The sequence below is a fragment of the Puntigrus tetrazona genome, chromosome 2, assembly GCF_018831695.1.
Source record: "Puntigrus tetrazona isolate hp1 chromosome 2, ASM1883169v1, whole genome shotgun sequence".
Lineage (NCBI taxonomy): Eukaryota > Metazoa > Chordata > Actinopteri > Cypriniformes > Cyprinidae > Puntigrus > Puntigrus tetrazona.
The window spans coordinates 1017434-1089522 of NC_056700.1; the positions used below are offsets into that span (position 1 = coordinate 1017434).

At 35.7% G+C, this 72089-nt stretch overlaps 5 protein-coding genes across 6 annotated transcripts; all 5 read left to right on the forward strand.

Annotated features, from left to right (window-relative positions):
- The first annotated feature begins 2313 nt into the window (after positions 1–2313).
- Positions 2314–7330, forward strand: si:ch211-71m22.3 (uncharacterized protein LOC100148868 homolog). The gene is made up of 9 exons (XM_043256101.1): positions 2314–2406; positions 2744–2768; positions 5156–5223; positions 6045–6099; positions 6180–6379; positions 6461–6622; positions 6726–6887; positions 6994–7032; positions 7151–7330. Exons 2-8 carry the CDS (start codon positions 2756–2758, stop codon positions 7021–7023), a joined length of 690 nt encoding a protein of 229 aa, XP_043112036.1. The 5' UTR covers positions 2314–2406; positions 2744–2755; the 3' UTR covers positions 7024–7032; positions 7151–7330.
- Positions 7331–9859: 2529 nt separating this feature from the next.
- On the forward strand, positions 9860–15556 carry LOC122357034 (phospholipid scramblase 2-like). Its single transcript, XM_043256214.1, has 8 exons — positions 9860–9978; positions 10196–10220; positions 10977–11044; positions 11159–11213; positions 11293–11501; positions 11586–11747; positions 13118–13273; positions 13508–15556. Exons 2-8 carry the CDS (start codon positions 10208–10210, stop codon positions 13619–13621), a joined length of 777 nt encoding a protein of 258 aa, XP_043112149.1. The 5' UTR covers positions 9860–9978; positions 10196–10207; the 3' UTR covers positions 13622–15556.
- Positions 15557–18241: 2685 nt separating this feature from the next.
- On the forward strand, positions 18242–22171 carry LOC122324991 (phospholipid scramblase 1-like). Its single transcript, XM_043219803.1, has 9 exons — positions 18242–18362; positions 18546–18566; positions 19410–19477; positions 19597–19651; positions 19738–19943; positions 20687–20848; positions 21316–21471; positions 21613–21721; positions 21822–22171. Exons 2-8 carry the CDS (start codon positions 18554–18556, stop codon positions 21697–21699), a joined length of 747 nt encoding a protein of 248 aa, XP_043075738.1. The 5' UTR covers positions 18242–18362; positions 18546–18553; the 3' UTR covers positions 21700–21721; positions 21822–22171.
- Positions 22172–34646: 12475 nt separating this feature from the next.
- LOC122357578 (phospholipid scramblase 1) lies at positions 34647–43841 on the forward strand. The gene is made up of 10 exons (XM_043256987.1): positions 34647–34979; positions 35746–35815; positions 36762–36793; positions 39354–39404; positions 39717–39802; positions 40425–40467; positions 40550–40770; positions 40927–41088; positions 42109–42270; positions 43691–43841. Exons 3-10 carry the CDS (start codon positions 36781–36783, stop codon positions 43757–43759), a joined length of 807 nt encoding a protein of 268 aa, XP_043112922.1. The 5' UTR covers positions 34647–34979; positions 35746–35815; positions 36762–36780; the 3' UTR covers positions 43760–43841.
- Positions 43842–44755: 914 nt separating this feature from the next.
- Positions 44756–50009, forward strand: si:ch211-71m22.1 (uncharacterized protein LOC100149582 homolog). Of its 2 annotated transcripts, none has more exons than XM_043224735.1 (10): positions 44756–44820; positions 46397–46435; positions 46578–46661; positions 46748–46818; positions 47049–47091; positions 47724–47944; positions 48915–49076; positions 49218–49379; positions 49512–49560; positions 49655–50009. In XM_043224735.1, exons 2-9 carry the CDS (start codon positions 46420–46422, stop codon positions 49539–49541), a joined length of 789 nt encoding a protein of 262 aa, XP_043080670.1. In that variant the 5' UTR covers positions 44756–44820; positions 46397–46419; the 3' UTR covers positions 49542–49560; positions 49655–50009. The 2 variants fall into 2 exon arrangements, with proteins under 2 accessions (XP_043080670.1, XP_043080660.1); XM_043224725.1 differs by lacking the exon at positions 44756–44820 and adding an exon at positions 45303–45576.
- The last annotated feature ends 22080 nt before the right edge of the window (positions 50010–72089 follow it).

A 72089-nucleotide genomic window follows, 5' to 3' on the forward strand; every position in this document is an offset into this window, starting at 1 on the left:
CATTGTCGGGCAGTGGAAGGAACTCTGGACTGGCGGTTCCCCTTCCTAAAAAATGGAACCACCAACCCCCACCAGCCATCCTCCTCAGCCTTCCTCTTGCCAGGATGCTGGAGGGTTCTGAGATTTTGCCCAACCAGTCCACATGTGTTTTGTGGATTTGGGACCAGGCATTCAGGATGCTGGAGGTTCCTGGTTGCCCAACCTCACTGTGGATTTGGAGAAGGTGTCCTCTCTGGGGGTGCTCTGGGAATATGGGGTAAGGGGCCCATTGCTAAGCGCTGTCTGGTCCCTGTATGATCAGAGCAGGAGCTTGGTTCGCATTGCCGGCAGTAAGTCAGACTTGTTCCCAGTGCATGTTGGACTCCGACACTGGTCTTGTTTTTTATTTTTATGGAAAGGATTTCTAGGCGCAGCCGGGGGCCGGAGGGGGTCTGGTTTGGTGACCACAGGATATTGTCTCTGCTTTTTGTGGATGATGTTGTCCTGTTGGCTGCATCTGACCAGGACCTACAGTGTGCACGGGGGCGGTTTGCAGCTGAGTGTGAAGCGGCTGGGAGGAGAATCAGCACCTCTAAGTCTGAGGCTATGGTTCACAGGAGGACAAGGGTGGGAAGACCCCCTTCACACGCTGGAGGGGATTTCCTGCCTCAGGGCAGGCCTGGGAGCAGTATCTGGTCTTCACGAGCTGGAGGAAGTGGTCGAGAGAGAGATAAGTTGATGCAGCTCCCTGCAGTAAGGCTGTCACTGTCCCCATCTGTCATGGTGGAAAAGATTAACCAGATGGATGGATGGATACTCTCACCTATGGTATTGAGCTTTGGGTTGTTAACAAGAAAGGATGAAAGTGATAGAAGAGGCGAAATGAGTTTTAAACTTTATTTATTAAAAAGACAAAGTCCATAAGAGAAAAACCTGTAACAGAATGATTAAACATTAGAATTAAAGATGAGAATACTGAACAATATCAAAGGAAAAAAACTTTGGTATGATTTTTGACTATCAGCTAAATTTTAAAAGCCATGTTGTTTAAAACAATGAAGCCAAATCTTACCAGTTTTGGAATAATAAAAAAAATGCCCAAATTAAGTTGATATGTTTCTTTATGGTCTTAATGAAAATATACTTTATATATGTTATAAATGTCTGGATGCCCCTTTAAGGTTCTTTACCGCCGAAGTCACTCTTGTCATAATAAAGACACAACAATTTGTTCAATTTAAGAGCTTGCAAGAGGCGTCTTCAGTTGCAAGCGAGAGCAAAACCGTCCAGTCTGCCTTGGTTTGAAAAGGCATCTGAAAGCCCCACCAGAAAACCTCCTTTTTATTGTGAAAAGATAAGAAAAAACACCATGTTACAAAGTGGAGCATCACATCATCATAGCTTGACTCGTCCAAGGTTGAGTTCTGAGATTAAGACTGTCTTCCCAAAACTTGTGAGAAAGTGGCCTTGGTACGCTATAAGCAGGAACTGAGTCCAAGATATGAGAGAACAAGCAATCCTTGAAGATATGCACACACATCTACTCTGGAAATTTCCATCATGCATTCACTTAATGTCAACATTAAATCATAGAAAATCATAGAAAATCATGTTTCATCTAACAATATACTATAACATACTTTGGTTAAAAATTCTCAAAATTCTATTTTATTGATTTTACCTCAAAAAAAACTAAATTAATCCATTCTAGTCCATGTTGCTCTCTATATGCTAAATAGCTCTGCTAATTATTTTTCTTCCATATGTTTTCCCCATATGGTTGACCAGTTTGTTGTTGTTTATTAGGATAGGATATTTGCAAAGATTTATGTTATAAGCCATTTAGCGCTTATAGGCTACCAAATTTTAGGCAATTTGCTTGGGCTGTTCTCTTAGTGAAAGGTGTACAATTTTGGAACTCATCTGCAAAATCTATTGCAAATTTTAATAATGAAAAAAACCCTACAAAATCTTAATTGATAAATGTAAATCTTAAAACCTTCCTAGGGACAAGTTTAGCTAATTAGCTTCAGCTACAAGCACTGTGATGAATGCGTGGAATAACTCTCATTTCAGTTTCATCTATGTTTATTCTAACAAATAAAACATGAAGTAAATAAATAAATACAGTATATACATATAAGCTGATATGCAGCAACAAAATAAAGGTAAAATATGCCTGCAATTGTTTATGGCATATTTATTTACTTACATAAAGTTAACAGAATGATAATTAGAGCACAGAACATTTCCGGACTGTTAAAACAAGAAGTAAACAAACATGAAAGTAGGTCAGAACCATGCCCTGCTCAACCACAGGCATCATTCTGGTGTCTTAAAGTACTCATTGTATGCTCTAGAAACCCCCCCCAAAAACATTTATTGTACATCACTGCCACTTTCTAACAGACGATCTGTATCTCCCTGGTATGTATGATATAATTCTCAATATATAGAACAATTTGAAATAAAAAAATGGAAATAAATCATGTTGGAGTAGTTAAATGTTATATATTACCCATTAAGAGTTGCTCCTTTTAAAAGTAATATTAGTAGTTATTACTTTCTGACAATTGCAACTACCTACACTTTTCATTCACGCTTCAAGGACATAATTGCTTATCTTCCACTTAATATTCTTCTAAAATGTTACTAATATATTTCTGCCTCATCATTTGACCAAAATCCACATTGGATCGCAGTCAGAAATGGATGTAACACTGTATGTAAAAAACAAAAAAATCTGTCTTTCTTTTTTTCTCAGATAAATTCAAATATGGAAATGTCAGGTGAGTTTGTTAGACTACAACAAGCACTTTCTAGAGGCAAGATATGTACTGTACACTTGCATATTTTTAAAATGAGTGCTTAATGCAGAAAAATGTACTTACGAACATACTTAAGTGCAAACTGTTATTTTCAGATACTTAATTGCTTGTTATTTTGTCACGTCTTTGGACTCTTTTGTTGTTGTTTTTGTCTTTTTCCATTTGCCCTACCTTCCGTTCCTGTTAACTGTCTTTATCGTCTTCAGCCGTGTCTTGTTAATTTTGTCAAATTACGTTGTATATTTAAGTCCTGTGTGTTTGAGTTCACCTTTGTCCTATCGTCAAGGTTTTTTTTACGTGTGGTTTATGTTCTGTCTCTCTGCCTGCCTGCCTACATATTATTATTTTGTCCGTTTGAAGAGAATTAAATCTGTTTAAGTTTGATTATTCGCGTCGAGTGCTCCTTCACGCCAAACCACACCCTGACATATTTACAATTAAATGAAAATTTATATCTCTTTTAATAATATAGTTTATAAATGCATTTAGCTAAATAGTGTTTTTTTTAGTCCACTGAAGTGGGATTTAAGTAATTGTTCTTATAGGGTGATCATTTGTGTCTTTGCCAAGATTTCTGTATTGCTTTTATTCAAAGTACCTTAAGAGAAAACATAAGGAACCGATGCCATACACTGATCGGTCTGCAAGCAAACAAAGCCAAAACCTAGATATTTTAGGCAATATAGAAGTCCTAGCCAGGACGTGTAGGGGAAAAATTGGCTCTTATATCCTATATTCTGTATTTGTAATTGCTTGAAATATTGTTATATTGTACTGTTTAATTTACTGATTTACTGCTTTATAGTTGTTGCAAAGCATCAGTAGCATGATCCATTTGCAGCTTTTATTATAGATAGGTAGAGATACACAATACCAGCAGAGCCGTGACAAAAGGGGCAAGGCAGAGAGGATCAGAGTCCAGTAAACGAGTAGGTTCGGCGCAGGCAGCAACCAATCGGTAAACAGAATGTCACAGACCAAAGTATACAAGCCGGAAATCAAACACAGGTAGAGCACTCAGAAATGATAGCCGCAGCAAATCTAGACTTTGCACTGATCTCTTTGTGAGTGTGGCTTAAAGGTATATGCAATAAAAAACCTTGGGAGAAAACAGGATCAGTTTGGGGGCCAGTTCTCCTCTAGCCGGATGACCAGCACTTAAATTCCAGTTCAACTTTAAATACAGCTGTGTCAGATTGTGTATAGCACTTATTGTGTGTGATTCCTATGGGGCTCATCTATGTGTTCTGGTCTCTGATGAAGGTTATCTCTTGGTGGTGATCCACCATCTGATCTGGATACAAACTGATAAATAGAATAATAGCAGACTAATATTAGCGTAGATGCCATTCTTTTTTTACAATGTTACAAACACATTGTGCGTTATGAGGAGTGTTCCTAGTTCCGGCTGATCTAATTAATGTAGCCTAACAATCCTTTAACAGATTTGAATAGTAGAAATGTATTAGTGCGTTATGTGTAAGCCAGTTTAAATCTAGATTTAAACTGACAGAGTGTGTCTGATTCCCGAACAGTGTTAAGGAGATTGTTCCAGAGTTTAGGTGCTAGATTGGAAAAGGATCTGCCGCCTGCAGTCGATTTTAGTATTCTAGATATTATCAAATGGCCGATAATAGTCAGACGTGCAGGATTATAATGTGATAAGAGCTCACTCAGGTATTGAGGAGCTAAACCATTTAGTGCTTTATAAGTATCTATCCGATGTTTAATAGGGAGCCAGTGCAGTGTTGACAGAACCAAGCTAATATGGTCATACTTCCTGGTTCTATTAAGGAGCTGCTGCGTATTGGACCAGATGAAGTTTGTTTATCAAGCGTGCAGAACAACCACTAAACCACGCAATTAAGCATTACAATAGTCTAACCTCGAGGTCATAAACGCATGATCATTTCTGCATTTGATGTTGAGAGCACAGGTCGCAATTTAGATATGTTTTTGAAATGGAAAAATGCAGTTTTACAGATGGTAAAAATCAAAGAAAAGATTGCTATCAAACAGCACACCTAGCTTCCTAGCTTTCAATAAGCCAACTGTAGAGCAAAACTACATTAGATAATTATCGAATAAAGAGCTAATAAAGAGACTTATTTAATACCCATAAACAGACTTTTATATTATTAATATCCTTCTTATTGCCTTTATGTATTGTATTGTAGTCTTGCTCGTTTCAAACAACAGCCGCTACTATCACTTTGTTTCATAGATAAGATAGTTTATAGATGCATGTTTATTCATTAAACATTACAGATTTAAGTGTATAATAATTTATTGAACAAAGCTGTTTGAAACATACTGTACAAATGGTATATTTCTCTATGCTTCATTAGAGTGCACTGCAATGATTTCTTCCCCAGACCAGTACCACTGTCCTTATCATCTGGAAACCTTGTCCAGGGTCAGATAAGACAAGAAATACTTTTTCTTATTCTACATAATAATAATAATAATGTTTATCATAATGTGTCTGTTGCTCTGATTTAGGCTACATCCACACAGAGCCAGAACTTTCCCAATCCAGTCCTTTCCTTAGTCTCAAAAAATATTAGGGTCCAAACGAAACCATAAAACCAACACACAACTATATAGTATACATGCCAGACCAGCATGCGGTGCTGTAATTCTGCCACAGAGATACACTAAAAACTTTGCATCAGAAGTTTAGTCAACGCTCCATGGGACTGCTCACAAATAAATGACATATTTCAGATATAAAATCTGAAATGAACTTCCCTTTTTGTTTTTTTCTTATGCTTTCAACCTGCTTATGACTGTGCATGCTGCAGTGATGCAATCGCTTTTCAACAATTGGCTCTTTCATTTAGAAGGCGGGACTCCTAGCACTGTCTCCCATTCATAAGTATAGGAGTAAACTGTCTTTGTATTTCTATAGTCTTTGCCCCTAGTCAGACACCGCTACATCACATAACAGCAATGTTTAATTAATTAACATTAACATTAATTGATAACGTATTGTTTCTTATTCCATCAGTGCACATAGTCGAAGTCTTCTGGACTGCTTTTAGTGTATCTCTGTAGCAGAATTACAGCGACACATGCTGGTCTGGCACGTATACTGCAGTACATAGTTTTGGGTCGGTTTTTTGACGAGGAGGAAAAAAAAGATTGGATAGGGAAAGCTCTGGCTTCATGTGGATGCAGATGTATTATGCAGCAATTTTGACTGCAAGAAAACTGTCATTTTCATTTTTATTTTAGATGGATCAATTGTTTGTCTTCAAAGAAGAATCCATGGAAGAATGTGCTGCAGAAGGTTTGTTCATTGGCATTTCATGAATGAAATACAGCAAAATCGAATAAACAACACCCTTACCTTTCTTAAATTTCTTAAAGTTTGCTGTGGAATAAGGCCTTCAAAGAAATTTAATGTGAATGATGACACCGGAAAGAAGGTCTTCAGTATTATTGAGGACAGCGAGTGTTGTGAAAGGCAATGCTTTGCTGGTGGACGTTTTTTCATAATGAATGTTACTGACCTCACTAATCAAGAGGTCATCAGACTGGTGCACCCATTTGTTTGCTGCAGCCAGAAGGTATAGTATGAATGTTATCCTCATCTTCTTTAGTCCTTAAATATATTATGTACTGTATTATATGTTCTGTGCATATTTTAGTTGGAGGTTCAGTCTCCACCGGGCACTACCATTGGATATGTTGAACATAACTTACATGTTTGCCTGCCTAAATTCACTGTTGCGAATGAACGAGGTGAACCAGCATTTAAGATAGAGGGACCATGTATGGGTTGTACCTGCTGCACAGATGAAAACTTCGAGGTGAAGTTTTATTTCCCATTGACTTATTGTTTTAATATTGATGATAGTGGCATAAAGCTTTAATGTGTAATGTGTTAATGTCTGTCTTGTACTGGGATCACAGCTGGTATCTTTGAATGGAGCAGCACTAGACAGATCATTTGGGAAAATCAGCAGATCTTTCTCATACAGTGGACCAAACGCAGGTGCAAAATTTGTGCTGAGCTTTCCAAGACACCTGGATGTCAAAATGAAAGCTACTGTACTGGGAGCCTGCATGCTTATTGTAAATATTGTTTAAAATACTTAATACTTAATAATTTTTTTTTCCTATTGTTTTAAGACTTGTCGACTGTTTATTGTCTTTTAATTAGAACTCAATTCATTTTCAGGACTGCATGTATTATGAAAAGCCATCATAAAAAGAAACCGTAAGTGGCAACCTCTTTATTTTGATAACAGCGTGGTCAGTGATATTCCTATTTGCACAAAATATATGTCTTTAAGGCAATTCTGTGCAACAGTAACACCTTTCCACTTCCTTTTCAGTTACTGTAGGCCTGCTTGAGACAAAAGAAAGGATAAAATACACACGTCTGACTGCTTGCCATCCTCCAATAAAGGCTGAAGGGAGAAGTATATATGACCACCTCTTAAGACAAAAACATAAACTAAACCAAGAACACTGCAAGCGTACCTGTTTAAACTAATAAAAAAATAAAACATTTAGTTTTTGTCTTTCAGTACATTAATGATATTTTCATATTCCACTTTTAAGACATCTCACCCAACCACAACCTACAGATCCCACAACACAAACATAACATTCACAAACATAAAAGCAAGCAGGAAGTGCTGCAAGCGTGCAATAACTTCGATAATTCTTACAACTGTTGAATTAATGGGCAAAAGGTAGATATTTTGAAGAGATAGAAATAGATGGAAAAACAGCCAACTCAAACTAAATATTATAAACATCGGTGTAACTATAATGTTTAACAGGGAGAGAGATGAGATGACGCTAAAGTTTTACTTTACAACCGTATTTCCTAACTGTTTCTTAATAAAAAAAAGAATACATCTTCATTACAGATAATATTTTAATGGTCACAATGTTTTAATTGTCACATGGTCATTTTAAAACAGAATAAGTACTAAAAAGTTTATTTATAATAAACTATTTATAAAGATTTATTTATTACACTGAAAGCAGTTACCTGCAAAAATGACCAGAATGATAATTAGCCCACAGAACATTTGCAAGCAAAAGTAACTAAGGTGTGGGTGACTAAAAGTGGGTCAGACCCCTACTCAGAACCACAAACATCCTTCGGGTGTTTTCATGACAGGTATTTAAGTATATGTGAGTCATGAGAAAAAAAGAAATGCTATATTCATCAGCGCTACTGCCTAACAGACAAATTGCATCTCAGTGGTATATGACGTATATCTCAATAACACAATTGTGAAAAATATTTTTAACATTGTGTTTCAAGAATGTGTCGTTTTTGAAGTTTTTAGATGATGTATAAATAAACAACGAAGTAAAAGAAATATTAATTCATTCATTAATTCATTCATCCTCTTCCCAGAAATATATTTGTAAAGGGTGGGTGTCTCTCTTTTGTTTCTTTGACTGCAACAGCCAAGACATGACCCCTTGTGAACAAACAAGTACACTTTAGCAGACTTACATAATGCCCGAAAAAGTACTTTAAACGAATATACTCAAGTGTGAATGTTAATGTATTGTAATTCTTGATTTTTACAATTAATGTATTGTAGTGTAAATGTATAATAAATGCAGTTAGTTTAACTAAAGAGTGTTTTTGACTCAATAAAGTAGGATTTAAGTAAAAATGTATAATCTATGTATTGCCTTTGATGTACTGATAAGTTTTATAGTAAACAAAAATATACTTTCGCATCCATTTTATTGAAACTTGTATCATGCATTTAAGAAACACGTTCAGAATTGCACATTTGTAATAATGTTGCAACTTTAAATATATGAAATGTGTTTTAAAAATGCATTAAAGATACAAGAAAGAATTATGCTTTCTAAAAACATATTTGATCCTAACAGAGTATGTTTTGTTTTGTTTATTTATTTATTTTTGCATTGTATTGTATTGTATCTATGAAAAAATGAGCAAACCTGCAAAATGCAAAGTCTTGAACTGTACATTCTTTGATTCAAAACTACCAATTACACATTATCGCTTATAGTTTCAGTTTTTGGCACAGAGTTTAATGTTCCATCTGTAAGTGAAGCAAACACAGCAGTAACCACAAACACCTACAGACGAAGAACACCACAAGAGACACATTAGTTTTGCTCGACATCGCCGATGTAAAGAAATCTACTATAATACATCATGCGTTTTTCTCAATTCAGTCTTAAAGTTATAGGCAAGTAATCGTCATATTTAGCATGTTTAGTGCTTAAAACATCAACATCACATACTTTATTCAGCCAGTAGCTTTGCAACCTCCTTAAGTATAGTGTTCTCGAGGTGCCTTGATGGTGAAACGTGGTTTGAGGCACCAGTTATGGATACAGTGCGTCTCATATGATTGGTATGACAGATAATCAAACCACGAATTATAAACTTCAAAACTGCCACACTGCACAGTTTTTATGAGATTCTTTCAATTTAATTGTCCTATATTATGCTTAGTTAGTTCACCCAAAATTATAATTCTGTCATTAAATACTCACCCCCATGTCATACCAAATTTGTAAGACATTTGTTCATCCTCATAGCACAAATATATGGGAAATGCATATCTAAATATGCATATCTATAAATGTATATCTAAATGCATCTCTATAAATGGGAAATTTATATATATATATATATAGGCTGACATGCAGTGTAAGGATAAAAGCAGGCAAATATACTTAATATACAAAACCTGTGCAAGTAAATGATTCTTTAATTAGCAATACTTTTACTTAAGTACAATTTCTTCTGTCCGCAACTGCAGGTCATGACACACATACACACAAACACACACACACACACACACACACACACACACACACACACACACACACACACACACACACACACACACACAAGAAGGCAGATGAGAAGAAATAAACTAATTATTAAAAAATGATTTTTGGTGATCACTATGAGATAAGGGTGTTCACAGGTTAGTGTGATTTATACACCAGTGTGGGAGGGACGGTCTGATGTGTTTTCAAGCTGTTAAAACCAGAAGTAAATTAAAAATGTAAACTGAAAGTGGGGCAACCACAAACATCCTTAAAAACACCTGACAACAAAAAACCTACTCTGTGTTATGAGGAAAGCATTTACTGTATTCTTCAGCATCACTGATTCTCTGGTATCGGTACTATTTCACTGGTATGTACTGTATAGTATGTTGTCATATTAAATAGTTTGAATTAAATTGTGTTAAATTATGAAATGTGCATGAATATGTCGTTTTATAAAGAATTGGAATTGTTACAAGATTTAAAATGATATATTGATAAACAAGTAAAAATAATTTAAGACTATACTAAAAAAGTCATTTTCTTTTTTTTTCTTTTCTTTTCTTTTCTTTTCTTTTCTTTTCTAGATTAAATTCAATATGGAATTGTCAGGTGAGTTTGTAAAGGTCTGGGTTGTCTGTCTGTCCCCATTTATTTTCAGAATTACTTATTTTGTCTTACAATATGTTTACAGTAAACTAAAAATACTTTAATTCTATTTAAACTTGTATGCCATGTATTTAATAAATACAGTATTTGATCATTATGTTTCTTATAGGCTTGATTTCATAGACTGGCCTTAGCCTAAACCAGGATTAGGATATAGTTCAATCAGGACATTTAAGCAATTTTAATAATCTTGCCTTCAAAAAACAAAAAAAAAAAACCATGGGTGTGCATCTTAAGACAAAACAAATGCACTGACATATTTTAAGATCAGCCAGTGCAAGTTTCTTGCAGTAAATACAGCTCAAATTTAAATTTTATAAGACTAAGCCTTGTATGTGGGGTCATCGCATTACAATAAGTGAACTTTGAATGATGACAAAAAAATATTTACGTAATTATATAAATCATTTTTATTTTAAAGTGTTCTGAAGTGTATTAAGAAACAACCATAAGTACACTTAAGCCGTTTATTAATATTAAGTTATTTTTCAATGTTTCATGAATTAAAATATAAATCAACTTTAAAGTGTGAACATAAAAGTTATGATCTGCTGATAAGAAGTTCACGACTGATAGTTATGTTGGAAAGATGGCGTCCATTTGCAAAGTTTTAAACATATGCATTTCAGCATGTTACAATATTTTTTTCATGATGCTGTTTGATACATATGCATGGTATGTCTGTGTATTCTTTACTAGAGGGCACCGCAATGATTCCTTTCCCAGACCAGTACCACTGTCCTTCTCGTCTGGAGACCTTGACCAGGGTCAGATATGACTGGAGATGCTTCTTAAAAACAATAATGTTTATCATTATGCACGTGTTTTACTCTAAACATAGACAGATGCGAGGAGCCTGTAATTTTCCATGTTTATTTTAGATGGATCAATTGTTGGTCTACAGAGAACGAATTACGGAAGATCGTCTTGCAGAAGGTTTGTTCATTGGCGTTTCATGAATACAGCAAAATCAAAGGAACGACTTGCTTATCTCATACCTTTACATTTTTTTTAGTTTGCTGTGGAATAAAGCCTGTAAACAGATATTTTGTGAAGGATGGAATGGGGAACATGGTTTTCAGTATTATTGAGGACAGCGAGTGTTGCGACAGGCAATGCTATGGTGTTGGGCATTCGTTCACGATGCATGTTACTGACCACTCAAACCAAGAGGTCATCAGAATGGTGCATCCATCTGTTTGCACCGCCTGCAGTAGCCATGAGGTATGAATGTTATCCTTGTCTTGTTTAGTCTTTCATTATGTCTATATGCTGTGTATAAGCCTATGTGTTGTATTTATATTTTAGCTGGAGGTTCAGTCTCCACCGGGCACTACCGTTGGATATGTGCGTCAAAATTGGCATGTTTGCCTGCCTAAATTCACTCTTGACAATGAACGAGGTGAACCGGCAGTTAAGATTGCGGGACCATGCATAGGTTGTACCTGCTGCACAGATGAGAACTTCGAGGTGAAGCACTTGCACAAGTTACCCATTGACTTTCATTGTTTTATGATAAAACCAAATCAAGGATATCCTTCACATAAACATTTTAGTTAGTGCTTGAGGTAGAGTTGTAATACAACCTTATATCATATAACATACCGTATAACATAATCACATTGTAGTACATAAAAAGAGCAGCTCTATAACAGAATAGTCAGCTCCCTAACTCCCTAAGCCCATGCACTCCTGTTAAAAAGCTGAGTTCTATCATTCTTGAACCCACTTCCACATTCTTGGCACTTTAGCATAGCTTAGCATAGATCATCAAATCTGATTAAACCAGAAGCATCTAGTTTAAAAATTGACCAAAGAGTGTTGATATTTTTTCTATTTAAAACTTCTTTCTTTCTTTTCTGTATAGTTGCATTGTGTGCTAAGCCCGACGGAAAATGAAATGTTGCAGTTTTCTAGGCTGATAGAATTAGAAACTATACTCTCATTCCGGAGTAATAATCAGCAGCAGGAGCATTGATGCAAAAATATAAAACATTTTAGGTGCATACCAGGCCGAGACTGACGCATAGACGGTACCATTGATGAAGAGAACTCTGAGAGCTCTTTTAAGAACTCTGGCAGTATATACACAGTAGCCAGAGCAAAAGATCAGAGACATTTCTTTCCGTATTTGACAGTGTAACTTTAAGCAGAAGTCATTTTAAATAATTAAATCTGCAGAGTTTTGCTTCAGCCCTAATCAAACACACCCGAACAAGCTAATCAAGGTCTGAACAGCTACTTGGAAGCTACAGACAGGTGACTTTTAATTAGGGTCGGTGAACTCTGCAGGGCTGTGGCTCACCGGAGCGTGCCACCCCTGTTCTATGGTACCATGTTGACTCAAGGCAACACATTTTTTTTCAATAAAACGAGACACTTATTCAATTGATCAGTGCTGTCTTAGGAAAGTAGAAATTAAATACTAATAAATGAACATTAAAAATTATCACATGACCTACAGGGGTCCATTTTAGGTTTTTCAACATCAAAGTACCACGAGAGCTTTCGACAGCTGATGGTTCCATATGCTTGTTATAGTCGTTCTCCTGGGACTTTGATGTCATACATCATTTTTTCAAGGTGAAAACACCTATTGTTCATGTCACGTGACTCCAAATTTTGTCCAAAGAAACTGTACAATGTCTTTTCAATAAATAAATATATTTTTTTCTGCATGAAAATTTCTAATGTTTAAATTTGTCTGTTGTGATGCAATGTTGTTGGTAGCTGGTTCAGGTGTGTTTGATTAGGGTTGGAGTTAAACTCTGCAGGGATCGACATTCTCCACCCCTGGCTTAATGTTTTCATTGTGTTATTGTCTTTCACTGTGACCACAGCTGGTGTCTTTGAATGACGCAGCAATAGACGGATCATTTGGCAAAATCACCAAACATTTCTCGTGCTGTGGATCAGATGCAGATTTTGAGATTAGGTTTCCAAGAAACATGGATGTCAAAATGAAAGCTACTACTCTGGGAGCCTGCATTCTTATTGTAAGTATTGTTAAACCTACCATGATTTAGTACCTTGTTTTAAACCAGTTTTTATTAAAAAAAAAAAAAAAAAAAAAAAAAAAAAAAATATATATATATATATATATATATATATATATATATATATATATATATATATATATATATATATATATATATATATATATATATATTATTTTTTTATTAAATTATTTATTTATTATTATTAATTATAATATAACAATTCATTTTCAGGACTCCATGTATTACACATCACAAAAGGCATCACTCTTGTGTGTCTGCTTGTCAGTGGCCTTAGGTTATTGGCAGTGTTTAAATTGGGCACAGAGACATCAGAGGTTGATATGAATGCTTCATTAATGCCAGTATGTGACGAATATAGGATATAGCATACGCATTTATTGATGGTATAAAATTGCACTGCTGAGGTGAAGCTCGTGCTGCCTTCCCACGAGAAATCAAAACATGCAACACAAAGAAAGCCAGCATGCTGAGGTAAAAAAATCCAAATGTAAAGTTTTTATGTTTTAAATACCATTAGTTAGCAACCTCACACGGCCTTTCCACCATTACAAAACATTTAGTTGAGCAAGGAGCTAAACCACAGCACATTTCATAGCAACTAGCCAATTCGTTAATGAATGAATTAGTGTTTTGAGCGAATTAATCGAATCAAAGTTTCATAAACGCATGCAACAACCGATGAATCTGTTGTTTAAATGATTCGTTTGAATGAACTACTCAAAGCCTAGTCAAAGCTCGTTACTGGCCCCTATTGGCGTTTTATTTAGTTAAAAATAAATAAATAATTTCTTGTTTGTGTATATATCTATAGCTATATCATCTATATCTATCAAAGAATAATATGATTTAATGCAGTTGTATTATTCATTGTAAGTGATTTCATTTTAAAATAATAAATGGATAATAACAATCACATTATTATAGGTCAATTGAATTTATAGATCAAATGTAACAATTTGAAATGAAAGATGAAGTATTAATTAGATTAATGAAAAAGCCTTCTATAAAGGTAAAAAAAAAGTCCTTGGAATAATAATAATAAAAAAAAACATTGAGTTTATGTCAAAGCTCATAGAAAACTGTAGAAAATATTGTTTCAGAATAAATCAAAATGGCAAAATAATAATAATAATATGTTTGTTACACGTTATGTTGATTTCTGTTTTGCGGAGCCTCCAAATCTTGCTTGCACTTCTGTAGCAGAATCTGAATTTCTTTTCCCAAACCGGTTAAATGGCCTCTCTTTCAGTCTACTACTATAAGCCGAGAGCTATATTGGACAGTTACAAAGAAAGAAATCAAAGAAAAAAAAAAACAAAGCATCAATTAGTTATACTATTTTTACTTACTTTATTTACACCTAGATAAAGTTACCAGATGTAAATGAGCCCATGGAACATATATAAAACCAGAGGTACCTAAACAGGAAAGTAGATCAGACCCAAAAACATTATTCTGGCAGAGAAAAAAAATTAATAAATAAAATGTCACAGTCATAAGAAAAACACTGTGTTTATCAGAACCACAACATATCTCACTGGTATGTATTTTTCTCAATATACAGTCATTTAAAATTGTTTAAAAGTGTATTTCATACATGAATATGTAAGTGTTATACTATTACATTTACAATGATTTCTATATAAATAGCAAAGGATAAGATCATTTTAACACAACGATTGTCTATTTATTTATTTATTTTAATCTCTTTTCATATAAAAAAATAAAAATCTAATATGGAATTGATAGGTGAGTTTGTTAAGAGTGGGGTGTCTTGTCAAGTACACCGCAACATACTTTTAAAAAAAAATAACATAATATGCTTCAATCTAAACTGAATGCGATCTTTTCAGTTCATTGAAATAGTACTCTCTGTGTCTGATTATGTCATTTGGTTCAGGTGTGTATTGCTCATTGATATCTTCATACCTGTGTATGTAAGTTTCTGTCTGTTCAGTCTCAGTTCGTTGGGTCATCTATGTATATATATAGTTCAATTCAATTCAAGTTTATTTGTATAGAGCTTTATACAATGGCTATTGTTCCAAAGCAGCTGCACAAAAGCAAATCATTACACAACAGGAAAATTCAAGATAGAATTAGTCATTTATTAGTTAATGACTAATATATATAGTCACCAGTCTCCCTTGTTTTTGGAGTGACCTTTATGTTGTGTTCTTAAAGACTGCTGACTTCATCTGTTTGTTTTCGTCTACTGCAGTCTAATGTGACCCATGCGATAATTCAATAAAGCTATTGGATACACACATGCATGTCTGGTTATATTCCTTCCTCAGATCCATACCACTGTCCTTCTCATCCGGAGACCTTGAACGGAGTCAGATTGGATGCTTTTTAATAATGATGATGATAATAATGTTTGTAATTATGTGTATGGCACTCTAACTATACCAATGCATGGATCATAACTTTGAGGTGAGGCACACACACAAAGTTTTTCACATATTTTCTGTCATCTACATTGCTTTTACATAAACCTTTTTGAATACGATTCAGTTTAGTAGCCATAGTAAGCCATTATGGGTCGGCCTCATTGCCCGACCCACATTAATCACATGATTCAGATATTATTCAGTTATATTTTCCCCCACAATGAAGGCAAAACCTGGCCCACAAATGCACATTTCGTAAAATACATTTAAAATATCAAAAACTTTTTTAAAACAATGATCTTATGTCAAGTGAAAGAATACTCTAGAGTAGCTAGTAACCAACTTTTTCTGAATTTTGTTCGTGTGTTATTATTACTTTTCTTACCGCTGCTGTCTTTGAATGAGAAACATTTCTCGTGCTGTGAATCAAATGCAGATTTTGTGCTGAAGTTTCCAAGCAACCTGAGTGTCAAAATGAAGGTATCTCTACTGGGGGCATGCGTATAAATATTGTTAAAAAAATATATTTTTGTTTACATTTTCAGGACTGTATGCATTATGACATATCACAAAGGAAAATTATTTGTAACGACTATCATGATGTTTTTATGGGCACAAAATGCACACTATTTAAGACAGATTTTATCTTTGTATGCATGTAGCACACATTTTTTTAGATACAGTTATTGTTGCACTTGCACAGCTTTTTTATTACCTGTCATAGGGCACAGAAACCAGCAGCGTCTGCCTGTGGGTAGAAGCAGGCTGCGACCTAGATAAGGGGGATCTGTGATAAAGTTACCAGCCTGTTTATTCATTCTGGAGATATACAAGTCCTGAAGGTCAGGCAGGTTCACGCCAATTTTCCCCAGAGCTGTTCTAACACTCTAATATCCCAAACCAGACAGTCCTAGAGTGCACGAAACAGACTCGATAACAGCTGAACAAAACGGTGTCAGCTGCACTTGTGGAAGATTGCACTATAACACAGGCATTCAGAAAGATGTAAAGTTCATTCTAAAATGTTCAACCAAATAACTATTGCAATTATGCCAATCTACATCCCTTCCAACAGCTGAAAACTCATCTCTTTCGAGCATACTTGACACGATCAACTTCTATCTGAGATTAAGATTCGATCTGAACGGCGAAACCTGAGGAGCAGAATTCCACAAAGAGGCCCAAAATTAGACTCTGTCACAGGATGGCTTGCAACATTTACACAAAAGAACACTTACTGGTAATCCCAACTCAGGAAGGAGGTTAATGGTCAAGACACAGCACATCATGAGCATCACATGGGTACAAAAGTGAAAGACTTCATGGATCTTCATCCCCCCTCTCAGGACTCAGACGCTAATATTCCTGATAAGACCTTTAACCTCTGGTCTTACGTTTACAAACTGGCACAGAAACTGCCTTTTTCATGTACTTATATGCATAATTGCATATTTTATGTAATAGTTAATAGTTTAATATCCCTGTTTGTCTAGTTACTTCTATTGCTTTTCTTTAGTTTCTTTTCTTTCCGTGAGAGTTCGTGTAAGTAGTTTTGCCTGCCGTGTCTCCGAGTTCAACTCCGACGGCGCTCGCATCAAAAATTCAGCCAAAACCGACGCCCAATCATCTGCCATCCAGAACTTCCAGCCAATCAGCAACCTCGGGAAACCCCTTCCTGCAATTTTGACAACAAGGGAATCCCATAATACGGGGCAACAAGTACAAACCTCTAACTTAATATTAATTTTAACCTCATTGAAAAACTCGAGGGTTAATCAAGTGATCGATGGTTGTTCAGGTCTATGCAATTGCAAATATTGCATATTCGTTCTCTTGAACTCATTTTCTCTCTTTCTTTCTTCCTGTAACTCTGAATGGGTGAATACCTGCGTTTTTAGTTAGGTCTTATGTTTATCCAATAACGCCATATTGATGCTGAAAAGAGAAGCGCCTTGTGTTTTGTGCTTAAAAGTTAAGCAGAGTTGATGTTAGATTGATCCGCTGTAAAACTGATTCTGAAACTTTGATTCCGTTCAAATTCCCTATAAAATTGTTCGAGCTAATTCGCTACATATTATTATCATTACATATTTACAAATTGCACAAATGTGAATAGACTGATGCCATTCGTATGATGCATTTTTTAAAATGTATTATTAGTAGTAGTATTTTACTGTATTAGTGCTACGGTTGTGGCAGGAAGGCCATTGTCAGGCTCTGATCAACGAGACGGACTCTGAATACAATCGAACCCAGTCAGTTTAATATCAAAAAGCATACAGCGGCATCCATCCGAATAAAGGAAACTGAAAATCTACTACAGTACAAAGTCAATGTACAACTTTCCTTAGCAGAGGATTGTAGTCGTCAGAGAGTTCGGCGTTCAGGCAGACAAACAGGTAGAGAATTGCTCAGAGCTTGTGGATAGTAACCTTGAGAACAGCCCCTGGCTAACTGAGGCGCACAGGTATATGAAGGTGTGGGGAATCAGTACTCTGGAGATGGGGATCGTGAACAGGTGGTGGGATCGGTTGATGAGGGGAGTGACGGTGTGACAGCCATTCAGCATTAACATGCCAAACCATTTTAGCAACCACTGACAAGAATGGGAGCAAGCGAAAGAGAGAGAGCAAGAGCGATTAGCGCCACTGCCTAACAGACAAATATCATTGGTATGCATAATATATGTCTCAATATTATTTAATTTTAAGTTTTATATACATATGTGTAGTTTATATATATATATATATATATATATATATATATATATATATATATATATATATATATATAAAAATGCACACAACACGTACAAGAATTAATATATATTAATTAAATAGATTTTTTTGTTGCAGATAAAATCATGGAATTGTCAGGTGAGTTTAAGTGTGAGGAGTCTGTTTGTCACCATTATGTTTTTTTTGATTAGAACATGCTCCCTTGTGAAAAATACGTACACTTTGAAACAAGTACATAATAGAGAAATAACACATAATATAATTAAGGGTAAAATTTCTGTCACTTAATTGCATGTCAGATGTTAATTGTTAAATGTATTATAGTTTATATTTATAATTCAGTAGTTTTACACTAGGGTGTTTTTTTCAGTATTTAAGCACATCTTAGTATTTTTAAAATGACTTCTATTGCCTTTAAAATTTGTTTCCAGTGTACTGTTGAATTTACCAAACTTTATAGTAAAATAAATTTTAATGTCTTTTTATTGAAACTTGCATGTTTTAATAAATACAGTATATTTGTAATTACACTTTTTATAATGTTGCAGTGTAAAATGTAACCTTAAATTAGTATAAAATATCATACTATACATTTAAAACGATAAGGAGTTACTTTCTGTAGTTAGTCAAAACATCAACATAAATGGACTTTAAATGATGACAAAATAATAATAACATCATCTAATTTAAAATCATTTATCTTAATCATTTATCAATTCTTTAATTTAAAGTGTACTAAGGTCATGAGTACACATTAATATTCACTTGTCATGAGTACACATTAATATTAAAAAAATGTGTTTGTTCACAAAAGATTGCTTATGAAAAACCAATTTAAACCAGCCTCGTGAATCATTTATTTCGTGTAATATTTCTGACAATGCATTGTTTTATTAAAGAACTTAAAACCGTGAACAAGAAAGCTGTTATCTGCCAATTTCAGCGTGTAATAATTTAACAAAGCTGTTTATGCTTTACTAGAGAACACCGCATTGATTCCTTCCTCAGTCCCGTACCCATGTCCTTCTCATCTGGAGACCTTAAACACGGTCAGATAGGACTGGAGATGCTTCTTAAAAATCATAACAATGTTTATCATTGCGTGCTTGAACAAATGCATTCATTTAGCAACGCTGCAAACATCTCGCCATCCTTCTGTTTGTTTTAGATGGATCAACTGTTTGTGTACAAAGAAGAAACCGTAGCAGAACATCTCGCAGAAGGTTTGTTCGTTAGCATTTCATGAACGAAGCAGAGCAGAATCAAATGAATGATACTTATCTCCTTTCATTTCTTAAACTTGATCCAGTTTGCTGTGGGATAAAGCCTGTTAACAGTTATTTTGTGACCGATGGCACTGGGAACAAGGTTTTCAGTATTCTTGAGGACAGCGATTGTGGTGAAAGGTGTTGCTGTGGCGGTGGACGTTTTTTCACAATGAATGTTACTGACCACTCAAATCTGAAGGTCATCAGACTGGTGCATCCATCTGTTTGCTGCTGTGCCAGCCATGAGGTATGAACGCAGCGGTGGTTTTAGACCATTTCTTGGTGGGCTTCACCCCCCTATTTGTCGTCTCAGCCTACCTAAAACTAGAATCAGCTATTGGAAATTACCGAATAGCAGCCTGGTCTCAATGGCACGTTTAAATGACACGATTTTCTTTTTTTTTTTAATTTGATGTGCTATTTATACATTGACGTGCTTATGAGATGCATCAGAGTTAGTTTCTGCGCATAAATAGCACAATCAAGTAGAAAAAGAAAATAGTGCTATTGAACACATTAGATCGGCTAATTCACTTTCGCGTCTTCTTGAACAAACAAACAAAAATACATTTTTATGGCACAATGGTCGTCTTGATGAGATTAAATCAGAGTTGGTTATATAAACATAAACAGTTAAGAAAATGCCGAATGTGTTGGTATAACGGATCCATGCGTTTCTTTTATTATACTTATAATTTTAATCCAACAGCGGAAGAAAAACATGAGAATCACTCACTGCTCTTAACTTTAATAGGTAATTGTGTCAGTTTAGTTCATACAGTAGGCCTAATATAAGCACAATAAAATACAGTTTATCTAAGTAATTTTTGTTGTTGTATATAATGGTCTCTCTGAGTGCTAATTAAGACCCCCAAAAAGATAAAACCCTAGAATCACCCCTGTATGAATGTTTTTATCGTCTCATTTAACCATGAAGTTATGTTATGTGAATGAATTATGTGTATATTATATGTTGTATTTATATTTTAGCTGGAGGTTCAGTCCCCTCCAGGCATTGCCATCGGATATATTCGACAAAACTGGTATTGTTGCCTTTCTAAATTTACTGTTGAGAATGAACGAGGCGAACCAGCATTTAAGATCAATAGACCATTTGATTGTTGCATCAGCTGCATGGATCATAACTATGAGGTAAAACACATTTTTTCAAATTTTCCATTGACTAGTAGCCCATAATTGTTTTTTAATTGACCGACATTTTCAGTCCTAACATAAATAATTTTTAGATTATGATTAAACTACTGTTTACTGTTTATGCTTATTACACCGTTTACCACATTGCCTGACCCAAATTAGCTGTAGGGTATTGCAGGTTGTGTTATATTTCTGGGGAAATATGATTCCCACAATGAAGGTAAAAACTGACCCAAAACGTGTTTCTTTGGTTTTAAATATCAAAGCTAACACGGCCTTGTCTTATTTAAACAGCAGCAGAATGTCCAGTGATGTTTTTGTTTTTGAAAATGTTTCTGAGATCATTAAAAGTAGTCTTCTATATAATGTTACTGTGGAAACAGTAAACACTGTAGATGAGGAGCTAGTAACCAGATCATTGTGTTAATGTGTGTTGTACTACCGTTCTTATACCGTGACCACAGCTGCTGTCTTTGAATGAGGAAGCGACGGAAAGACCATTTGGCAACATCATCAGATCTTCCTCATGCTGTGGATCAAACGCAGATTTTGTGTTGAGGTTTCCACGCAACCTGGACGTCAAAATGAAAGCTACTCTAATGGGAGCCTGCGTACTTATTGTAAATATTGATAATAGAAAAAAATAACTTTTTTTTTTTTTTTTTTTTTTTGCAATGTAGAATTTGTTTAGAATGAATAATTACAAGTTTTAATAGTATATTAATTTATTTTTATTAATATTAATTATAATTAATTTTCAGGACTATGTGAATTATCAGACGTCACATGGTGAACCGCTCATTGCTACCTTTATATCCTTGGCATTTGGATATTTGAAAATGTACTAGGCGTATGATTTCATGCTAAACAGTTAAGGCTTTTTTTCTTAAGTTAACAAAAGGAATAATTGCAAAATATATATATTTTCAAGCCTCTAAATTTTAACATTAATGTGCTGTTTGCGTTCTAGATCACGATTCAGCTTCTCCTCCTCAAGGCCATCCCCTGGATCTTGGCACTGGATGCCAGACTTCTGCAGGGGATGGAGAGTTATTAATGAATGAATGAACTAAATGAATGAATTAAATGCTTTTGTCTGTTTTCGTCTCGATCTGCCCCATGAAAAGCTTTTGCGTATCTCTCCCATGCTCGGCACACTTACTACTGCTTTTTTTTGTAAGAGTAAGAGACCGTATGACACTAGCCACGTTTCCATTACAGATTTCCGCAAAAATATGGTGACAAAAGTCATTGGTTTCCATCAACTAAAAAGTAACCCCCTTATTTTTACATACGCCGTGTGACCTGTAAATGCGAAAACACTTCCATTGCAGCTTAGCGAATTATTCCTTTTTTAAATTGCCTGAAAAATCATCTCACGCGAGTGTGCTTTTTTGTGGTATTTGGGAGTTTTTTCAAAATCGACACGTTTCCATTAAGCATATTTTCAATTGATGTAACATGATTTCTTTTTGTTTTACATAAAAAGGGCAAAAACGCACTGCATTAAAAGAAATGAACATTTATGTTGTCATAACCGCTGGCCAAAATCAAAACTAAAATTAAATATTTTTAGAGCAAGGGGGGCCCCTGGTGTTTCAGGGGCCCCTACAAAGGTTGCGTATTTTGAGCATAGGGAGGATCGGCTCTGTTGCCTCCTATCTTGGATTGTTTAGTTTCACCCCTCTCTCGGACACTCATCTTCCTATATTTAATTTCTCGGGGTGACCTTGTGCCTTTCCGGGATGGGTGTAATATCTCAGTTAGTCACTCATCACACTGCTTACGCTTGTTTTTAAGTTCCACCTTTTCAGGTCATTATTGTCAGGTATCGACTTTACATGGTTGTACTTGCTTCTTTGCTGGATTTCTCTCGGTAAATTATTAAAGACTATCAACTATTTCTGATCTTCATCTTTCAGTGCAACTTAGGCAACACGGCAACACGATAACAAGTTACAAACCAATTCCTACAAAGAGTAAAAACAAAAAAAAACTCAATATCTGAAATTCATTTCACATTCTGTTTACATTTTATCTCTATGTAGGATCTATCTTTATGTACTTGCTCACTTACAGAATAGTTACTGAACTGGAACTTGACTAATATCCAAAGGACAAATATACAAAATACAAAAACGGCTAACTTTAAATTATAGAAATCCATATGAATGTTTTAATTTCCCCACAATGAAGGCAAACAACTGACCTACAAACACGTTTCTTTGGTTTTAAATATCAGAGCTCACACGTTCTTGTTGCTACTTTAAACAGCTGTGGAATTAATCTGAAGATGTAAATCCAGTCATGTTTTTTAAGATAAAAGGCCACTAAAAGTAGGCCTGTTTTAAAATATTATCCTTTTTAGAGTAATGTAGGATATGTTTGTAATTAATAATTACATCTTTAATATTAATAAATGATTAGAATATTAAATTAAACAATTAATTTTCAGAACTTTTGATTATCGAATTATCATGTCACATGGTGAACAGTTTATGGATACCTTTATGACAGAGGCACCTGGCTTTTTAAAATGTCCTATGTCCTTAAGTCTCTCAAAGTCTTTGTTCTAGCTGCTCCTGCTCAAGGCTATCCCTTGGATCTTGCCACTGAATGGATCAGTGCTTTTGAACACGAGTCACTTATAAAGACAGTTGGTATTGAGTAGTTTACATTTTAAACACAATTTTTCACAGTAACTTTACCTGTAATTGTCCACCAAGGCCCAAAAAGCATAGTAGTCAAAAAAGAACTATTGCAACACACAGTGACAGGGCAGGATTCAGGAGGCTTGGCACCCTGATTACCTTATTAACACTAGAACCCTTTTTTAAGGGGTCATATGATGCAAGTTGCATAGATAAGATCCCTGAATTTGCAAGGACTAAAATCTTACAACCAAGCAGATATTCTTTATAAAAGTTATGAATTCTCCACACCCCCTGTTTTTGCCGGCATTATGTCATGGAGATGCTGTGTTTCCAAAAGATGACACAACTGGAAATTAATGGTTAAATTGTATATACAACATTGTAACAGTGCAGCTTAAAACAAATTTTAGAGTGTATGCAGTGCATTTACAGAGAACTCATTCTTGAGCCTGCTAATAAGTAGAGAAACTGCAAGGACAGTATGGTGATTCTGACTCACAATTTGTAATTACACTTTCTTATTAAAAGAACCTGCTACTTATGAGTTGCTTGGAGTAATGCTTGTTGTTTCTCTGTCATGAATGCATAATGGTATTATGTTTACGAGGAGTGATGCAATACAATGCGTAAAAAGACAGCACTAAGTCATGATAATCAGAATTATGTCCCCACTGGATACAACAAATGCTTCATTTGTAATGGCTTTTATTGTTTTTGTGGCATTTTGTTATGGTAAAAGATGTAACATTACCCTCAAACACTTGAGGTATTCGGTCAATCACAACACACTGGACAGCTGGCCAATGAGAGAACACCTCACTTTTGTACAATTCAACCCGTTTCAGGAAGGCAGGGCTTAGAGGAGAAACAATATACAGTATGTGGAAAATAATGTATTTTTTAACACTTAAACCGCATAAACACATTGCATTGCACCAAATACACAAAATAATGTTCTTTTTAGCAACATCATATGACCCCTTCAAAATGTACATGAAAGATTTTTAAAAGTTTCCCAAATAGGTCATTTATACCTATAAGCGCCCATGGGTCAGATTTACCTGCTACATAATACCTGTGTTTTTGTGATGTCAGTTTCTTGCTGCTTATGTTTTAACATTGCTACTTGAGTAAAAGTACGGATACCTTGCAGTGAAAATGACTCCACTACAAATTACAAGTCACTAATTCCAAAACAACTTAAATAAAACTATTAAACTGTCTGATTTTATCAGTAGTCAAAGAGACAAGCAGTGAAAAACTAATGTTGTGGAGAAGCTGGCAAACAGGCAGAGGCAAGTATCTATGCACATGTAATGGAAAAGGAGTTCTTTAAACAAGTATTCGGATGAAGGCTCTCTCTTGTGGTGATCAGAGGGGCCAAAGAGCATGATTTGTTGATACAATTTTGGTACAAAAGGAAAAAACAACAAATGCTATGATTGGTTTCTTTTAATTAATTTTGAACAGACAATAGTACATATTACAATTTTTCTCACTTAGAAAATACTAAATATTATATTACATGATAAGGTTATGCATAATCTTTAGTAAAAATACATACAAGGTATAAATTCTTCAAATATATTTGATTTAGTTAACAGATAACCAAGGGAGAAAGATGTAGGTATTATAGCCTATCAGTTCATTTTTGTGATTGCTAACTCATTGCTAAATGAGGGAGGTGGGATACATGAGCACAAAGCTCCATTTTACAGTTGACAGTTGAGTATGCAAGTCTTTAAAGTATACTCTTTTGTCAGTCTTTGTAGGAGACGCATTCTGAATTAGCATGTGGTCACTGTCTAGGGCAGTGGTTCCCAACCGGTGTGCCGCGGCACTAAGGGGTGCCGTGAGATCTTTTGAGGGTGCCGCCAAAATTTCAACAAAATTTTTTTATTAAGGCAGAATCAGTGTAAACAGTATTCTCATATCATCTAGGACTAGGTATAAGGTGTTGTTGCATGCAAACTCTCGAAATGAAACAAATAAATAAATAATAATAAAAAAGCTACAGAGATTTTAAACATCTATTTCCTTATAAGGGTGCCGGGAACTTTTGAAAGGCTTTCCAAGGGTGCCTCAAACAAGAAAAGGTTGGGAACCACTGGTCTAGGGGGTTTTGTTTTCATGTGTACAACTCACGGCATTCGCTGTTCTTCTTCAAGGCCAAGAAAACAGAAAACACTGGCAAAATACAAAAACAGTAAAGATAGAATAAAAAATTTAGCCATTTTGTGTATAGTAATGAGGGCTTGTGCTGATTAGGAAAAACCACCAGCTGTGTACGCACGCACGTGGTAAAACAAAAACTCAGACATAGACAATGAAGGCAGGAGCATCCTCAATCATCATCAGAGGAGAAAAGAAATAGAGGAGGACAAAGAAGGAACCTGGGAAGAACACAAGATCACTTTGACAACAGCATATGGACGATGAACCTAAACGCCAACTTACTAAGCCAGGACTTGAAGCGGCACGTCCTTGGTGGAAAGCCAAATCTGTTGTCCACAAACATACCTAGGAGCCATCATCTGGCTGCAATCCACTGTCATTTTAGTAAGTCCCCTGGACCAGATTAGCGCATTCCTGGCCCTCTGCCAGGTATGACGACAATACTGAATAAAAACCTGGACCAAGGCAATGGCCACTTTGGAACCCTGGGAAGGAACAAAGTAGGTTGATAACCCAGGCAACACATAAATGGAGGCAGCCCAGTCAAAGATACCGGCAATGAGTTATGAACATATTTAGCCTAAGTTAGCTGCTGGCTTTGGGTTGTGGAAAGCCAAACATTGGAACATCCGACCAAGATCTTGGTTATCCCTCACTGACTGGCTGTCTGTGGATGGAACTGGCAGAGACTTCAATCTGCCCACAGAACTCCCTCTAAAAGTAGGAGAGGAACTAGAGTTCCCTATCAGAGACCACATCCTCTGGAAGACCATGGATCCTGATGATGTGTTCATAGATCACTTGGACCATCTCCTTAGCAGAGGAAAGTTTAGGAAGGGCAAGTCTAGAAGAATGACCCCACTGGAGACCCCACAAATCACTCTCCTCTTTCTGAAACACAGAAGAAGGAGCAGAAACAAGACAGTGTACATAAAAAAATTGGCTCCAACTAAAAACAGAAAGAAAAGCAGAAAGAGGCAGTCGGCTAACCTGCTAACCAGCTCAACTTCAATGGATGCATCAGGTACCCAGAAAACAGAAGGGAAATAAGGGAGTTCTGCTAGATGTCTGATGGACTGACCCTGAACTTGATGATGCAGCTCCATTCTTGTGTTAAGACAGATGGAAAGATCAAAATATCATTTAGATCTTCAAGATTCTTCAAGATTCTTCAAGAATGAGCATAAATCTCATCTTTGATGTCCTCAACAAGCCAATGCAATATCCACGTGGCCAGTTCCTCATGATTCCTCTGACTCATAGCTGCGAGGGTCCTGAACTCAGTCCTGGATTCTCAAACAGCAAGCTCGACCAGACACAGTAATATGATATATTGTTCTCTGTTACATAGATCCACAGCTGAAGAAAAAAAACACACATTAAATAATAATAAAGCAACAGTTAACTAGACTCGCCAGCATAAGCAAGTGGATCATTGACCCAAGGTTTGTCAAAGTCTCCAATGAAAAACAAGCATTATTCAACTCCTTCAACTTGTAGCTCCACAGTTGAACGTAACAAAGATTATTTTTTGAAAGAAAAAAGACCCAAAAGCATAAAAATGCTTTACTTCACTATTAAAGCACAATAATAAACACAATATGAGCCAAACATTGAAGTCAAATAACAGGATTCAACAAGAAACAGATACTGAAATAACACAACTAGACAAAAAAGAAAATCCATTAAACCAAACCAAATAAATTTAGCAAAAAGAAATAGACTTGACAGTGGCCAAGAAACAGAAGAAAAATTATGCCATAAAAGAGAACTGGTGTGCAGTGAGGGATCATGCTGATAAGGAAACATTATCAGTTCAGTATCATCTGTGCACGAACCACATGGAAAAACCAGAACGAAAACACAGAAACAGTCACAAGGGAGATCAAACAAACAACCTTTGGAAATAACTCAATAATCTCAATAGAGCGGGCATACAGATTGTGAGTGATGCTGCAGGGGGATTTGCAGAATCAGTGGATCTTTAGTGGAGCAGAAACAGAGTGCTTTGAGCTGGGGTGATAGCAGGGGTGGGTTTGGGGCAACTGTGCAGAGGCTCTGAAGTAGATGGATGTACTGTTATGTGCTTTGCAGTCAAAAATCTATATGTTGTCTTTTCAGCAACTTGTCTTTTGAAAATCATATTTCCCATGCTACAAAACCAACATTCTTCCATCTTAGAAACATTGCCAAGCTACAAAACATATTATCTGTTTCTGATGCAGAAAGCTAATTCATGCATTCATGACCTCTAGACTAGATGCCCTTAATAGTTTAACTCCTGCGTATCTAACTTGTCTTCTACCACACTACAACCCAACCCACTCCCTAAGGTCCGAAATCTCTGGACTGGTAGTACCTATGATCGCAAAGTCCACTAAAGGAGGTAGAGCTTTTTCATCTTCAACTAATACTGTGCAATCCAGTAATGTTTATGACAAAGCTGCAGAGACCTGCTCAACCACAAACATCACGTTCTTCAAAAATAAAAAAAAAGATTCAAGGTTATGTATCATGACGATTTTTCTTGTGTGTGTGAATGAAAGATTTTTTTAAATGTATTAATGTCAATGTGTGGGAATGAGTGCATGTGACCGAGCACTGAGGTTATATGAGTCAGTACAGTCCCAGTAAAATGTGCCAAAGCGGCTGTACGGATTATTCAACTGTGGCAACCACTGACAAAAAAAGGAGCAAGCCGAAAGAACTGATTAGCACTGCTGTCTAACAGACACGCTGTATCTCACTGGTATGTATAATATATCTGTCCATATTATTTATTTAAAGTAATACTAAATTGTACATATTGAAGTGGTATGAAGTTTTTACTATTACATTTACAATGACATAAAAAACTTGACATTGTGTATATGTATATGTGTGTGTGTGTGTGTGTGTGTGTGTGAGTGCATGCGTGCGTGTGTGTATATTCATTTATTCATTCTCTCTCCAGATAAAATCCAATATGGAATTTTCAAGTGAGCTTGTTAAGGTTGGGTTGTCTGTCTATCCTTGTTTTTATTCTTTGACTAGAAGAGGCAAGCTAAAATATGAGCACCTGTGAAAAAACTTTAAAAAACAACATAAAAGTAATACATATAGGGGAAGAATATGCTTTTTTTACATTTCTAACAATACATCATTATAATATAGCACACTGAAACTTGAAGTTGAACTTAAAGTTGTGATCTGCAATGTGCAATAATTTTATACATACACATGGATGTCTGGTTATGTTCCACTAGTAGACACTGTAATGATTCCTTTCTCAGTTCCGTACCACTGTCCTTCTCATCTGGAGACCTTCAGCAATGTCAGATAGGCCTGGAAATGCTTCTTAAAAAACATATTAATGATTATCATTGTGTGCGTGTTACTCTGACTCGAACAAATGCATTTATCTCACAGCAATTTTCTCTACAAGGAACCATTTTTTATTTTAGATGGATACAAATCTACACACCCTCTAGAAGTCTGAGATCTGCTAGCGAGCGACGCCTCGTGGTACCATCTCAAAGAGGCTCGAAATCACTCTCCAGAACTTTCTCGTTCTCTGTTCCTGGCTGGTGGAACGATCTTCCCGTACATATCCGGAATGCTGGATCTCTGTCAATATTTAAGAAACTGCTGAAAACTCACATCTTTCAGCAATACCTGACCTCATCATAAAAAAAAAAAAAAAAAAAAAAAAAAAATACTCTCACTGTCTCTGTCTCACTTCTCCTCCCCCTTGTTTATTCCTTCCCTTCTGGCATGTACTAATTTGAACACTCCCTGTGACTGGGTGATATAAGCACTTACTCTGTCTGTTTGTCTCTCAAAAAATGAATCGCTGTTGTACTCATGTTGTACTCAATTGTAAGTCGCTTTGGATAAAAGCGTCTGCAAAATGACTAAATGTAAATGGAAATGTGGATCGTTTGTTTGTATACAAAGAAGAAACTATGAAAGAACATTTCGCAGAAGGTTTGTTCATTAACATTTCTTGAACGGAATAGAGCAAAATCAAATGAATGACACACTTATCTCCTTCGATTGCTTTAAGTTTGCTGTGGGATAAAGCCTGTTAACAGTTATTTTGTGACCGATGGCAGCGATTGTGGTGAAAGGTGTTGCTGTGGCGGTGGACGTTTTTTCACAATGAATGTTACTGACCACTCAAATCTGAAGGTCATCAGACTGGTGCATCCATCTGTTTGCTGCTGTGCCAGCCATGAGGTATGAATGTTTTCTTGTTTAACCATGAAGTTATGTAAATAAATTATGTGTATATTATATGTTGTGTATGTACTTTAGCTGGAGGTTCAGTCTCCTCCGAGAATTGCCATCGGATATATTCGACAAAACTGGTGTTGTTGCCTTTCTAAATTTACTGTTGAGAATGAACGAGGTGAACCAGCATTTAAGATCAATAGACCATTTGATTGTTGCATCAGCTGCATGGATCATAACTATGAGGAGAAACACATCAACTCAGACACAAGTTTAAATTTTCCTTTGACTATAGCCCATTGTTTTTAATTGAGCAAACATATGTTCTATCATCTAACCTTAAACGGAAATTTACAGAATTTTATTTTGCTTAATAATCAAACTGCTGTTTAGTATGACTGTTAAGCCATTTACCTCATTGCCTGACCTACATTAGATGTAGGATATTTCAGGTTGTAATATTTCTGTGGAAATTTGATCCCTACAAAGAAGCAAAAAAACGATTTAACATACATACAAACATACATGTTTCAACTTCATCAGACCTTCCTCATGCTGTGGATCAAATGCAGATTTTGTGTTGCGGTTTCCACACAACCTGGACGTCAAAATGAAAGCTACACTACACTGGGAGCCTGCATACTTATTGTAAATATTGTAATGTATATATATATATATATATATATATATATATATATATATATATATATATATATATATATATATATATTACAATATATACTTATAAAAATGAATAATTATATCTTATTTATTATTATTAATTATCATTAAGAATTATCAAAGGTAATTGACCGCTCATGTTTACCTGCATATCATTGGCATGCAGCTATTTAAAAATGTTCAAGGAGAGGCTGAGTCACATCCAATAATTTCAGCAAATATAGCAGTTAATATATATACATACAAATATAGCAAGGAAACAGAAGGAATGATTTTTACAGATATATTTTTTCATAACTCTCAAATTCTATTAATAATGTCTTGTCTGTGTTCTAGTTCGCTATCCAGCTGCTTCTGCACCATCTCAGACCAGAATGAGCAGACAGAGAGATTCAGAGCAAGGCGGAACCAGTGTAGAATTAGCTCTCCAAACTAGACAATTAAATCTTACTTAAATGTGCAAACATTCTTCCAAATACTTTCAGAGGCTTTTAACATCCCATCCACCATGGCGGGGTTATGGTTGGTGGTGGATGACTTTTCTCTGGTCATGCTGGAGTGGGGTGTATGCTGAACCAGACACCAGACAGACATGCCCGTTTCTGTTTCCACCCTTTAACCCTACACTTTCTCTCTGTTTTGCGTATTTACGTGAAAAGATGGGAGTGTTTCAATAACATCAGCACAATAAGGCTATGTGCATATTGTATGATGTTTTAGACTTAAAATATCTGCAGCACATTCAAGAAATCTGGCTTCTTCATTTACAGCAGCACTACTGCTTTTGCATAAACAGTAAAGTACCGCAAATTCACAGATACGGTAAGTTACTGTAGAATTAATAGTCATTACCCATAATACAGTGCATGTTACAGTACTTAACTGTAATTTTTATACATAGTATTTTACTTTTTACTGGACTTTTTTTACAGTAAGTAACTGTAAAGTTACAGCCTAACAGTGCAGATAGAAATTCAAATTATTTCCTGGAAAACGGTGTTGACGTCATGGTTGTGACACTCAAATATTAACATTTTAAATATTCTAAAACTATAAAACTTATCAGAGCCTTTCTGACAGTGAGGGTGAACTGTGGTAAGTGGGGCCTTTAGAGTGACAGCTACCTGTTACATCTAATAGCAGTTATACTTGCTGGACCTGTTTTATAATAAATATTAATAATAAAAAGATAACGAAATTAGTGCTTTGTTTCCAGTCGTCCACTAGAGGTCGTTTGATGACCAAACAGCACATTAGGCTACCATGTTTAAAAAAATTTGTTTACAAAACTGAAAAAAAAAAAAAAAATTTATGTGTTTGTGTACAAATTACTGTTTATTTTCTATGTGGTTTCCTTAAAAAAATGACATCCATCTCCTTATTTCTGTTTTCTGTCTAATGTCTCTCCTAATTGTTGCTTGTTCATTAATATTCATAATATGATTAGCCTAATGGGGAGAAATGCAAATTAAAAAAGCACTATTATCTATTAAATTAGGATATCGCTGGTCTAAAAAGTTACTATTAACTAAAATATAAGAACTAGTGCTATTTTGTCTTAAAAATTAGAGTATATTCCAATAGTACTACTCACTATTGGAATAAGTACTAGTATCTAATGATTAAGTACTAATAACTTTATAAAAGACACCGGTACCTAAAGAATAAGCACTACTAGTTAATGAATAAGTATTAGTACTTATTTGAAAAGATACTATTATCTAAAAAATATGTACTAGTAACATTAAATATATACTAGTGTGGTTTATACATTAAATGTCAAAACGGCTTGCCATAATTAGCATTTTATTGTCAATACATTTTTGTGATATTCTTTAATGGAATAGTCCAGAACCTCAGAGAAGTATAGATGTTCTTAGGCCCAGAGCGATATGAGATGGTGAAGAGTGCCTTGTAAAGAAAAGTGCCCATCCGGCCTGTAGGGAATTCAATCATTTAGCATCTCTAAGATATAGCATACTTTTATGATCCGTCAGAACCTGAAATAGATGAGCCGCTTCCTCCAACCAGTGCCTCCACTCTTCCAAGGCTAGTTTGACAGCCAGCAGCTCTCGGTTCCTGATGCTGTAGTTCTGCTCTGCTGGGCTGAGCTTCTGGGAGAAGCAGGAGCATGAATGGAGTAGAGCTGGTTTCCCCTGCCGCTCTGCTTCCACGGTGAACAGGAGTTCTGGATCTGGATGGATGCGGAGCGGCGCACTGGTTAAAGCTCATTTCAGGGATTCGAAGGCTTCAGTGGTTGCTGAAGACCAGGGCCGAGACTTGGGTTTTTTCTTTTAACAGATTTGTTAGAGGATTGGTAATGGTACTGTAATCGTATTTGAAACATCTCTAGAGGTTTGCAAACCCTACGAATTGACAGTCACGGGTTCTGGCCATGTGAAAATTCTCTGGTCTTGAGTTGGACATGGCGGCGGATGCATCAGCGGCAGTAAGCGTTACACAGGTTGCATCTTCTTACAAGAACACTGAATGACACTCACCATGGATTGTGGGAGATGATGGGGACGTAATAGTCTCATAAGCCCACTAGCTCCACAATAAAGACAAAGACCCTGTGTCAGCTGCAGACAATTTTCCATGTCTATGATCGAGTCTATGATCATGGGTTCGGGTGCTGGTTCTAGAGGTCGATGTGAAGGGCATTTGCATTAAGACAAAGAGCCAATAGCACTTCACAACCAATCTTATAGTGTGTACATAACCTACCACAGCGGGTTGTTAATCAGTTTCAGGTGCGTGGACCAGATGGGCAACACTGAAATGGTCCAAATGGTTTTACAGGTGGAGGCCAATGACAAGTTTTCCCTATTCATCTTTCTATTTTACAAATGCAGAACTATTTTATAATAGTTCTGCATTTGGCTAGAGCCAGTGTCACTGCTAGTAACATGAGGTGCTACCTGGACTGAGGTTGCACAGGCAGGAACATATTATAATTATAAGGTTCTATCTGCATTCTGAGCAGTTCAGAGATATTGAGTTTTTTTATTTGATAGACTTGTGTAGATAGAACCCTTTTTGCTTTCTAAAAAAAGGCCAAAAATGTACACAGCAAAAGAAACATAATATAATGTAAATAAGATGTCACATAATAAGAATATGCGAACTCCATTTTGACAAAAATGTCATATAGAACCAAACAAAAGATATAACAGGCAGATATGACTACAGTAATAATGTATCTAAAAAAGTTATTATTATTCCAACTCTTCCCAGGCAAAATGATTGATTTATGAGAGGAATAGACACAATCGTCATCTTCATTTGCCATAAAGCTCAGATCCTGTGTGCACTGCAGTCTGACTCTGTGCACAAACCACTGATTTATATATAATGTTCTCTATTATAGATCAGTGGCACAAATTCAAAAAATGGTGCCAGAAGAAGCTTTAGGTCAGCCTTAGCTCTGAAATGTCATTGGATCTTGTGTATCGCGGGACCGATTGAGGCATGCTACAGGAGTTTTTTTTTAATGAAATGTGATTATGTTAATCGAGCGGGACAATTTTCAGCGATCAAAACTTTATGTTTTACTCTTTTTGCATGAAAATGTCTTCAGAAGATGGAATATGGCTTGTTTGTAATGTTTTACAGCTTTTTATGGTCGGTTTTTGCAATAAATACATGTGCCTGTGTTTACATGTGTATTGCAGTACATGTTTTATATTGCTCAGAAATGGGTAGGTTTAGGGTAGGTGCTCTGGTGAAATTTATTTAAAATAATAATTTTTTTTCTTATATATTTTTCAAATGTATGTTTTTAAAAATTTTGTGGGTTTTTTTGTTTTATCTTTTTCAGGACGTTCGTCAAAATATGCCAGTTTATCAAATTCATTATGCATTGAACATTTAGAAATTATACTTTTCATATCATAATTTAAAAAAAATATCAGACCTATGAACATAATAATAAGCGAGTTCAAGCACTTGCTTTACATTATAAAGACTGTTATAGCCTATAATTTAGACTAGATTTACTATGTACATAATGCACTATAAAATCTTGAAGTAATCAGCAACCGTTATCATACAGTAAATGTTTCCAGTTTTAAGCAACATGTAGTGCTTGATGCTCCAACAAAGAGCCATGCTTTCATGTAGAGGTGTGTGTTGTTGTTAACCAGTAGCCAGGCAACCTCCCCAAGTACGGTGTTCCCCAGGGGTGTAGAGTATCACTGGTGTCTTGATGCCTCGCAATATGTCAGACAAAGGAGTTAGCAAGTTCATTGCCTTTTTATGACAGGAGGGGCAATTCCAGTGAATGAAACTGACAGACAATAGCACGAGCGAATGAATTGCAAATATCAATGCCAGACAAAGACTGCACATCTTTGAAATAATGGAACCTTCAGTGAACGTAGTAAGTGCTGTCAGCATTTAATCTGGTAAGTAAACAAACAGGCGGTGGTAGTTTTACATCAATTGCAAAAGTTTGCCTTAACAGTTAAGATTTTGTGATTTATTAATACATTATTTATACAAAGCATGGTGCATGTAAAAAAAAAGACAAAAAACTGCTTTTGTTTCACACCAGATGCTAATGTTGACTGGTTTGTAGCCTAATAGCCTCTGTCACGCTGCTTATTATAGGCAAACTGTGCACATAATCTGACACATGATGATGCTATTCTCTCCTTATTACCAAATCAATCTGCATGCCTGCTTTTATCTGAAGCTCTAGCAGCATGCCACAGCAATTTAATCTTGAGCCGAGCTAAAGCTCATGCGACCGCAGTATATTCACATCATGCATTTGTGCCATAGCCTACCAACTGTGTTGAAAAAGCTTGTAACAATGTGTTTTGAGTGAAAGGTCATTTTGTGCATCCAGCAAACTTGTGTCGCCATTTATAGTAAAGGCTAAAAGTATGACCTTTCCTTTTTCTAGAAAAAAGTAAGTTAATGGTAAATGGTTGCGGTTCGAAACAGAATACGTTCACACCTTCAGCTACGTATATCGACACCCTCAGCAACTTTAGTCAAAAGAAGGCATGAATAATTTATGTTGCTCACAGTTTTGATCGCTGTTTAATTGTTTCGTAACGGTAGCAAAGAGTTTCAACGATTACAGGCCAAAGAGTCAACACAGCAGAATACTACTGACGTTTAGTGCATTGTTTTTTTCATGCCTGCTTTTCTTTGCTCATGCAGTACCCGCAACCAGTGCCTGTCCTACACATCTGGCGGCCCGGAGCAAAAAACCCAGATCAGAAAAAAAAACGTAAGAAAATTACAAACATTAAATGCAACGAATAGAAGATACGAGCTGAATACGTTTCAGTCTAATAAACGAATAAAGCATGTTAATATAAAAATAAAACACTGCATAGTCTTCACGGTATTAATAAAACATGGATTATAACGAGTAAAGTTATTTATTGAAGAGAAGCGAATTTTCTAATTATCTTTCTTTTTCTTTTGATCAATATTTAATGACAGAGTGACAGCAACAGGTATTAGTGGTTGCTGTTTGTTGGCTGCTTTTGCTTTAAGACTGAATGCGCTCATATACCGTCAAGCTTGTTGATTACTTTCCCAACTGTTTATGTTCACTTAAGACATAACTCACTGCTTTTAATTAAAATCCGCCAAGACGGGCATTTGTTAGTCGAGACGCATACCTGAAGCCCAAAATAGCTTATACTTGTTTCTCCTCAGATCAAGAGCATACAAGCTCTTGCATTTGCAGATCAATAAATTCGTAACCCTTTTTAGTACGGCGCATGTCCACTGGCAGTGCAATCTGGTGGGTTGCGGTCCTTGACAAACTTGTAGTACCTGTTGTGCTATCAGTCAAACCTGTTTGTGAGGTTTGTGAAAAATATAGAAATAAACAACATAATACTTCCCTGACTGTACCAAAAACAGGGATGAAACAATATTAAAAGAAAAAAGCATTCTTTCCCTACAGCTTCCCTTTTAACTTACACAATACACTGAAAAAAAGTACTACTGGTACTTATGTTTAGCTTTTTAACAGAGCAGTCGAATGCACACGTTAGAATCTTGCCTGAAGCAGTATTGTACTTATTGTGTACTTTTTTATCTTTACTGTGAATTCAGACATACTTTTTTTGTCACTTACTGTTATTTGCTCAGCCGTGCTGTTACTAATGTCGACTCACAATGAAATTCTGTATTTATTTCTCGCTGCTGTGTTTCATTAGGCTATAGAGGAACATTATTATGTCTTTGCAAGGTGAGTGATTACCCATAATTTTGAACCATCTTAAATTATGAAAAGTGCGACACATTGCATAACAAATGTAAAACGTAACGTAGTCATCCTGGGTCCAAAGGTGCATGATTTAAACAGGTCGACTCGTGAGCATGACAGCAAGGTGATTTATAGAGTTCGTTGATCAAAAAGTTAATATTTAGTAACCTAAATTTTATTATTGTGTTTTTGTCTCGTGAACAGTAACAAGAATCAAACCACTGTATGCCTCCAAGCAATGGATAGTATATTGCCATTACTAAATGAATCATTGCTTTTAAGCATTCAATAATTCAGATATTGCTTTTTTTACAGTTGATCAGCAGGAAGTTTATATTGTGTAACTTTTTGCAAGTTTTTTTCTTACTTCCTGAAATATGTAAAGGTTAGTAATGTAAATATACATGTATTTGCAATGTAAATACAGACTAAATGCAATTTCAAAGGCAACTTCTGTAGTGCAGAGAGAGGGAGGTCTGATTTGAATAACATCCTTGCATAACACTTGCATAAATGAATAAAGAATGATGCCATCTACTGGCATAAGAATGTAATAATGCAGGTAAAGTCACCTAAAAATAGCCATTACTGTACAGACTTATCCATCTGGAACATGCAAACACAGGAGGAAAACATATGCTGATTTTCCACTATCAGGCCTGTCAGGTACAGTCAGGTACAGTTCCAGTTGTGTTTCCACATGAGCCTGGAACAGCAGAGCACGATTACAAACCGTTCTCGGCATGGTTAGACATCACTGATCTCGTTTGTCTGTTGTCTGGCTGCTAGTTTCTCCATAGCTTGCTAAGTGCGCCATTTTACAATATAAACACAAATTAATAATAAAATCTAAAGAAATGTGTTCTTATCCTCCATAACACTGTGTATTTACACCTCATATCATATGTAAACATTTGTGTTACCACAGTAACTGTACTTCGAACCGATAGTGGAAAAGCGCCAATACTGCACTAACCATTAAAGCCTATAATGCACACTCATTGTTGACTATGTAGTATGTGTTCATAAGGTTTATCTAAGCCTTTCAGTCTTATATAAGCGCATCTCAGTAAATTAGAATGTCATGGAAAAGTTTCAGCAATTCAATTCAAACTGTGAAACTTGTGTTCACAAGATGCACAACCAAGCAAGAGAACTATGAGGAATGTCAAGCAAAATCGATTCGAGAATTTGAATGAACTTCACAATGTATGGACTGAGGCTGGGGTCAAGGCATCAGGAGCAACCACACACAGACGTGTGAAGAAATTTGGCTACAGGTGTCGTGTTCCTCTTGTTAATCCACTCCTGAGCCACAGACAACGTCAGAGGCATCTTACCTGGGTTAAGGAGAAGAAGTCCAAAGTCCTCTTTTCAGACGAGAGCAAGTTTTGTATTTCATTTGGAAACTAAGGCCCTAGAGTCTGGAGGAAGGGTGGAGAAGCTCATAGACTAATTTGCATGAAGTCCAGTGTTAAGTTTCCACAGTTTGTGATGATTTGAATTGCAATATCATCTGCTGGTGTTGGTCCATTGTGTTTTCAAAAACCAACAACACTGCACTTGTTTACGAAGAAATTTTGGAGCATTTCATGCTTTCTTCTGCTGGCCAGCTTTTTAAAGATGCTGATTTCATTTTCCAGCAGGATTTGGCACCTGCCCACACCGACAAAAGCACCAAAAGTTGATTAAATGATCATGGTGTTGGTGTGCTTGACTGCCCAGCAAACTCACCAGACCTGAATACCATAGAAAACCTTTCCAGAAGGGTTTTTGTCAAACGGGAGCCTAAAACATCACAATTAAAAGAATCAAAGACTAATTCAGTCTGTGTGCATTGAATTTCTTTAATGCACAGGTTTTACAATTTAGGTTAAATTACTGAAATAAAAGAACGTTTCCAAGACATTCTAATTTACTGAAACACACCTGCCTGTTAGGTTTCATTCTGCAATAACAAAAAATAATGGCTTCTTGCCACAAAGCTAGACATAAATCCTTAATCTGAGTTGAAATCGATTGAGTTTGAAAGCTCCAGTGAAGAAGCCATTGCTAGAAGCGGCAAGTTGAAATGTTCAAACTAGCATCTTAGCACAGCGGGATAGCAAACCTTGGAATGTGGTGACGGACCAATCAGAATCGAGTATTCCACGAAGTTGTGTAATAAGTAATGATATAATGCTTTATAGACTAAAACATGTCTAGGTCATAGGTAGGTAGCTGCATTTTTATTGTTTAATATGAGTAAATACTTTTCTGCTGTACAACATACTGCTCTATGACCGTGTTTGTGCTACTCTGCTATACTCTAGTTGTCAAATCAATATCACACTTTTGTATCATAAAGGATTGTTTTTGGTATGTTGCAATTAGCATAGTTTTGGTTGATGATCTGAAGATTATCAAGAAACAGGTTCTGTCCTGATGAAATACCATGAGTTGATTGTTGATTGACATTTGATTGCTACCATGATGAGAAAGCACTTTTATGGTTTTCTTTAACTTAATGATCTAAACTATTTTAACGGCCTTCTTTCTGTAGATCAGACAGGAGGAGCAAATGTACCTTCAGCCAATGTGCCCATGGCACCTGGTGAGAGCTGAATTCAATATATTTCACAACCTTATAAAACACATTGACAACTCTTTAAGACCCTTAAAGGTTAAAAAAAATAATTTCAGTGCACTGACACATATGGGTCGCTTCTTCTCCCATGTTTTCATTCTCTTCACTTCATGCTGCACGTATCTATCTGCACAATAGTTTTTCAGCTTGTCCCTTTCTCCTTTAGTGTATACCATTGGCCCTCATTCAGTTTATCCTACATCAGCAGCAGGTAAAGACATAAACCTGAACAATGTGTATAGAGTTCACAGACTGTAATCATGTACATCTCTGCTGCAGGTTATATGCCTCCTCAGGTCCCGATGGTCATGGCAGTCCCAGACAGACCGCTGGGCTGTCCACCAGGTTTGGAGTACCTGACCCAGGTGATTCACATTATTAAACATGTACATTCATTATAGAGAAAAACTAATTGTTCATATATGAACCTTTCTCTAGGATCTGTGTTATGGAAATATAAGAACGGGAATCATGAAGAATTGAATGATTCAGTTTAATTAGTAATTTTAAACAATTCCAGTTCCTAACAATTTTTTAAGTGTATATATGTGTTTGTGTGTGTGTGTGTGTATATGTGGAGAGCCCCCATAAGAATATTAAACTAGATGCATATTTGTGCTTGTGTGTAGAAAAACAGCAATTTTATTTTTCGAATGATGAGACGAATGATGAGACTGCATGTAACTTCTGGGCTTCTAATAAATAAAAATAGGATTAAACTGCATGCGCTCTGCCTTACTGTAAAAAATCAAAAGTTCAGAAAAGTTAACAGCAACCAGCTTTTGGCTGACTCAACTTTTTGTTTTACAGACTGAATACAAAAATTTGACAGAACTCAAAAATCTAACGAAGCTGCTTTAAACTTTGAAGTCTTCTCAACTTTTGATATTTTACAGTGTTTTCCCTGTGTGGGTTATAAGCAAAGATGGACAAATAATACACTCTATTCCTATTTTCGTGTCGGTTCCACAATGCTGCTTATCACAGGTTGACCAGCTTCTAGTTCATCAGAAAATGGAATTAATGGAAGGTAATATTTGGTCACTGATTGCACTAGAAACTATTTTCTAAACCCCTGTCACATGATTACGAACGCTCTCTTTCTCTTACAGTTCTCATGGGATGGGAGACCAATAATCAATATGTGGTGAAAAACAGTTTAGGACAGCAGGTGTTTTTAGCTGCTGAGGAGAGCAATTTTTGTACTCGTATGGTCTGTGGACCAATACGCTCATTCCTGCTTCATATCCAGGATAATGTGGGACAAGAAGTGATGACTTTGTCCCGCCCCCTTAATTGCGGTAGTTGTTGCTTTCCTTGCTGTCTGCAAGAGGTACAGTACAACACTTCATCATGCATACCGTTTCATGCATATTAGTCCAATGATTTGCATCCTGCTTTGCATTCCTGTATAAAAAGTGCTTATAAATATGAATAAAAAAATCAATGTTTCTGTTTTAGCATGTCAGTAATGCCTCATATATTTCAGCTGGAGGTTCAGAGCCCCCCGGGCAGCCCTATTGGTTATGTAATACAAAACTGGCATCCTTTCTTGCCGAAGTTCACTATCCAGAATGAGAGGAAAGAACCTGTTCTGAAGATTGTGGGGCCGTTCTGTGACTGCAAATGTTGTTCTGATGTTAATTTTGAGGTATGGCGCATACATTACACCATAAACTATACTCATATGTTCAAAATATAATAATGTAACAATATAATATAAATACAAATGATCAGAGAACACAAAGACGGTTTACATTGAACAAGCTAACCATGAACAACAACTGATAACTGAATGGTAAAAAAGTAATTTAAAAACTAAATAAATGAGGAGAATAAGGGAACTAATGACAAAAATTTAATTATTAAGCATGACAACTTATGTGGCAGGAAACTAGAACAAAGGAACGAGAGACAAACCAGAAGAAACTAGAAACTAATAAACAATTGAAAGGCTGTGAGAATAATAAAATATATGATTAGTGCTGTTAAAAGATAAATCACGATTATATATGTGTTTGCACTGTGTATATTATATTTACATGCATTTACATGAATAGATTTATATTTATGTAAATTAGATAATATATAGATTTAATATATAAACACAACACATTTTTCCTACTTATATACATGCATGGGTGTGTATTTATGTAGGCATAATATATATGCAAAGAATACACAAATATATCATGTAAACAAACTCTTTTATTTTGGATGTGATTAATTGTTTGACAGCAATCATATTATATATTATCACGTAATATATTTTTATTCAGGAAGGATGCGTTAAATTTAACGACATTTAAATTTTTCAAAATGTTTTCAGCATCAAATAATGCTGAAAAATTGCATAAGAGTTTCTACAAAAATGTTCAACACTGACAATAATAAGAAATGTTTCCTGAGCAGCAATTTAGTGTATTAGAATGATTTCTGAAGGATCATGTGACAGACTTGAGTAATGATGCTGAAAGTTTAGCTTTGCATCACAGGAATGAATTAATAAAATAAGTGAAGTCTTGGTGATTTTAGTCTGTAATGTATAAAAATGTAAAGCATTAGATAAAAACATAATTATTTTGTTATTGTGATATTTTGTGCTTCCATAATGAAGTTTAACTGATTCATAAATTATATTCTACACCATTTAATGTTTATTTGATGCCAGGTGATGTCACTGGATGAGTCTTCAGTCATTGGCCGAATTAGTAAACAGTGGACAGGATTTGAAGCAGAAGCCTTTACTGATGCAGACAACTTTGGCTTACAGTTTCCAATGGATTTGGATGTGAAAATAAAAGCAGTTATATTAGGAGCCTGCTTTCTTATTGTAAGTAATAGATACTCTTCATAATATATTTATATATATATATATATATATATATATATATATATATATATATATATATATATATATATATATATATATATACACACACATATACACTCACCGGCCTCTTTATTTGGTACACCAGTCAAACTGCTCGTTAACGCAAATTTCTAATTAGCCAATCACATGGCAGCTACTCAATGCATTTAGGCATGTAGACATGGTGAAGACAATCTGCTGCAGTTCAAACTCAGCATCAGAATGGGGAAGAAAGGTGATTTAAGTGACTTTGAACAAGTATTTCAGAAACTGCTGGGATTTTCACACACAACCATCTCTAGGGTTTACAGAGAATGGTCCAAAAAAGGGAAAATATAGTGAGCGGCAGTTCTGTGGGATGCAAATGCCTTGTTGAACCACTCGTTACAACCGGGGTATGCAGAAGAGCATCTCTGAACACGTCGCACCTTGAGGCGGATGGGCTTCAGCAGCAGAAGACCACACCAGCTGCCACTCCTGTCAGCTAAGAACAGGAAACTGAGGCTACAATTCGCACAGGCTCACCAAAATTGGACAATAGAAGATTGGAATAACGTTGCCTGCACTGATGAGTCTCGATTTCTGCTGCAACATTCGGATGGTAGGGTCAGAATTTGGCGTCAACAACATGAAAGCATGGATTCATCCTGCCTTGTATCAACGGTTCAAGCTGGTGGTGGTGGTGTAATGCTGTGGGGGATATTTTCTTGGCACACTTTGGGCCCAATAGTACCAATTGAGCATTGTGTCAATGCCACAGCCTATAACAACAGTGTACCCATCTTCTGATGGCTACTTCCAGCAGGATAACGCGTCATGTCATAAAGCGCGAATCATCTCAGACTGGTTTCTTGAACATGACAATGAGTTCACTGTACTCAAATGGTCTCTACAGTCACCAGATCTCAATCCAATAGAGCACCTTTGGAATGTGGTGGAACGGGAGATTCTCATCATGGATGTGCAGCCAAGAAATCTGCAGCAACTGCGTGATGCTATCATGTTGATATGGACCACAATCTCTGAGGAATGTTTCCAGAACCTTGTTGAATCTATGCCACGAATGATTAAGGCACTTCTGAAGGGTCCAACCCGGTACTAGTAAGGTGTACCTAATAAAGTGGCCCTTGAGTGTGTGTGTGTGTGTGTATGTGTCTATATATGAAATTAATTTTCATTATTAATATTACTATTATTTTGTTTTGTTTTACATTATGTATTAGCTTTCCTATAGAGTTTTAAGAATATATTTCTAATAGTAAATAAGTCATGGTGCAATGAAACACATGTTTGCTTAAAACCTTATTTAGACCAAATGAACTGAATATGTTACATAATTCCTAATTACATTACATTTGTCTTTTTTATTTTGAATATACAGGATTTCATGTATTTTGAGCACTCTCAAAAACAAGATCGAAACCATCCTGGAGCTTTGTTCCCCGTTTGATTAAGTATATTTTCAACAATACAAACGATGAACAGTTGTCTCTTTAGCATCATAACTGGTCCTAGCGTAGCGTAACGCAATCTAAAACACCCAATTATCTCTCTTAACTAATATATATATATATATATATATATATATATATATATATATATATATATATATATATTTTTATAACAGAAGTACAAACTTTATCATACACATTTTTTTTTGTGACTCCACTCCTCTTGATTTTTTTTAAACAAAGAAAGGTGTGTCACCATAAACCTGCTGTAAATACAAGATGTCAGCCATCTAGATCATGTTCATGTTTAACTAATAAATAAAATGTTGATTTAAGGATCACAATGGCCACGAATTTAGCCGGATGCAGGATGACACATTTACAGAATTCAAGACAAATTCCTATTTAGAAACTTCGTCAACCGTTGTCGATCCGCTAGTAGTTCGTGACATTATTGTGTGCCCTGTGTATTTCTGAAGGCCTCACTTTCTCAGCGTGCTATTTTAAGTCACACATTCCTTTCTGCTCGACCCCCAGCCTTTCTCATACTTACAAGGGCACAAGTTAGCTTTGCAACAGATGTATCACAAAAGACACTACAGTACATGAGAATCTGTGTGAAAGTGCTGATCTGTGTTTGCACCACAAACTGGATTCTAGTGCAAAAGTACGTATGATGTTACATTGCAAGTTTGTGTTTGTTATTGTGTTTCTGTGAATGTAATTTGATGCATTTGTGGCTTTTGTCATAAACTAACGTGTTTGTCATGAAAGAACTTCACCATTGTGTTTATACCTTTTTTGACAATAGATTCAGGCTATGAATGTAAATTTTAGAGTGGTGCAGATCCACCATATAGTTAATTCATTAACATTTGTTTTAAAGGTACACTAAACACATATTGATCTTTATGGTACTTGTTTATGACTGACAGCCTACCTTGTCATGCTATGAAGTATTACTTTATATCGTAATAAAACCATTTAGGCAACCAGGTGTAAAAAGATACAGAAACAGGTTGTGCAGTCGTTCCAGAGGAACCAGTACCATTTGTCTCTGGTAAACCACTATGATTTTCTTGATAAATATCTTGTTTGTTTGTGTGAGAACTGTTAGCGATAAATAGCCTATGTTTAAAATAAAGAGTTTTATGTAAATACAAGGCTATGCTTAAGGGACGATGTTTTTATATAGTATAAATTTGCTAATTTTGGGTGGACTGTGAGATTGCATGCAATCTAATTTCTAAACATAACATAAAGTGAAACATCGGATAGTAAATTAAAAAACCTGATAAATGTATTAACAAGGTTTTTTTAAAAAAAAAAAAAAGCAGAAGAAACACGTGTTTCAAAATACACTTGAAAGAAAAATTTATTCAGTTTAAAAAAAACAAACAAAAAAAAAACGTCGCAAATGTTGAGAATTTTCATATGCATACATAACTGTCTATATCCATGGAGACACTTCCGTTTAAAAACCAAACGAGTTAGTTGACGTAACCTACTGAAAAAAGGGTTTTTCCAGAAAAAAAATAATAATAAAGAGATTTTCCTGCCGTCAGTCTCTTTCGGTTTTCAGTAAGGGGTGTGTTCGTGAGGAGATTGTTTCCCGGGAAGGAAACTCGTGCGCGGTGTGTGAGGCAGATAAAGAGCGAAGAGAAACACTGTAAACGTCGCCCACTAAAATAATAACAATATAGAAAAATACCGGCCTCTTTTCGAGCGGAATTGGAGTTAAATTTAAGTATAAAGGACTACGACACGAGACCAACGGCAACGGTATCCACAGCACTTCCCTCTTGACAAGTAACAGGTGAGTTGTTGTCGTATGAAACTAGTGCAGCATACACTGTAATAAAACGTTATTTTTTTCAGTTAACCTGTAACGTCAAAAGTAAGATAACTGGTCGTACTAGTTATACATTAACGAAGTGGCGTATTTAAGGCTTAAGTCGGCTAGAAATCGATCCTTAAAGTAACAACCTTTATGTTTACGTTTTACAGTATATCATTTCTAATTCTCTATATTCATAGCATTATCATGCTATGTATTGGAAAGTAGCCTAGTTACTAATAAAATGTTATTTGTTTTGTAATCATTAACCATTTCTATTATTTCCATAAAGTTATTTTTTAAGTACTGTATAATGATGTTCTCCCCGAGTAATCCAGTTATAAATCATCCAAATGTTATTTGGTAATATTTATTGTTTATTTGATAATTTGGTCTCCCTAAAATAGCCATACAATCAATATAAAAGTATGACTTTATGTTTTTTATGGTGTACCGGTTACTTTAAAACCCTTTATATATATCAATAATTACAATTATAAACATGGTATAATAACTAACTAACTTTATAAGCTATATTCTTTGTGGTTTGTCCTACAATGTGTTTAGGAAGACTGCATGTGATTTGCATTCTGTACCTGCAGTCCAACTTCCTGGTTATTTCCTGTGTCAGGTGTTCCAGATTTGAAAATTGCGTATTAATACCAACCTGTTTGTTTTGAGGATTCCCTGACTGTGAAAATTTTGGTCTGCTGAAAATCCATTCTCTAACAAGCATGGAAAAAAAAACATACAGACAAAATATTTGCTTGACTTGCTTTTCCGGTTTGCATGTTTGCAGAGCGTAGTTTGCAGCTTTCCACCATGGCGACAAATAATGGTGAGTGGGTCAAAATCTTATCATCAGCAACCTGATCCTGACAGCTCTCTTTTAAATTGCTGTTAACTCAAAGAAACACCCTGGCTTTCACATGACAGTGAGAACAATGTCAAATGATGTTCTTTGATACTATTTAAACCAGGTTACCCAATTGACCTCCAACCACAGAAAAATTCAATGAATCCCGCGCCTCCTTATAACCAGGGACCAGCCATGCCAGGCCAGGGTTAGGAAATCTAAAGAAATTTTGAATTTTCATAATCCTCATTTTTCTAGATCCTCCTTCCTAACGCGTCATCTTCTCTTTGAAAGGTCAAGTTCCCGTGATGCCAGTTCCACAAAGACCCGCTGGCTGCCCTCCAGGACTGGAGTACCTGACCCAGGTAGAGCTTTGCTGCTTGATACGAACAGCTCTGTATGCCACTGTGTGATTTTTTTTTTTTTTATTTATTTATCTTCCCAAGATGAGATAGCATCTTCTTAGGAAATGGTGTCTCAGATTCCTTGGGATTTCAGGCATTTAAAATTCCACAACCGATGCCACACAGAAACACATGCCATCCAAAGTCCTAAAGGTGGTTTTTAACGTTTATTTCCTTTTTTTACAACCCAGATTGATCAACTTCTTGTACATCAGAAAGTTGAGCTGGCAGAAGGTAATGTTGCAATGTTTTTTTTTTTTTTCCCACACTAATGTTATATGAATATTGCATGTGTTTAGATTAAATAATTATTTTCTCAACCTAACAGAAATCAGCTGTTCTGCATAAATTGTTCTCCAACTAATGCTATACGTATTTTATTATTATGAAATTTGATATGAGATATTTTACAAAACATGTTCTAAATCTAAAGCTGTCTTCTAAATCTGAGACTGATGTTTCGAGGGAAAAATAGTGCTTTCAGAAATCTCTTGTTTGGGCGCAGTACCAAATGTGTTCACTAGTATAAATTCTATTCCTTTTCCTTTCTAACGTGGTCATTTTTGACCATGAATAGAATTTTTTTTTCGGGATCATTTAAGTTTTTTGACTTTTAATAGTAAGTTTGTATGTTCAGTTGAAGTAAAAAAAAAAAAAAAAACTTTTTATTGCATCCAGAATATTTTAAGTTTTTGTAATCTGTAGTATTAAAACACATTTCCATGGAATTATTCTGTTAATATGATTGAAGGATTAAAAACAGTAACCAATGAGGGGCTTAATGGGCCAGTTAATGCAGTGCACAAAACCTAAAAAGAAACATGGATCTTTTTTTTATGTTTTTGTTTTATTTTATCATATCACAGTGATATTGGGCTGGGAGACCAATAATAAGTACACAGTGACGAACAGTATGGGGCAACAGGTGTTCTTTGTGGCTGAGGAGAACGACTGCTGTAATAGACAGTTCTGTGGGCCGCTGCGTTCGTTCGTCCTCCACGTTCAGGATAACATGGGACAGGAAGTGATGACACTCACTCGTCCTTTGAAGTGCGGAAGCTGCTGTTTTCCCTGCTGCCTGCAAGAGGTAACGCAGATTTTGGTTACATTCTGTCTCGTAGCTCTCGTTTTTAAGTTTCAAAGTCTTTGATTTGAACGTCAGGGTTAATATGATATAAGCTGCTTGGTGAAAGGTTGTAGTTTTAAACTAGATTCATGCACATTGTAGATCCACGAACCATTATCGTGACGTTTGTGTAGAAAAAAATACTTCTATACTTCTCTAACTAATAATGGCTCTTAAAAGTGCAGATTATATATTGACTCATACATATCTTCTGTGATGAGCATGGTTTTAAAGAGCCCCTATTGTGGGTTATGAAAGTTTCATATTCTGGTTTTGGAAGTTCCTAACAAGAACTGACATGCATGCAGGGTCAAAAAGCACTTTCATTTTCTTATGATAGTCTATGCAATTTATTTTGACCTTATTTGCACAATGACTCCTAAACAATTCATTTAAATGATTAATTTTTCAAAGACAATGAAGCCTGTTTTTGGGGACTCCCCAAACCAAAATATGAACATTTTATTACCCATAATAGGGGCACATTAAAAAAAAGACTTGTTTCAGTGATTCAGAGTTGACTCTTTCTTTTGAGAGACAATAACTTTTCACATTTAAATCACATTTAAAACTTTTCAGGAAGATTAATTCACTTAGATCTGTGTTACACACTGCATTAAAGGACATTTAAAAAAAAAAATCAATAGGGACACTTTACATTTAAATTTAATTAATTGTTGATTTCATGATAATATTAATAATTTATGATTCAACATATTCTCACTTAGGACGCCCAGCCTATAGCTTTACCAATGTACCGTTGTGAATGATGTGTTGGATTATGGGTACTCATTGGTCATGCTTGTTATTTAATGAACAGCTTAAATGGAACCTATAAGCTGTCAATAATTATACAGATCTGTTATATATCAAGAATAATTAGGCCTAAGCTCAAATCACCGTTTTTGTGTCTTTACTTTCTTTCTCTTAGCTTGAAATCCAGTCTCCACCTGGCAACCCGATTGGATACGTGATCCAGAATTGGCATCCTTTCGTTCCCAAGTATACCGTCCAGAATGAGAAAAAGGAAGCCGTTCTGAAGATCGTGGGGCCGTTCTGTTCATGCAGATGTTGCGCTGATGTGAACTTTGATGTATGAACCATACAAGAAATAGTGATGATCGTTTTATCAATTGACTAGGTTTCAATCTCAAGTATAAAACCACGTGGTCTTTTTACGTACCGCAAAACATTTTTTCACGATGATAAATAGTTCTTTTTTGTTTCCAAACAGGTTTTGTCTGTGGACGAATCAACAAAGGTTGGCCGAATCGCTAAACAATGGACAGGTCTGGTGAGGGAAGCTTTCACCGATGCAGACAATTTTGGAATCTCCTTTCCTATGGATCTGGACGTGAAGATCAAAGCTGCTCTTTTCGGAGCGTGTTTTCTTATAGTAAGCAAAAATGAGTTATTATACGTCAACGTATCACTGGTTGGACCAGTTTGTATTTGTTTAATCTTGCTCTATAAGCTTTGCGTGTTTCAGCACAGTGAATAATCTGCTGTTATCGTTCTTCTGTTGTAGGACTTCATGTTCTTCGAACACAATAAATAATTTATTTTCTGGATGTCATGTAAGTACACCAATATCGCCTATGGATATTTAAAAATGTCCACGACTTGATTTGTCAACGCATCGTTAACATCTGATCATTGTTTTACAATTAGTGTTTCAGCATTTCGAACGTATGAACTCCTCCTCAGCTCTCAACATGTTAACCGTGGATTCAAATGTGGATCACTCAGCTAAATTTTATATTATATCATACATATTATTATGTGCAGGTGTATTCTTTCACTACTGTTCCTGAGCCACCACTAGGTGACAGCAGTTCCCTTTATCATAATGTTGACATACTCTTTGTATTACCAAAGTACCTGCTCTAAAAGCTTCGCCAAAAACGAAATGCAAACTATTAAAATTATTTTTTTAGTACAATATAAGCAAAATGTTAACCGCTTAATTTTGCCCAATTTGTTTGTGTGCTTATAATAAACTGTAGAATAAAGTGTTATACATCAACATCTGCTTTTAGTGTTTGCAGTCATTGTAATGCGTTATAAAATTACCGTCACTTACAGATATAAAGGTAACACGTATTGTATTCAAACGTCTAATTCAGCAGAATAAATAAAATGGTGCAATTATTCAGATTATTCTAAACGACTTTCACAGTTTCATTTAGCACTTACGTTCCTTGTTCCTCGAGTGCTCCTCAACTCCTCATTATGCCTTCTTGGAATTAGATAATGAATAACACTTTCACTTTTTTACCTATGTTTTCTTGTTATTCAAGTTTTCACGTTGCTCAGCAACAACACCTCATTTACAGTCCCCAGGAAGCTGTTGCTCTACCTCAGAAGGAAACATTCGAAATGACGCTTGAAAGAAGCCCTTGGTCTTATCCCGATTCATTTCAGAGAAGCAAATTGATGTTTGTCTTTCCAAATTTGGATTTGTATTTTCAAAACTTGGTTTTGAAAGAGAAAGACCCCACAAAAGTCACCTTTTGCTTCTAGAATGCTGTACTGCCGCATTTTTATTTTCCTGTCTGTGCAGTGTGCAGTATATATGCTGTACATAGTATGCAAATGCATACAGTTTTTGCATGCATAAAAAATAAAAACAGGTTGAAAAAAAAGCTTGTCACTGGCTAACAGGATAAATAAGTACCTTTTAGGTTCTTTTACATATTTTAGTAATAGTATGTATTTAAATAGTAGTAATATGTATTTAAAATACGGTTTCTAGGGGTAAAAAATTACCACACGTGCCAAAATTTTAAGCATGCAAACTTTGTGGAGCAACATTTCGACTTTTCATTTCCAGTGTGACAAATGAATGTGAAAAAATATCAGCCATGATATTTATTTCTTTAGATGATAACTGGACTGCACTGAAGGCATGTGAAAACAGGCATAGCACACTGCCGGATGAAATGTATGCCATTGCATAATGTGTGCTGTATCACATACTATTATACGATCAAAGGCAGACACACAGAGAGAGCTGAAATTCACTGACAGTAAAGTCAGTTAAATGCATTATTCCTGTCTGCCTGCATTACTCTAACCCTTTTGAAGACCGAGGCATGTCATCCTAAACTTTCCAGTCTACACTATTAAAAAATATCAGCAGTCGCAGTGTGTACTGTGTATGCGCTAAGCTATTATTCTGTTCTGAATATCTGAATGGGTCAAAGCTTGTGCACAGCACTTAGACCTGAAGAAACGTGCAGCAGTGATGAAGCTTGTCTTTGTAAAAACAAAGAAAATTTAATTACTAGATTCCACTTCAATTTTCATTTCTGGGCTCTTGTCATTCATATTTCCATTTGAACCCTTGTCATCAAACCGCAAGGCTCTAAATAAGTATTTATTAAAGCCTCTGAAGTATATCCTGAAATTTGAGTTTATTTGTCATGTTTGCAACTTCATATGCAATCGATAATATTTGTGACTTAACATCCATGTGTGGCTTTATTCCTAGTATTTGCGATTATGACTGTTTCTCATATTTGCATATTTTACATCTCATAACGTGACTTTTTCAATTGTTACACACAATATTTCACGTCAAAGTCAGTTCCTGTCTTTTTTCTTTTGAGTGTTCAGATTTACTCAAAAATGGTAGATTACAGAAGTAAAATATGTTTTGCTAACTATATAAGTTCTGAAGTCTCTGACGTTCTGTCAGTTAACACATGGAATAATTCTGACTATAATAAGTCTACTGGACAAGGCACTTGCTGTTTTTTTTTCTATCCTAGATCCTTTTTACCATTTGAGTTGATTAGTATACTAATTCATTATTCATTTTTAGTCCAGTGTATAACACCCATGTAAGCCAGTTCTGCATCTTTGAGGAAGAACCCCTCTTGCTCCTCTGGAGCTGGCTGTAAACTTCCAAGCGGGGAGAAATAGTGGTAGCAGGGCTGTTGGATGTATTTGGTTTGATCAATAATGGAGGACTCATCTGCTGATGGAGGCGCTGAGAGACCTAGACAGCCTCTAATGAAAGGGCCTGATTGATGTTGTGCTCTGATGTGTCTGTGACAGCAGCCAAGGGCCTCACCTCATGCAGCTCCACCCACAACTCACCACCGTTCACACACACACACACACACACACACATTCACGTACAGCCACGATCCGCTGCTGCTCATAGGTGTCAGACTCTTTGCTCTGCCTCTGACCTCTGCACCCTTAGAGCATTTACTCCCTTGAAGCTTATTAATAAGGCATCATATTGGTGTAGAAGTTTAATACGCTGGGCCTCATCGTTAGAATCGTCAATTTGAATCCTAGAACTAGGACTAGACTCTGATGGGTGATATAATTGTGAGTTGCATCTTCTGATCCGATCCTATGAATGCAATGCGACTTTTGAAAACGTGATTATTACAACATAAGCGTTGCGTAAGCAGATTGTATAAAACATGCTAATGAAACTGAACAAATTCATATCATCTGGCTATCAGTTACCCCCAAAAAGACAGTTATGCTGTGAAAGTGCATTAAATCGCTTTTTGTTCTTGAATCATAATTTTGACTAAATTACTTTTTGTCACTTACAAATACAAGGCAGTGAGTGATGCAGTTGTATTATGACCTCTGATATCGCAGTGAAAAATGTAACAATTATCCGGATCTGCACAAACGAAATAGTTAGAAATTAAAACTACGGCACGATTTACTCACCCCCAAGACAATCTAGGTGTGTATGACTTTCTTCTTTCAGACAAACACAGTCTGAGTTAAAAAAGTATCCTGGCTCTTCCAAACTTGGTAATGCTTGTTGATATAATGGCCATTATAACGAATCTCCATAAATCGTATATATCTGTTGTTAGCCTTTGCCTTGACATTTGACGTAAACTGCCAGCCACATTTATTCTTATAGTGAAATCCTCTGACATTGTTTTTTTTTTACTTGTTTTCAAGATTAAAAGAAAAAACCCTCATATACACCTAGGATGAACTGGGGGTGAGTATATTGTGGGGTAGTTTTAATTTTTGGTGTTCCTTTTAAGCAGCAAAAAACGGTTTGGACTGATGGTGGAAAAGTATTTGACTCGTTCATAAAAACAGTCACTTGTTGCCACCTATTGGCATAATGATGTGCACTGCAGGAAAGTCACAGAAAATTCCCCACCACTATAACAGCCTGTCTGGGACGGGCAAGCACAGAAAAACAGAGTGATACAAACACTCAAGCGCGCACTTATTAGTCACAGGTGAGTGACATGACATAGCCGTCATCCTAACACCACATAGCATTTTATAGAGAGAGAAAGGCTCTCCTTAACCAGTGTGCAGCTTCTACCTAGATGATGCAATGGCTGTCATAGTGCACCAAACCCCAGCTGCCAGTCGAGACAGGACAGAATGATGCAGCCAGTTCATGGCGGGTGCTTGTTAGGAGACATTAGCGAGAAGAGCCTAGAAACGCAGAGCGATTTCTAATGATCGCAGAATTAGCAGCTACCTTTCTTCTCAATGTGTTTTCCGAGCCAGGTACTGGATGAGTTCGGGTCTGCTAAGCTTCATTTCATAACCAGTAAAGAGCTACAGACTAATGGCTGCTAGCCAAACATTGCATTTAGTATATCGCCCGAAGTCAAAGAAAACCAAAGCCCATATTGAGTTTAGACTTCTCAAGTTGTGTACATGTTTTGTATTACTTCTAAATGACATTAATACATTTTTTATAGATTCTGCAGTTTGTACATGTTGAGTCAAACTATCTTTGTGAGAAACAAGTGTCCTTGAAGCTGGAACTAAATGTGCACTTGTGGTGTCCTATATATATATATATATACTGCCAACTTGTATAATAGCTTCATTTTTTATGATCTCTTGTTGGAACTGTATCAGATTACACACAATTTCGTACATTAAATCATACAAATTCAATAAATACCACCATAGTTGCATGAGTGAATGAAATCATAAAAATGCGTACAAAAATAACAATTAAAAAATGTATTTTTGCCCACGGCATTTTAATACTTATATGAAATGTTAGCTAAGAAGTATCCACTGAATCATTCACTTTAAGTGCTCTTCTTAGCACTGTGTTAGCAAAAGTATTTTGGGTTTGTGCTAAAGAGTGTTCGATTAATGCACGGTGAGTGACGCTTTATTTAAAATTCATACAGTTTGAGCATAAATATTTGAGGGTGAGAGTGTGTTTGAGCGCACCATGTCAGGATAACGGCACCCAGGAAAGAGGACAGGATAATGAATGAGCTTCCAGAATTCCAGTTCAGCTGGTCGTTTCACAGTCTGTGCCTTTTAGTTTCTAGCAGGACAGATTCCGGAAAACAAGGGTGGAATGACAATTATATTAATTTGTTTTAAAGGTTTTTGTCAGTGCCTTGAAAGTTTGCTCCGAAACATTAACGCTGGTGTCAGCATACAAGACAAAAACAATTGATCTCCTTTAGAAACGCGCGCATTCTCTCAATAGACAGCGTTCGGCTGACGGGACAATGAGGAGCAATGACACCGTCGTAGACGCCTTCAAGGACATGAGGCTCACTCTGGGTGTCCAGGACACGTGCTTGTCTTGAAAGCAAATTTACTAGAGTGAATTAGATGTTCCAAGTCTTCAGGGTTTGACAGGGTTTGAAATTGATCATCCTTGGTACATCAAACAAAAGATCCTTGAGGAAATTCTGTTACGTATAGCGTTTATTTTGTATGAAGGTCACATCCATGTTTTCTTTATAATATTATTTTTATTACATTTTTTTAAAGTGTCTTTTGTCATATAGACCATATGCTTTTAGGCCCTATACACCAAAAAAAAAAAAAAAAATATATGTATATATATATATATATATATATATATATATATATATATATATATATATATATATATATATATATATATATATATATGCGCTTGTTTAAAATAAGTTATCAAACACAAAAACACAGCAAGGTTTCATTTGTTAACATTTAACATGAACAATGCATTCGCTTTTTTTATCTTAGTTTGGCATTTATCAATTATTTATTAAATACTAATGTTTACTAAAACATTTCATGTAGAAGTTGTACATAGTAATAGTTATGTATGGTAAACTAACACAGACCTCATTTATCATCTAGCATAACAGGGCTGTAAAACACATTTCTCATTGTTAGCTCATCTTAGATATAATGCATTTACTAATGTAAACAAATGAGACCTTATCGCACCGACACCAATTATATATCAAATTAGTATGAAAGTGAGTGTATAGAGCGTAATTGCTTAAGACTGTCAAAAGAGATTTTGATATCTCCTGTGAAGAGATGTGGTATGATGATTGCAAATGGGTCACCGTAAAATTATTTAATAGAAAGATAAAGGAAAAAACTACATTCGGACATTGCAAAAATATAAATCTCTTTGCAAGAGTTTCAGTAAATGTGAATAAATGACTTTTAATAGCCATTCTTTGCAAAAGCAAGGGGGCCGGAGAGCCATTAGAGCAGTAAACTTTCAGCATATCCTCATTTTAAGGATTACTCACTGGCAAAATATAAGACAGGTTTGACATATCTTGTCGCATATGCAGCCCACTCTCTACTGGAAGTGTACAGGTTGTAAAGGCATTCTGGGTACAGTGAAGTAACTCACTCATTAACTATCACAGTATTATGCAGCATTAGTGAAACTAGCCAACTAGTCATGACTATTTACTGAAAGTATAGTAACATGGTTGCAGCGCATTTATTTGTACAATGTACAGTGCACACATACGATATAAGGCCGTTGATAATGACGTTAAGTGCATGTGGTCTACAAATAACACATTTATTAATAGACGAGATTTCCATGAGGCTGCTGTAACAAATATGGCATATTCACAGCTTTCGGTTCTCTGTCAATTTGCTTTATTTGGTGTTTGCTAAAAGGGTTCACTTTTACATCATACCAACTCTCCATCCAGCCTGGTGTTATGAAAAGGTGTAGAAATAGTACGCCAAATAAAAACGAAAACTTTGGCATATATATATATTTTTGGCATGTATAATTTTTATTTGGCATGTATAATTTTTATTTGGCGTACTGTTTATATGCACATCCACGAGATCGGATAGCTTTATCTCACATACAATTTGTATATATTTCACGAGGTGGCTAATTCGAATGAATTCGTACCACCTCACTTGTATGATTTTTGTATAGTTTGTATGGGTAGGTTTAGTGGCGGGGTAAGGTGCAGGTCATTAGTACAAATTAATATGAATTGCGCAACTGGTAAAACGTACAATTTAGCACAAATTGTATTCAATCGTACAAGCTAGGTTGCACAAATTCATATGAATTAGCCAAATTGTAAAAAAGTGAGATCTGATCATACTCTGCAGTTGCCTTATGCACATACGCGCTCTTCGTCTCTGATGATTTTGACATGCTTATATAGCATGCATTCAAATTGAATGAACAGTATGGAATGTACTGCCCAAGGTCAATGCTAATAAGAAATTATACTTCTAAAGACATTGAGAATGCTAAATTGGGATTACCGATTGCTAATTTTTTTTCAGCGGTTTGTTTGTTGTATGTTGAGGCCAATCAGACACATGTGACCATTATGAGTTAAAGTTACAGCACCACCAACTGGCAGCAGGAAGTGTGTCACTTTGCAACAAACCTCATCAGAATAATGACAAGACATGGCAGATGTAAAACTGTAAATAGATTCTTGATATATAAACAGGTCAAGGGTTGTATTGCCCACCATTTAAGTCTGCTATACTGTTTGCAAATGTTTGTTTGAGCTATGGTAAACACAGAATTATTGCCGATAATGATAACTTACAGCTGTTTCGGGGAAAGGCATCCCCTGGGTGGGTGCTAGGGTGTGATAGGATATTCTGGGTGGTTGTTTACAGGCCCTAGTCAAAAGAGCCCCCATCCTCATGTTTATATGATTTTTATAGACCTGAGATCTGGCTGGGTAAATCATGAAAAATACCACATTTATACTCCTGGGCTAAATATTTCTTTCTTTTTCAGCCAGGACTGGAATGCCTTAAGTGTCTGTAATACCTCCTCTCCAGCTCTGCTGTAAGATCCCATCAGTCAAGCGAACTTTTTTTTTTTTTTTTTTTTTTTTGGGGTCCTGTTTTGCTCCGAGCGCTCAAAAACCCTCATCCTATGCTGTCCACGTAATAAGGAGTAAAGAAAAAATGTGAAGAACGAGGGATGGGAAAAGTTGCTTGGCGTTTATTTATTAATCGCATTGTGCTAATACAAAGCAGCCAGGCCTTCGTTCACCGTCCATTGTAGACTTGCCCACGGCATGGATCTGAGCGATATAAAATATGTATAAGCATTCAAAGTGAGACCTGCGCTGCCAGTCAGCCAACAAGCTTTTGGGTCCATCTCCACAAACCAGCCACCCACACACAGCTGTCCGTCAAAACAGCAGAGCGGGTCAGCGGCTCTGTGGACTCATAATCCACATTAATATGCAGAGCGAGGGATGACCAATATGAACGGAGGATACGTGAATTTATTTAGCGGGCCTGTTAAATGGGGAGGTAAATACGAGGATGTTACCCAGGGTTCACACTTTTGTCTGAGCTTGAAGAAACGCTGGGGGGCATGCGGACAGGGCGAGAGCTTCAGCTTATGTAAACAGAGCGGAGCCAATTAAAACAGCTTGTTTTTTATTGCCTTTATTTAAGCATTCATGAATTCGTGAGGTTGCGTATTAATGTGTCCAATGGTCGTTACATCTCTAGATTAAGTATAAAAATCAGGTGCGGTTCTGGGGGGGGATACTGAACAAAGCGAATGCATTTAAAACAGATCCCGTTACTTTAACTGGTAGTCCATTCAAATTAATCCAGGAGATCATGAAAGTTTATCAGTAGTGCTAAAGTGAGTGAAGATTAGTCATTTATGTCTTGATGGCAAGCTGGCTGACGTATATGTCAGAAGACTTTATTTGTTCTACACTAGTGGTTCATAAGACATAAATAAACATAGGCTATTTTTAAATTAATTAAAGTTAATTAATTTAAATTAAAAAGTATTTTTAAATCAGATCGACTGAGGCATTTCGATCTGACTTAATTAAATTAAGTTAATTTAATTAAATAAGTTAAATTTTTAACAGATTATTTGGTTGAAATGGTTGTAGCTAACGTCATCACAGTGATGGCTAATTTTATATATTTATTCATTTTTTGCCTATTTGGCATCATTGCACTAATTGCAGAAGGGCGTATAGATAATATAGAAAATAAATCAGGCAAAGTTAAGTAATAAGGAATAAAGGAAACAGACGTAAATTAATCGATACAATAAAATGAAATAAAAACAAAATAAAAAAAAATAAAAAAACATTTATTGACATGAATCACCCAATACAGGAATATTCCAGATTTAGTCAACCCGATTTCATTAGAAAATAATGTTTAAATTTTTGTATTTATACAGCCCCCCCAAAACCTACTCTTCAGCTGTGCATTTAGTTTAATAACTTAAATGACAGCTTTTGTAGCATAACAACAATAACAACTAAAATTAGAACAATAATAATAAATAATAATAAAAACATTTAATAGACCAATCTGTAACTGTCACTTTCAGCACAGTACACCAAAAAGCATACAGTATATGTATTTTTAGTATGAAATAAGAAAAATCCCTTGCATCTAAACATCCTTACTGCTCATATACAGCGTTTTAACCGAAGAATTCATGTAAGTGCATTCATAAAATTATAAGCATCTCATTTCTGTTTTTACGTCCTTCAAAAATTGGCCAACCTGAAAGAAAAGGGACAAACAAATGCTGTTGATTGAGTTAAACTTGAGGTGAATCCACAACATTCTATTAAAGTAATAAATGTTCATCACGGCTGGAGTTTTTTTTTTTTTTACATCCGCTGATGTGATGTGTTTGTTAAATTAAGGTTTGATCAGCATAGTTTTTTTTTTTTTTTAATAGTTTGTAGTTGATGAAGTTGGTGCTAATGAAAACCTCCTCCATATTTCAACCTCATAAAAGCATTTTTTTAAACAGTCCAGTGCTCCATGAAGGTCCCTGAAGGACATTCTGACTGACTGCATTTATCAGTGTCATCTTTTGTGGTCCTGTTGATCTTTTTTTTTCTTTTTTTTTTTTTTTGCGGTGTCAGGCATTGTGTCTCGTTACCTATAATATCAGAGGGGCTCATGTCCTTTTAAGCACATAGGGAAAAAAGGCCAGACTTTCTTGGAAACCCTTCCGACTCTGCGCTCACCAGATGTTTCTCCCACGCTTAGATATCTCGGCCTGTTTGATCCCTGCGAGTGTGAGAATCCAAGAGGGACAATATGAAAGGCACAGATGCTACGTTTGAAATTTCAAAGTGTAAATATTATTAATGATCTGCTGTTAATGCCGTTCCACATTCAGTTAAATCTGTGCTACATGAACTTGCAAAAAGTGTTCGATTCGGCATTCTGCTAAAATTACAAATGAGTAAATTAATGCAAGGCGTGAAAAAAAAAAATAAAGTTAAACAAAAAGCTTGTAACGTCTTCACTAAAACAAGAATGTTGAAATGTAAATTTGCATACATTTTCCTATACATGAACTTCTAATTAATGTACATTTATTCAATGCATACACTAAAAATCCTTGTATCTTTTCAGATTTTGCATATAATCGCTTATAAGTTAGTATCTAATTTCCTAGCTTTATATACATATATATATATATATATATATATATATATATATATATATATATATATATATATATATATATATATATATATAGTCAGATTAGTCTGTTTTAAAACTAATTAGTCTGTGCATCATGAGAATTGTTTGATTAGGTTACATCGTTACACACCTTTATAAGTGAATCACTGACTGATTCTCCCGACGTGTTTGTTCATAAATACATGTTCATTTAGGATTGACACATCAAAGTCTCTGAATGAGGAGCATAAATTTGTCTACACCTAGGGCGGCTCGGGGGTGGGTAAAATATGCTTTAATTTTAATTTTTGGGTGACCTGTTCTTTGACAACGTTAGATGTGACACGCAACCCTAATAAACATAACCGATAAGAAAAAACTAAGAAAACATCCATTTCGATTTTTAAATGGGAATTCTGGGAATGCCGGTTTATGTTTCTTCTCTGTAAATTCTACAAGAACCTACCATTAACCATTTAACAGGTTTTTACCATAGCATTTTCACAGTTTTTTTGGAACTATGTACCACTTAATATCGATAGTCCACTTTAGGCGTTCTACTAACAGTAAATACATGTCAACCTGCAGTCATTAGAGTATTGATGGACTGTCTGCTCAAGCTCTTCTAACACTCTATTATGATGGGTTCACAACGTAGTGACTATGAGAAACCTTGCAAGTAAATGTCAAATTAAACATATTCTACTAACCCTGAACCAACCCCCACAATCTACTCTGAAAGTTAATAGACATCAAGTTGCAAATGAATGAGAATGAGTTAATATGTAGTTACTTACATTTAGTAAAATGTCTAAAGTGAACTATCCGTATTAAGGGTGACCTGGAACTGTTTTCAATGGTGAAACAAAGCGCACAACTGCCAATATGCAAGTGAACGTCTAGTTAATTACTGTATAAAAGAAACATCATACAATAATGCTGTTGTGATGATATTATTAGCACAGCTGTGATTCAGATGCGCGATCCATCCCACTAATATTCTCTAACTCTAATTCTGTTCATCCATTTAGAAGTTTTTTTTTTTTTTTTTTTTTTTTTTTAGATGAATACACGGCACCGATTTTTAATTGGTTATGACGAGATATCAATCAACCTGTCAACACACCACCTCACACCTCATTTCCATACCCAGACGATTTTTGTAATTCACAAAGCAAGACGATGCATATTTTTGCACATTTTTAGACTTTAAAAGATCTGCTTCTCATAAGATGACAGGCAATCATCAGCACTGGAAGTGCTTTTCAGTTGTGTGACACACTATGAGCGGGGCTGTTAATAATGCAGCGCTGGCGGATGAGCAGGATATATCTCACTGTTGCGTGAAAACACACTGACAACCTCTACTTATCTGCAAGCAGCTTTTGACAAAAGGACACTTCGGTTACATAGTTCTGCAAAACTGTTATGTACCATCGCTAGTTTTTGTATCAACACAGATGCTGTTTTTCTTAAAACAATAAAGACATTGTATGGAGGACTTGATAATGCGTTTGCATTCTGAATTTAACTAACATGTTTATGTCCGGCAGTGACCCTAACACAATGGTGATTTGCATTAGATCACGAACAGTAAAATGCTGTATGTTCCATTAGGATATGAGGCTGTATTTGCGGTCTCTAAATTTCTTCGCACTGCGTTTCTTTCTTATCTCCAGATTTATTACATTCGGAAGGCATGGCCAAGTTTTGCTATTAAGCAATAAATTGTTCACCGGTGTAATAAATCACCCATTAAAGTAATAAATGCTCATCACTTTTGGCGCCTATTGACATTTTCCTATACTTCCGCAGATGTGAAGTGTGTGTGTGTGTGTGTGTGTGAAATAAAGGTTTGCTTTTTCGGTTTAATAAAGGCACAAAAGCTTCTGCGGTTTATAGTTGATGAAGTTGCTGCTAATGAAAACCGCCTCCATATTTCAGCCCTATAAAAGCTAGCAAAACAGTTCTTCTTGTTGTTAAACAGCCCAATGTCCCACGAAGGTCCCTGAAGGACACACGGTCTGATTTCATTTATCAATGTCATCTTTTCACGAATCTATTTTATATATTTCAAATTCAGGTTTAATACGCGAGACTTGCTGTCTTCTTGCAAGTGGTGAACTGAATGAGCGCGGTGGATTTACAGTCACTGTGCAATGAATGCAGTGGGTTTTCCTTTTTTCTAAATAAAATATCAGAACGTAACAGAAGTTGCAAGTTGTCATGGCAACCTACTGTTTTTATTTTATTTATTGTATTTGTTTGATAAGAGTCAAATACAGAGAAAAGACCATTTAGGTAATGCAAGATAAAACACAAAGAACCACAACAGTAATACTGAGTAAATATATAATAGTAGTAAAATAAAATTAGAACAGTTTTTTAGCAATTTGTTTTACTTTTTCTGTTCTTTTTGGAATAGTAAGATCAGTATATATATATATATATATATATATATATATATATATATATATATATATATATATATATATATATATATATATATATATATATACACACACACAATATATATATATATATATATATATATATATATATATATATATATATATATATATATATATACACACATATAATATATATATATATATATATATATATATATATATATAAAGTAATAATAATAATACTGTATATATTTATGAATATTTATGAATTTTTTTAATTTATAAAAAAAAGTAAATGTTCAATATCTTCATGACACTCTGGAAAATGATGGGTATGCCAAGATGCACATAAACGAAGGACTTTTTTCATTGATTGGGTGTGATAAGCAGGATAAGTCAGGCTGCTGTCACAAAATAATCCGCTTCAGGCTGATAGGCCAAAAAAAAAACCTTCTAGCTTGCAGAAGGAATGTTTAAAACTTAATGTCCATTTTAAAGTCAAATGTGTAAATCAGTCATTCTTTTGAAATGGATTTTTGGTGCACACAAACACCTGCGCACGCATCTTTTTATACCCGGTTCCAAATCAGCATGCGCTTGCACGTCTTTTTTTTTTTTTTTCCCCCAACACACACGGTTATCATTTTGTGAGGGATCAACTGTTTTGAACCTTCTATATTGCGTGGCCTGTATGAAAGTCAATGAGAATCCGATAGCTGAGGAATAGGAATAGAAACAGTGTGTTCAGGAAATCGGTCACGAATTACAATGGACAGCATGTCTCCCGATGCATCAATAGCTCTTAGAATGCTGTTTATATGCAAATCAACAATAAAGCCCAGAACAACGGAGCTGCGCTGTCACTGAGCCCTTCAACAAAATGCTGCAGGACAAATAAACAGCCACTGGAGATCTGAACGCTTGAAATGACCAGAAGTTGCGAGCTTTAAAATGGACACGGGCAGCTACTGTTCCAAATTAATATAACTGTTTATAACAAATGAAAAAGAAAAACGCAACGTGCCGGTTAACGTTCAGCGTGCTGAGAGAACGTGGAGCATCGAACAGAAAATGGTCACGCATTCACGGAGCATTCAGGTGTAAGAGTCGCAGCAGGTGACGGAATGGATTCTGAGACCGCAAAGCGACAGAAAAAAATGAGTGCATGATTATATTTTTTGACCTTTGCTTTTCTGTTTCCCCCAATTTCAGTTCAATTTTCATGCGAAAAGCAAATATTTTGAATGTCCGTATTCTCGTACCGTCAAATTATTATACCCTGGCCCGAGGCATAATCTGATATGTAATCTGCATGCTACCGACTGGAATAATCTGCATTGATTTGCATTATGGGAATATCATAAGCAGCCTTATGGCAGTGTTGTAAGCAGAAAATCCAACAGTTGTCTAGAGGGATCAAGATTTACTCAGTCTGGCCTCTTCAGCCGTGCTTCGCATTTATGAGCACTTTAACCTTCAGAGACCCGCTGTAGCAAAACTGCTAGACTTGTTTAAAGCAATTCAGTCAAACATATTTTTCATTAAACTTAGGTTAGAACTGCTTATAAAAGCAGCTAGGTCCACGATACGTGTCATACCAAGGCGTTTGGCACAAAGAATATAAATAATTTGAATGTTCAAGCAAGTTAAAAACAAACAATACGATCACAACTATCATTGCTGGCCGCTTCGAACCTGGCCTCATAAAAATATGCACCTCTGTGTCAGTATCATCTGAATATATATCTATCAGTCAGTAATATAAATACAAAGAGGCCACTTTGAAACATCTTCAAACCACATTAATACATTTATTGGACGATTTTACAGAGGAAGAGAAACATCTTAAGGCTTTTGAAGTAATGGTGAGGAAAATGAGTCCCTCTCTACTCCATCAAACAAGATGAACTGCAAATACAGGCTGAATAAATATACTTTATGAGAGCAAGGATGTAAACATCACCATATTAAGGCAATTACACGTTTAATTCATTAAGTCTCGTTACCAAAGCAACAAGCCTTACTGAGTCATGGCCAGTTTCTTTGTTACTCCAATTTCCCAGAAACGGATCTTTGTTTAGCATATTATGTGCTCAAAGACGTTGCATAAATGTTTGTTTTTCCATGTTTTGAACTATGAATAACGTATGTAATGAGATCTGTTCAGTGGGACAAAAACAAACAGTTCATGCACAAAACATGGAGCATCTGCAGAGCTGTGGTAAGAACAAAAACATACATACGTATATAAGCAAGCAAGCACAATACATTATTATTATTACTAATGTACAATTTATCCCGTAGATGTAGGGGTTTTCAGAGTTTTTGATGTGTAGATGCTGCAAGTAGCAAATACATGCTCTTCCTGATTTTTATTTTTATTTTTATTTTAATACAGAACTGTTTGCACATTTGTACTGAGATTTTCTCTCGGAGCAACAGGCAGCAGCTTATTAGTGAGTCAATCTGTATCGATCAGGTCAGTTTAGTGAATTATTCAATGACTTACTCATAAAACCGATAACAAAGTAACAAAGAAAGGATCAGTGAAAAATCTACCACTGATGCACAAAGCGACTACATCGCTGCTCACCAGTTGTGTCATCTCAGCAATATTTGAATAAAACATCACCAGCGAATTTGTTCATTTAATTTGAGAACGTGCATTTTTCATATCTGACACACTTTCCCTGTCCCACTTGTTTCCACTCTGTGACCCACAGTTGCCATTGTATTCGTCCTTAATTTTTTAATACAGATAATCAAACAACAACAATAAAAACAAGAATAATAATAATAACAAACATTAGATCCTTAGTCTTGAGAGTGCCGTTAACGTGGTGCTGTATTACCCTGAGCTCTGTATTTAGTTTAGTGTGAGAACCAACATTGTCCTCACTGCTTAAATCAATAGTTTTCCTTGCACAATAAATTGGATTTAAATCTGTTTAACCAGTCAACTGGATAAAGCTAAGACTGTCAATGAGCACTAATGGCCGCTGTAATTTTGGTAAGGCTATTTCACACTTGGTTATCTCAAGTAGCACACTTCAAGAGTAGTTTATTTACTTGAGTAAATATTTTTAAAATGCTCTGATCGTGGACAAGGAGTTCAAAACTAAACAGAAAAACTAACGAAAACAAGCATACGGATGGATGGATGGATGGATGGATGGATGGATGGATAGATAGATAGATAGATAGATAGATAGATAGATAGATAGATAGATAGATAGATAGATAGATAGATAGATACACATTACTTTAGAAAAGTAGGAAAGTGTTTGGATCCTCAACCAATTCTGTCCAAAAAGAAAATTCAAATTTATTATCACTGTGACCCTGAGGGCTTCCTCGCTTATGGTTTTGTGATATGCAGAACTCTTCATATGCCTCATATGGTGCACCTTTACTTTCTAAGCTCTCTGAAGTCTGCAGCTCCTTTAAAGTGGTCTGCCTCCTTGGGACTTCTTTCAGTAGTCTCCTTCAAAGAATTTCTTAGGTAGTATCTAGGTGGTTTCACTTAATTTCACCAGTAGGTTCCACTAACACAACAAATCCTTGTAATTGATCTCTGTACTACTCTGAAACACTCTAGTTTTCTTAAATTAAAGCTTCAGATTCACATTTGAATAATAACCTCCTGTGTGTGTGCCTGTGTGTGCGTCTTTAAGTCATTTTAATTATTTACTAGTAGAGGCCAACTGTAAGGCAATTGTGTCTTCATTAATGATTTTCATCTATTTAAACTTGTGTGCTTCTGCACCACGAGGATTGAATATTTATGAAAATTGCATAACCTTTTTTTTTGACAAGAATGTATTTTAACATAAAACCTGTTAAAATGATCAGTTTTGAAGTATTTTAAAATATTTGTTCTATTGTAGATCTTATTACTTTATCAAGGTTTAGAGACCATCTGCAAAAGGTGTTTTTATTTATTTGCTGTTTTGCAATCGAAATGCATCTTGAACTTTTGAATGACATTTCTGCATTTATTATTAGTTTATAAGCAGTTTACAAATTCTAACCTGTGTAGATAAGCGTGAAAATGTTGTAAATGTTTTTACATTCATCTTTATAGTGAATTCTGATTTCAGTTCTGGCGCTTGCACATGCAAAACTTAATTATGCGACAACTAAACATCATTATGCTACAGTATTGCAATATAGTTGCTAGGGTGTTTGCGTGTGTGGTTCCGGTATACCCAAATGTGCCTGGTTGAACCTAGCAACTAAGTGTTGGTTTTTAAAAACGGTTGACTATTTGACAATGACAACATTAAGCCATTGAAGCTGAAAATGCTGGTGGTAAAATTTTCCATTTGTGTTATTTTACTCTACTCAACTGCACAGGAAAGTCATGATGTGGTTTTATGCGTAAGATACTTTACGACAAAGCATAAAGGACCCTCATGAGCTGGCAGGGCATGAAATAGAGTATGCTTGGCTAACAGTTTATGCCGCCGGGGTTGAAAAGGAATTCAATTTGACTGTTATGATGGGTGCTTGTCGATTTTATGCCTGTTTGACTTTTATTTTAGGATTTGGATGTGGAGTATTAAAGGAATAGTTCACCCAAAAATGAAAATGTTCTAAAAGTGTACTCACCCTCAGGCCATCCAAGAGCTTGTTTCATCATCGGAGAAAGAGCATTTCATCACTTGCTCACCAATGGGTCCTCTGCAGTGAATGGGTGCAGCAGAACCTGATTTTACCAAGTGCTACATAATCCTGGATCAGTATCTTTGTTTAACCCTGGAACAACGTTGTGATTAGCCAATCAGATTTGAAGGACCGTTTTATAGTTTTTGTGAAACAATCAGTGTTTGCTGTTTACGCATTCATCTGTCACTTCCTTTGATGTTAGGCGTTACTAAACTAAATCTTTCAGTTAAAATGTTGTTCTAAGGTCAACAAAATATGCTGACCTAGGAACGCATCTAATTTAGCAAAATCAAGACGTGCATGGGTGCCATCGGAATAAGAGTCCGAACAGCTGACAAAAATATTACATGTAATCTACAAGTAATGTACCCCAGTAACTTTAGAACTCTGCTGGATTATTGCTGATGAAAAAAAAATATATTTTTAGGGCAACTGTACCTTTAAAGGAAAATTCGAACGTAATTGGACTGTAATATGAATTATTCTTCTTTATGTCTCAAATGTATTCAGTCACATGAATCACATGACAGTCATTTGCCTATATCATATATGAAAATGATTATATTAAGTGCCTTCTCCTATATTCTCATTGATATTTAGTGCCACAGTTAACCAGGAAGTGACTTTTTTGTTCTCTTTGACTCATTGGATGAAAACAGTGCTTTATTCGCATGTGTTTTATGCGATATTTCATACGTTTAAATCGAATCTTTGGATGGAAACAGCTATTGTATGACTATCATTCCAATGAACACACAATCATATTTTTCCATGTTTCATTTTATCAAGTCCGGGCTTACTTTTTTCGCTTTCCTCATATGATAAGCCGGTCTCACAAGTTATTCACAGCTTTGTAAGTGACAGAACCAATTTAACTCAGCTCGACTGTTGAGGAGGGAATGTCAGCGGCATTAGTGTGTTTGTCCTTGACTAACCCTCAGCTGTTGTCCCTTTATTTCACAGTTTAGGAGCATCATGACACCTTACCGCATTTCGGCTTGAAAATGTGTGAGGAGGACAGTGGAATAATGGGTATGTAAAATACAGTCTATAATGTTTATATCACATAACAAGACTTTGTCTACCAATACAAGGAACAATATGATATCCAAAGCTATTCCTTATATTAAATTACCAACTTTTGCGTAACCAAGAAAAAATGCTATCTGAAGCACATTGGCTGATTCCTTTTGTCTGAAGAAATACATTTCAGGTGGGAATATGACGTAGCATTTTGTTCCCTTTTTAGGGAGCTGGGTTACACATGTAACCTAAGACATACCCTTCTGAAGTGGAACTTTGTTTGATGCTGTCGCCATTGATGCTATAGGAATGATAATAACCTGTGCACTGAAGAAGAATGTCTGCCCAACAAAACTGTGAAACACATACTTTCTAAGGCAGAAAAGACTGAAGTCCAATCCGGCACCTCATTTTGGGGGCTTCCCCTCCTCAGGCGGCAATGCAATGAAAGAAGTTCCTGCTGACCTATAGTGTGCATATAAGAAACGTAGTGTATGAAAAAGAGAGTTGATTATTTCATCTCGAGTCATCGGGTTTGGGCTGTAGTAGTCTGTCGGGTTTAAGCTTCATCATGTGAATCCCCTATAAGCTTTATCCAATGCTGTATGATCCAGAAAGAGAATTGATTAGTCTTTCAAATTAATTTCAGTACAAAATCTATAGGATATTGCAAATGCGTGAGTCAACGAATCACTCCCCGAGACGACCCGTTTTTTCATTAAAAATCACTCATGAAAAATTTATCTTAAAAATGAATCTTTAATCATTCAAGAACATCCCATCACTACTAACCATTGAAATTCTAGGAGTGACCATTCAACTGAGTGTGTGCTACTGTCAGTCACTGAAGGCTTGTGGATTGCAAAAGTGGTTTCCAAATCATCAATTCTTATTTTTCTGGATCTATCTGCCACTTTTAACACCGCGAGTCATCAGATCCTCCTGTCCACCCTTTCATTACTGGGCTTCACAGGGATTCCACTTCACTGGTTTGAATCCTTTCTTACTGGTAGGTCCTGGAGATGGGAGGTATCCAAAGCACATCGACTGGCCACTGGGGTTCCTCAGGGGTCAGTTCTATGACCCCTCCTGTTCTCTATATACACTGCATCACTAGACACATCGTACTCGTCCGGGCCCTTGTCATTTCTAGACTGGACTACTGCAATGCTCTTCTAGCTGGACTTCCATCATGCACAATTAAACCTCTACAAATCATTCAGAATGCACGACTGGTCTTCAGTGAGCTCAAAAGAGCCCATGTTACACCTCTCGTTATCTCTTCGCACTAGCTACCAGTCGTGGCTCGCATAAAGTTCAAGACATTGATGCTTGCATATAGAACATCCATAGGCTCAGCACCCGCCCACTTCGTCTTCTCTTTTTCTCTTCCTTCTCTTTCTAGCTTGTACTTACTTGAAAAATGCTTGAACCACGATATTATGAGCACACCCTGTGTCTGTTTGCCTCTTTAAGATGAATCACTCGATGCATCTGCAAAATAAATAAATGTAAATGTAATACCTGGATACCCTGGAGTCACAAAGGCTAGGCTGAAAGGAAAAACCCAATACTGGTTAGTATCTTGAAATCAAACTTGTTTGAACTTCCTTTTGTAAGGAGGGATGAAATAGATTTGTTCAGCGCCCTGAAACATATCATTGGCAAGGAAAAACTGAATACATTCGACTGGGGACTTGTTTTTGGAAACTGTTATGACACAATGCCAAATGCTTTAATCTTTCGTAGTTCATTTTGAAAATATAGTCATTCACTCGTATACTAAAAGACATATCGATGCAGTCTCGATTCAGTAATTTGTAGTTTCCTGACTTCATCCGTTCCGTTTGGGGTTCAGGACAAATCTCTCAGTGAGCTATGCATATTGAAAGAGCAGATATTCTGGCAGTGATTTCATATCTGTCAGCTTTATGACTCACCAAAACTGGCAATGATCTGCAGAACACTCAGCATACAGAGAATATTATCACTTTTTTATCTCTGTGGGGTGATGTTGGATTTGGATTTAGTGTAATCATTTCTGTCTCCATTTACACATACCAGCTTTCTTTTAGGCCACGATTTCTTGATTTTTTTGACTAAAAACTGTAAGCATTTGACACCAGAAGGAGCTCACTTAAAATGTTTTGAAAGTCATGGAAGCTGTCTTTGTAGATGACATTTTTAAAACATGTTTGCCTGTTCCCTCTGATGCGTCATATCTGCCATTTTAATATTCAGCTGCTCAAACCACAGCTCACATATTCTGAATTTACCGGTTCCTAATAATTACACCATATCCTACCATGGAACACTTATAATATTTTATGTATTATCACATAAACAGTTTTACATTGAGTAGTATCTGATAGTCCTACAGCTGATTGTATCTGAGTTCTAAATTTATGCTATATATGATAGGAATCAGTTGCAATTCATCATACTGTGATAAGTGTGTAGAATTAGAGGTTGAACCTGAACAAGGACGGTCATTTAAATTTGTCATGTGTTGACAAAAGCGTGCTAATGCACAAACACACACACACTGTTTCTGTTTTCTGTTTCTAAAAACTGTATTAATTCCTTATTGGACTTTGAAGAAGCTTTAACTTCTAACTGTGAAATTATCATGCTGTATACGTTACACACACACACACTTATTTGCAAGGAGTTATTTCAAGCAATGTTATTCTATTCATTTACAAATAATAGATCAAAACCTAAGGCCTAAACTCTACATCAAACCCATACAGCTTAAAGGGTTAGTTCACTCAAAAATGATTATCAAAACTATCCTGCCTTTTACTCATCTTCAAAGCAAAGGTGTATGTGACTTTCTTCTTTCAGATGAATCCAATCAGAGTTATATTAAAAACTGTCCAGCCCCCTCCAAGCCTTTCCATAGGGATAAACAGGTGTTTGCTATATACACTTTAGAAGACGTTAAATAAACACACTCTGATTTCAGGCAATGGCTGTATGAAAGAGTCGAGTTCTGACTTGAAGTATGACATAAGCCGCATTTGTAGCGTACGCTCAGAAGAGAATAGACGAACAGTGGTAACTAATTAAAAGTCAAAAATGAGAAGTCAACGGATTTCACTAAATGTCTGTAAATCAGACACTTAAAAATGTTAAAAGTTGCATTTTTTAGTATATTGTCTTTATTTACATTTAAATGGCTCAGTGTTATGTGTTTTTTTTTTAAGAAACAATTTTTCCAGTTATTTTGTCTGTTTTTGTGCTGCTAATGAAAAAAGTTGCAAACAAAGCCAAAGCAAAACTGATGTAACATGCAGTAGTGGTGATATGATGCCGTGAGGTTAATACATGACATAAATAAAGTTTTACACACACACACACACACACACACACAAACAAATAAAATACTCTTCACTTGTTTCCTCACTTGGATCCTTCTGAAAGCTATATGAACGCTAACATGTTGTTTAAACCAGACGTGTCAAAGCTAATGTTTCTGTTGCTTTTCTCTTCCCACATTAAACATGTGAAGTGTGAGAAACTGAGGCAGTTATTATATTGGATTTTGTTTGCTTTTGCTTTTGTTTGCGTCCAGTGTGACCAATGGTGTAATAATGCAAAAATATTTGTTGATGTCCTGCTCTAGAGGCAGTAATATGTGAATGCTTTTAGCTTTGTGACGTCACAAAAATCCCAAAATATCCAAAATAGCTTGTTTGGGAGCTTGGTTAAAGAAATTGTTTTAAGCTATAAAACTTGCAGGATGTTGTATACTGCTACAAAGACCCCATTTCCTATTTGCCAGAAGGAAAAACCAAGGAAAATTAAATGTCACGGCCCTATTAATGATATGTTTTTGCATGAATACACTCAATACTGTTCACTAACGTGTCCTATTTAAAAAGAAATATAAATAGTTTTAAAAATTCTGATTGATTCAGTAATTAAACAAATGACAATCACAACCTTAACCCTTAAAGGAATAGTTCGTTTACTCACCCTCGAGTAGTTCCAAACCTGTATGAATTTCTTTGCTCTGCTGAATACAAAGGAAAAATGTTTGTAACCAGGCTGCTTTGGGTCACCGCTGTAGAAAAATAATACTATGGAATCAGTGGTGACCCAAAGTAGCTTGGTTGTTTGGAACTACTCGAGGGTGAGTAAATACTTAGCATTTTGGGGTGAACTATTCCTTTAAGGGTAGGTTGTGATATCAGAAACAGTGACTGTCATCCAACAAGACATTTTAGGAAAAGCATAAAATGTTAGATTAAGAAATTAACAATAACTGTCCTTGACAAATTAATATGAATGCA

Bases quoted from the DNA above. Each gene is read 5' to 3' on its own strand.
- si:ch211-71m22.3 (XM_043256101.1), top strand. The intron at 5,224-6,044 runs GTCAGATAAGAC...TTTTTATTTTAG, and splicing joins ATCTGGAAACCTTGTCCAGG to ATGGATCAATTGTTTGTCTT. The intron at 6,888-6,993 runs GTAAATATTGTT...ATTCATTTTCAG, and splicing joins TGGGAGCCTGCATGCTTATT to GACTGCATGTATTATGAAAA.
- si:ch211-71m22.1 (XM_043224735.1), top strand. The intron at 46,819-47,048 runs GTAGAGCTTTGC...TTTACAACCCAG, and splicing joins GACTGGAGTACCTGACCCAG to ATTGATCAACTTCTTGTACA. The intron at 49,380-49,511 runs GTAAGCAAAAAT...CTTCTGTTGTAG, and splicing joins TCGGAGCGTGTTTTCTTATA to GACTTCATGTTCTTCGAACA.
- LOC122324991 (XM_043219803.1), top strand. The intron at 19,652-19,737 runs GTTTGTTCGTTA...AACTTGATCCAG, and splicing joins AGCAGAACATCTCGCAGAAG to TTTGCTGTGGGATAAAGCCT. The intron at 20,849-21,315 runs GTAAAACACATT...CCGTGACCACAG, and splicing joins GCATGGATCATAACTATGAG to CTGCTGTCTTTGAATGAGGA.
- LOC122357578 (XM_043256987.1), top strand. The intron at 39,405-39,716 runs GTGAGAGCTGAA...TCTCTGCTGCAG, and splicing joins CAATGTGCCCATGGCACCTG to GTTATATGCCTCCTCAGGTC. The intron at 40,468-40,549 runs GTAATATTTGGT...TTTCTCTTACAG, and splicing joins GAAAATGGAATTAATGGAAG to TTCTCATGGGATGGGAGACC.
- LOC122357034 (XM_043256214.1), top strand. The intron at 11,045-11,158 runs GTCAGATATGAC...TGTTTATTTTAG, and splicing joins GTCTGGAGACCTTGACCAGG to ATGGATCAATTGTTGGTCTA. The intron at 11,748-13,117 runs GTGAAGCACTTG...CTGTGACCACAG, and splicing joins GCACAGATGAGAACTTCGAG to CTGGTGTCTTTGAATGACGC.